This window comes from Mus caroli, unplaced genomic scaffold (genome assembly GCF_978045245.1).
Source record: "Mus caroli unplaced genomic scaffold, Mus_caroli_1 scaffold_14, whole genome shotgun sequence".
Taxonomy (NCBI): domain Eukaryota; kingdom Metazoa; phylum Chordata; class Mammalia; order Rodentia; family Muridae; genus Mus; species Mus caroli.
Window position 1 is genome coordinate 18,749,254 of NW_028227269.1, and position 72,089 is coordinate 18,821,342.

The following is a 72,089-nucleotide window of genomic DNA, read 5'->3' on the forward strand; positions in this document are numbered from 1 at the left end:
CTGGGTAAAGGGAGCCAGGAAAGTTTAAGTGATGTTCAAGAGCACAGGATACAGCTGGGGCATGGAAGAATGTAGGGCTCCTTGGTTCTGAGTAGAGGGGAGGTTGTGGGGGAAAGCATCTGTCTGAAAGGAAGGTCTTTGGTGGGGAGCTGGGAAATCCTAGAGGGAAGGTCAAAGGGGAAATCCATTGATCCCTGCCCACCCATGGGTCCTGAATCTGCAGATTCAACAAAATACAGGTGGAAAATAGTCTAGAAAACGAAACTGGAGGTACACAGTTTCTTGTTATTTCCCAAATAATACAAATTATTATTAACATCTATAGCCATTGTATTAGGCACTGTATATAATTACTTTACTTATTTTATGGATGTATGTAATTATTTATTTGAGGGAGATGACCTCACGACCAATTCAGAGGACAACTTGTGGAAGCTGGTTCTCTTTTCCTACCATGTGGGTCTTAGGGATCAAAGCCAGGCTGCCAGGCTTGGTAGCAAGCACCTTTACCCACAGAGTCAGCTCACTGGACCAAATACAGAGATGGTTTAGAGCATGGAGTAGGAAGGATGCAGGGTGCACATAAGCATTGCTCCTGTGAAGGACTGACTGCTGACTCATCCTTTACTGTGCCGTTCTGATTTCTATAGGAAGCCCTATAGACAGCTAGTGTGTGTGTATGTTATACATATGTGTGTAGATGATCACACACCCATGCAGAGGCCAAACAGGAATACCGGTGTTCACAAGATTCCCTTTCTCTATCACTGAACCCGGCCGGGGCTTATCATTTTAGCTAGGTTGCCTGCTCAGCAAGCTTCTGGGACTCACTTGTCCCCTAGTTCTAGGGTTTCGGGCATGCTCAGCCACTCCTGCCTTTTCCGTGGGTGTTGGGATTCAGAACTCAGGTCCTCATGCTGAGTATCAAGTGTTCTTCCCCACTGAGCCATTTTCCCAGTTCTTGCTTTGACAATTCTTAATCACCTATCTGAGCCTCAGATCTTATTAGAGGTTAAAAAAAAAAGACCCGTTTTATAGAATTGTGTGAATAAACCTGATGGATGAGCTCAGCTGGGGCCTGATTTCCAGCAAGCAATCGATAGATGCTTAGCTTTTATCATTATTCTCTGCAGACATGCAGTCCTTTAGTATACCAGGTAGCAAGTGGGCAGAGGAATGACCTGGTGTATGGGGCCGGGGATGGGGGTCCTGGATCCCTGACTCCCCATGCGCCAGGCCCTGTCAAGTGCAGGTACCTGCACTATCTCCAGCATTTCACTGCAGCTGATGTAGCCATTGCTGTCTAGGTCGTACATGCTGAAGGCCCACTTGACCTTCTGTTTCAGCTTGTCCCAAGAGGTCATGATCAGAGCAATGATGAACACTCGGAAGTTGATGGTGCTATCACTGTTGGTGTCAAACGTGTGGAAGACATGTTCAGCGAACTTGGAGGTGTCTCTGTAGGGGTAGAATTTGGCCTAGATCTTGAAATTGTCCACGGTCAGGTGGCCAGTGGAACACCCATTGAGGAAGCCCTTCTACCACTCCTGAAGCTCATGGTTGGTGAACTCCCTGTGTTTCCGCAGGTCCTGCAGCACCTCAGGACCCAGCTTGCTGTTCTGCTTGCCCATGGCAGCTGGCAGTGGAGACTAAACCTGCAAGGCCAAGACACAAGGTAAGCTGTGGATAACTGAAACTCCATGTCTGGCTTCCTATCACACTCTACCACCATGCTGGCTAAGCAATATCTGCTGTATGTCCAGTGCCATCCATCACAGCAGTGGTTCTCAGCCTTCCTAAAGCTGCAGCCCCTTAATACAGTTCCTCATGTTGTAGTGAACTCCCAGCTATAAAGTCATTTTCGTTGCTACATCATAACTGTAATTTTGCTATGGTTATGAATCATAATGTAAATATGTGATATGCAGGAGGGTCTTAGGTGACTCCCTTTGAAAGGGTCATTCCATTGTCAAAGGGGTTATGATAACAAAGGTTGAGATCTTCTGGGCCAGAAGAACTCAAGACCATGATAGTGCAAGCTCTGGCTTTTAGTATTTCCAGGATGGCTCTCCTCAGGAGGTACAAAATGGCTGTATATAACATGGCAAAACCCAGAACACTCTAGGAAAGACAGAAAGAATATCTTTTTATAGCTAAATACAGTCTACTTGGAGCATGCATGCAGAATCATGGTATAAGGAGACAGGGAGAGGCAAGCCAAAATCAGTGGAATGAAGCTTTGTCAAATGTCCTGTAAGGGTTACACAAGAGGCAGGATTGAGACAAACCCCTCAGCTCATCAGCTTGGGGTAAAGGGGTCTCATGGACCCAATCCTGACTCTTCGCTTTGAACAGCTCGTTCTTTTTCTCGTGGGGGACCCGGTGTGTTTGTTTCCTTGTCACAGATACATTTGCTGATGCTGCATAGTAAATAAATCCTGCCTGCATAGGCAGATGTTAGTGGTTCACATTCCTACCTAACACAGCTAGGGTAAATTTAGAACTAGGTTGACACCCATCCTGAGTGGACTCAGGGATGATACCAGAGAACAGGAACATGGCTTTGGCCCTTCAAAGTTCAACTTCATTTATCAGCAACCTTAATTTTATAAATGACATTTAAAAACCCCATTCTTACCCAGATTTCTGGGTTAATCTGGGTATGTAGGGTTTCATGGGGACCCAGGTATTAAAGCTTTGAAGCATGTTGATAGGGGGTTTCTAGACCCCCCCCCAAGACCTCCTTATCCCCCTCCATACAATACTGGGAGAAGTTATCAGCACATGCCATGCTATTTTTAACCCTAGAAGAGACACCTGGAACCTTATGGGAGTCCCCACTCTTTATTATGCCTATGAGATATTGTTCTGCCAGGGAGATCTAGAATTAGTATCAATCAGTTGGTGAATGTCCTTGTGAATGTTAACAGCTGAAACAGCCCCCATGGAAATTCAGGACTGTGCTTCATTGGCCAGCACACCACACTACAGTCTTCTACAAGGTCCAAGTGTGAGATCCTGCAGTGATTGGCCATTGGCCATTAATACTCGTTCACTTCCCTACCTCAATTTTGATTTCTTTCTTTCACAGTAACACACCTGTATAGCTCAGTTATTTTTGAAATGTGTAGAAGAACTAGTGTGGGTGAGTCTCCTCTACCCAAGTCCCAAAGGAAACCACTCTGAAGTGCTCAGAGGCTTATGAATTCTAAGCACTACGTGCTAGGTCCTGTTAAGGAAGATGAGACATGCACTCAATATTACCTGCCACCGCCCGTCTTCATCACCTCTTTCCCAGGATGTTAGCATTCTATGTACATATTTTATTTACTTATTCACAGGACTAGGAGATATTTAAAGTTCCTTGTCCAACACAGACATATGGCACCTTGATATTGCCTTTCAAAGAACACATTTACTTACCTAAACATGCCCTCCCCTGTACAAACAACCAACTCAAATGTCCACAGTATCTTGATCAGAAATAATCATCAACTCATGTAGTCAGGTGCCACACATCTGTAACTCCAGAACTGGAGGGTAGAGGCAGGATTATCAGGAGTTCAAGGTCATCTATGACTATATAACAAGTTCATGGCCAGCCTGAGCTACATGAGACTCTGTCTAACAAAGTTATATTAAAAGAAAGAGAACAGGAAGTCCAATAGTGGTGCATGCCTTTAACCCCATCACTCAGTGACAGTGCAGACAGATAGGAGTTCAATGAAGGCTACCCTGGGCTACAGAGCAAGTTCTAGGATAGCCAGGACTACACAGAGAAACATTGTCTCTCTCTGAAAGACATACACACAAACATAGACCGGGGGGGGGGGGGAGAGAGAGAGACCGAGAGACAGAGAGAGATCTTCAAATGGAAGATTATGCACAAGGGCATGTGGTGATTGATGCCATCTATGAGAACAAGTCTGATGGGTTTGTGAGTGGAGGCCTCCTGTGGAAGAACTTACTGGAAAGGTAAAGTTTAAGTGGGGAATTGGCTGAATGGACAGGTACCTTGTAGGACTTTCTGTCGTGTTTTCCTTTGTAATTTTATTTGTTTGTTTGTTTTATGAGATAGGGTCTCATGTAGCTAGAAAGAGCGATGACACTACGTTCTTCTCAAAGCAGTTTATTCAGGAACCTTTCAACATGAATGCATGAATCTCTCTCCACGAATAGTCTCTTGTGTATCTCCTTGCCCCCAATCGCAATCCCTTATATAGCCCCTCAACCATGCGCCATCAGCCCAGTCCACGTAAGAGCAGTCCATTGGCCAGAATCATCACTCGTCATATGGTCTGATCTTGAATGATGGTGCACCTACGCAGTTCTCATGATGGTCGTGGCTTATTTTCAGGTGTATGAGGAAGTCGGGTGCAAGTCGTAAGACTTGGCTGCAGTCCCGGGCGCCATCTTGGGACTGCTGTGACACCCACTCCCCACATCTCCCCCTTCTGTACTTATTGGCAGAGAGAATGTCTGTCTTATGTCGCACCCTGTGGCAATGCCCCTTACCCATCATCGGGAGACAAAAAGCATTGGTTTGATCCCTGTCTTAGGTTGGTGACATGCCCAGGAAGTCTTACCCGTCATTGACTACTTCTCTAGCATGCCAAGCCACACATGAGGAGATTGTCCTGTTTTGGCTGGCGCAAAAGCCTGTATCATAAAGGCTTGGGCTCTGCACTGATGACTCTGCTTGCGGCAGGTGCACCAGAAGGCCAGGATGCTGAATAATATCAAACACAGGGCAAGTCCATCAATTCTGGCTCACTCTTTCAAGCGGGAGACAGCGGTCAGCAATCCAAAGCTTCTGCAACTCCAACGGTTAAATTATTCACAGCCACGGCAGTTTGTAAGGGATATGGCCGCACTGGTGGCTGCAGTGGCAGAGATTGCTACAGCAGTGACAATGGCTGCAGCAACGCCAAAAATCCCTCTTAGGTCCAAACAAAGTCATAGCAGAAGGAGCCTGAACAGGCAAAGGTTCAAAGCGAGGCATCCTAGTCACAACAGCTAAATGATATTTAGATGCATTCCAGCACATACTATAATAACAAATATCACTACTACAATTAACAACATTATTCTCATAACTACCATTATAAACAATAAACACAAAAGGAGGCCACATACAAACAGGCATAGCCTGAAAAGAAGCATTCCTCCCTCCAGCAAATTGAAATACAGAAGTTTTAAACACATTAGTCCATTCCAATTAAAACTTGCATTGCCCCAGGCCCCTCTCGCCACCATGCTTAAGGGGGAAAGATCAGTGCAACTACCATTCACCCCACCTAACACCATATATTAAAAGGATTACTAGCTCCTACTTGAGCTGGATTTTGATATGTCCAATTAGACCCTGAAAAGGAACTATTATGGACTGTACCTATATAAGGGGAAAATGAAAAATAATTCTTCACTGCCCAAGGTACTTTTCTAGATTGACAGCCGGTCCAAGGTGGAAGGGAATCACGAACGCTCCTACAAAAAAGGGGCCCATCTAGGTTAGATAGGTGCTATTGCCCTTGGATATTCTGGCAGGCCACAACCCTCAAATCCAGGTAGCAACAGCTTTAGTAGATACAGCTGAACACAATCACTCATCTGTGAAATATTTTGAATCATCTGAAAACACAACAATCCCCTTAGCTGAAGCAGCATAGATTCCCTCACTGGAGCTATCTCTCCATCCCATGATAAAAAAAGGCAATTGTAGCAAAGCATTAGATGTAAAGAATTGAGGAAACACCTGTGCCAAATGCGTCAACGGCATGGTTTTCAGGAACACAGAAATAATTCCCCAATGTAGCTCTTCAGTTCTCACTAGCGGGACCATTCCCAGCCACAGGAATATCCACATCCTCATTGCTCTGATTGCCCTGAATTGCTCTGGTCAGCCTCTCTGGGATCCACAGCAGTAGTTGGTGATCCTGGGGAAACACACAAACAGACCCTCTCTCCCAAACCAACACTGGGTCAGGGCCCTTCCAACAACCAGTCAAGAAGTACACTTGGATGGGATAATTAGTTTGAGCCGCTACAAATCTCCCTTGTCCCAGCAGCATGTCTTGATCCCAGGCTGCCTGGCCATTGCCAGCATTTATTGCTGCATGCTCAGCAGCAACCTCAATGAAAAATGCCGTCCAGTCTAAATATTGGCCTGGTGACAATCAGGCATGAGCCAGATTCTGCCAATTGCTTGGAGTCATGCAGTAGCGGTGCAGGTTCTCTAACTGCACTCTTACAAAAGCAGCACTGACACCATAAGTACGAACTCCTTACACTAATCTTTGAACAATCTTCCAATCAAGTGGCTCATGATAATGACCTCCCTGTGCATCCTTAAATACAGGAAAGCACTGGGCTCCCAGTTCCCTCCAGGTTTCTAAATGCAGACTATGCCCAGATCCTCTGTCAGGGGCTCACGGAGGCTGCCACAGCGGCCCTGGCCCTGAAGGTTCTACCTTCATTTTTAGTTTCTCTAGACTGTCAGCTATGCTCTCCAGATTGTCCTCAGACATATCCCCATCACTAGAACTTCCTTCTGCCTCTGACTTTTGGGATCGCGCCTCTCTCACCTGATTCAGTGCCTCATTGCCCTTTTGGAGTTCTACTCCACACTGGCAGCACCCCTTTAGCAAGAACTCCCTGTTCTTCTGCAAACTTCAAGTCCTTCCCTAACTTCTCCCACCTGAGCCCTGTAAGAAGTCCTGATACAGAGAACCAAGGAGCGACCTGATCCACTACTTTTAAAAAGTTCTACAGGGTCTCCTTTTTCAGCCTGATTCCTTTCACTTTCAGCAAGTCCTTAAGGGCTTGGCTAACTGTTTGACCTGAGGTTGAATTCCCCATGGTGCTTGGTGCAACTTGTCCCAAAACCAGGAACCTTAACTTGTCCCAAAAACAGGAACCTTAACTTGTACCCAAACCGGGAAACTTATAGTCTCAATCCAAGAACTTAAATTGTCCCACTTACCCGGGAACCTTACCAGCTAGCTGCCCAGACTGTGATGAGTTCTGAACGTCCCCGTATGGGCCACCATTGGTCGCCTCCGATTCCGACCAGCAGAAAGAAGTGATGACACTACATTCTTCTCAAAGCAGTTTATTCAGGAACCTTTCAACATGCATGCATGAATCTCCCTCCAGGAATAGTCTCTTGTGTATCTCCTTGCCCCCAATCGCAATCCCTTATATAACCCCTCATCCACACCCCATCAGCACAGTCCACATAACAGCAGTCCATTGGCCAGAATCATCACTCGTCATATGGTCTGATCTTGCATCATGGTGCGCCTGCGCAGTTCTCACAATGGTCATGGCTTATTTTCAGGTGTATGAGGAAGTCAGGGGCAAGTCATAAGATTTGGCTGCAGTCCTAGGCACCATCTTGGGACTGCTGCCACATCTGCTCCCCACAGTAGCTCACTCTGACTTCAAACTTACTACGTAGCTGAGGACAACCTGCACCCTTACCTTCCTGCCTCCCCTGTCTAGCAGTCACAGGTGTGAGCCACAAAGCCTGGCTCTTTTGTAGATTTTTTTTTGTTTTGTTTCTTTGGTTTTTTGTTGTTTTGTTTTTTGAGACAGGGTTTATCTGTATAGCCCTGGCTGTCCTGAAACTCACTTTGTAGATGAGGCTGGTCTCGAACTCAGAAATGCCCCTGACTCTGCCTCCCTAGTGCTGTGATAAAACGTCATTTACAGTTTTAAGATGTCAAAATGTGTACATGTGTTCTTTTCCTTTTTTCTCTTTCAAAGCTTTAAAAATATTTATCTATATAGTATGTTACAAATGATTTTCTTTTTATATAATACATTCTGAGGTTGCCTGGTACCTGCAAAGGCCTGAGTAGTATGTCGGATCCCTGGAACTGGAGTTACAGAAGTTTTGAGCCACCATGTGGGTGTAGGGAACAGGACTGAACTGGGGTCCTCTGCCAGAACAGCAAGAGCCCTCTCTCCAGGATTCCATTCCCCTTAGATTTCATTTTCTACTCAAAGAAGAAGAATCCCCAAATCATAGTCACCCAGCCTCTAACTCTTGACTGGTGGCATGTCTAAGAACCTCTGAGTTGATAGGACACTATAAGCTAAGGCCTGTCTGGGAGGGGCTTCAGGAACAAGAAATAGAGACAGAGCCTTCACGCTGGCACACAGCTCTAATCCCAGCAGTCAGAAAGCAGAGGCAGCCAGATAACTTTGAGCTCCATGCCAGCCTGGATTACAGAGAGAGGACCCTGTCTCGAAAACAAAAAACAACCGAAACGCAGAACTAGGGTCCTAGAGGACCTGCATACCGGGGTGAAGGCTCTCTTGAGTCCCCTGGTGATGGCTTACTGTCAGATCCTCTCTTTTCTTGCTACATGCACTTCCTATCTCACAGCCTTGCTTCTACCACGGTTTATTGTCCTCTTTCCTTATCACCTACAGCCTGGGCTTCAACCACGGGTCAGCCAACCTCTCCCTTGCTCACTGGACATTGAGCTTGACAGGGTGGCCAGTGCTAGCTGGAAGTATCCTCAGAAGCTAGCTACATCCATCTCTGAAGAGGAGCACACAATACCAATTTCCCCAGCCACAGAGAGTCTGCACTAAGAGGACAAAGGCGACTACTGGTGGCTGAGGGGTCACCGCAGGCCTAGTATAAGCATACAGATGAGCTGCTCTCCATGGATCCCACTACCCAGGGCTCTAATCCACACCCCAACATAGAGTAAGACCATATCATGACTCTTTGGGAAGGGATAGAAATGTCCTGGCTTTATTGTAGGTAATTCATTTTGGAAACTCAATTAAGAAAACACATGTAAAGTTGAAGCCACCCTGGGAACATGGAGGTGTAGGTAAGAATAGGGCAGCCAACAGTTGGAGGGTGGTACACCTGGTGATGGTTGGTCCAAAGAATCCCTTAGTGGAGCAGGAAAAGAGGTACAAAAAGAGATGTCTGGGGACAATCCAGGAATACTGATACAGAAGAAAGGGAGGAAGGAGGGGAGGAGGAAGGAAGGAAAAAGGGAGGGAAGGAAGGAAGAAATGAGGGAGAGGGAAAAGGAGGGCATGGGAGGGAGAAGGGAACTGGAGTACCTAGACGAAGGAACAATGAGCTGAGCCCAGGAGGTGACTACTAGGATGTTACTGTCAGAGGCAGGCCCTCAGGAGACCCTCAGGCAGGAGACAAAACTGTGAAACAATGTGAACAGGAGACCCCAGAAAAGAGGGCAGAGTTTGGGGTGGTAGCAGGTAAAAGGTAGAGAAGCCAGGTTGGTTCAAGATGGGAGGTGTGGGGTCCTCTGCTCAAATACTAGTATTGAAGAGAAAAGATCTAGACCCAGTGAAGCCATGTAGCTCCAAGGCCCTCACCACTGAGCCATTCACACAGGGAAACTTACAATGTGTCTCTGGCCTGGAGTTCACTTAGAAATGTCACCCATCAGATACATCTTGCTAACCAGAGAACTGACCATCAGAGAGCTGCAGAACCTCTCCTAAGTGAGCCAGGACCTGACTCCAGGATACCCAGGTATGGGATTGTGCTGGTATGACAGTCCCAGAGAGGGCAATGTGGAAACAGCTGCATTGCCACCATAGCTAGCCCTGTGCTTGTGGCTCCTCTTCATGATCAACAGCCCTGGACCCCACTGCCTTGCCACAGACCCTTGGTTTCCAGCTCATGAACGCAGCATCCACCCACCTCATTGAACACACATCACTGCTGTGTCTGTGATCTATCATCTAACAGATGCTACTAGAATGCCAAACTCCTTGTACCCTCTCTGCAAAAACCTGCCAGGAGGAGGCTGCAGTGCAGACAGCCTTGGAGGTGTTGGAGGAGAGGCTTCATTTCCCTTATTTCTCATGCCCTTCCCAATGGCTTGAAGATCTGCTCCTTACCAAATATTTCGGAGGTAGGAGCTCCAGAACACAGGGCTGTGCCTCTGCCCAGCCTTTGCCTCCTCCCTGTTATCAGGCTGCTAATTAGAATTCATGCTTTGCATTGGTTTTGGACATTCTTGCTGTTGTGGTTATAGTACACACACACACACACACACACACACACACACACACACACATAAACACACATACACACACACAGAGACAGATGGCCTTGTTCTCAGGATGTACTAATACTAATTTGGAGGCAGGAAGAATTTTGACATAGCTCACATCCAAGCAGATCCCAAGTGACCCTCTGTGGATCAAAGAACAAGGCGTAAGCATCAGGAGGATGGAGATCACCCGGGAAAATTTTATCCATGTTTCAGGGCTATCCCTGAGGTGTTGAGGGTTCATGGAATGTAGAAAAGGGAAAAGGAAGGGTCTGATCCTTAGAACCTGGTTCTGAGGAGCAATGGCTTGAAGATCTGCTCCTGCATGCAATGTCATTCAAAGAATGGGTTGTGACAATGGGAATGTGTCTGGCCATCTTAAGCACCTGGGACCAATGGCATAAACAGTATGAGATAAGGAGGAAGAGAGGGTAGGATTGACCCTTTTCTAAAACTCCAGTAAAGAAGGGCTCTATGTAAAGAAGCCTCAGTCATGGAGGGACTCCATGGAGCATAGTCCTCCTGCCCTGCCATGTTCCACTACACCCAGATGGGAAAACACACCTTTACAATGCTAAGTACTGCTGAGACTCTTCAATATCCAGCAGCTAGCCCTGAGCCATAGGAACTCTCAGCCACTGCAGTCAGTGACAGTGACCCCTATTCCCCTACAAAGGGGACAAGGATTCAGTACAGACACTTGGGACAAAGGACCAACAATCATATAGCAAGCTAGCCAAATAACCCTCCAAGAAGGACAAGAAAGCCGGCTCCCAGAAGCAGAAAGCCCCCTACACCCACCTTAGCCTCTTTCTTGACAGATACACCCCTTCACCTGGGAGAGTGTATCACCAGAGAAGCCCATACTTGAGCAGACAGTTAGGACCTGCTTCAGTGTTTTCCAGTCTCTTGGGTTCTTGAAGTATAGATGCTTGAGTCATGCTGGATTTTGGTCCCTACTCTCGAGTGCTCTGCACTACAAATGCACATTCCTAGGCAGGACAACTAGGTGCTCTGGCCAAGAAGATGGAATTTAGAGTCAAAACTGAAGGCCAAGAGGGGATTTTGGAAGATGACAGAGCCTCCAGTGAGTGGTAAACCGTCTCACATGCTTCAGCTAGTGAAGGAAAATGAGATTTTGTAACTTGTGATTCATGTAAAGAGTTGTCTAGGAGCCCAGATGCCAGGGCAGGGCTCTTCTGTAAAGATGAAAAAGAATGCAAGGACACAGGCAAGGCTATCTTGTCTGAGTTGACACCATCTGGCCAGAACCTCCCCTCTGTCTACTGCCCTTTGGCGCCGGGGTAATGTCATACATAAACTGGTTGCTATGTGAACAAAGATAAGCCCCCAGCCCACAGGAACAAGGTCATGATGCCCTTTGGCTGACATGTAATCTTACTGTTAATGTTTGAATGAGCCAATCCCATACCTTTGTTGAAATTCCTTGCACTCCTATCCCGTTTTCTTTCATAAGAACCCCCCTAGTTCTGGAGACTCTGAGTTGACTCCCCTGCCGTCTGTGTAAGGTACATGTCGGCCCAGAGATATTCCAATAAAGTCTCATGTGTATTGCAACAAGAAGGATTCTTGCGTGTTCGTGGGTGCACCCTATCCCTGGATTAGAGTGGGGGTCGCTATATGGGGGTGTCCTACATTTAGGGGCTTGTCCGGGATTTGGAAGCGCCCAGAACCCCAAGAATATCCCTTTGAGGTATGTCTGTGTGAGTTTGGTGTGTCTGAGTGCGGTGCTGCTGAATTTGTGTCTCGGTTTTCCAGTTTTAGTATTCTGGCAACTACCGCTGAGGTCCGTGTGAGTCCAGTGGCTGTGGAAGGAGATGTCCTGAGTCCACAAGCTGCAATCCTGGGAAGACATTCCAAGGGTGACCCTGGAGGAAGTGCTCAGGGTTAGGGACAGCCGGGATGACCTGGCTGTCCTCTGGCAGAGTGAGGAAGATCAGGTGCTCTTTCTGCCGAGCAAAAGTGGACACGGAAACCCACCCCATCAGAGGTAGCGTTTGGCTGGTTGTATAGTTCCAGGCAGGGAAGAGTGTGCTTGGACGTTCTGGTGTCCCTTGTCTCTGTCTTCATTTTGTCTTTGTTTCTGATTTTTGTCATGGGACAGACTGTCTCAACCCCATTATCTTTGACTGAGGACCATTGGACACACGTTAGGGCAAGAGGACGAAATCTATCAGCAAGAGTTAAGAAGAAACCTTGGCAGACTTACTGTACCTCGGAATGGCCCATTTTTGGGGTGGGTTGGCCTCCCAAAGGAACGTTTGATCTCCCCACCATTAGGGCCGTAAAGGCCGTTGTTTTTCAGGAAGGACCAGGATCGCACCCGGACCAGCAACTGTACATCACAGTGTGGGAAGATTTAGCGCGATTTCTGCCTGCATGGGTTCGTCCATTTCTCCCACCAGTACGTCCACGTACCAAGGTTTTGATGGTCTGAGAGAATGCTGAGAAGGGGAAATCGAAACTACTACCTGTAGAAGCCAGTGAAAAATCTACTCCGCTGCAGCCAGCGGCCATTTCTAAAATCTACCCAGAAATAGAGTGGCCCCCTGAATGGCCCAACTCTCTACCACCACCTTATCCCCTGATTCTCCAACCTGTACCCCAACCCTCAGCTCCCATGGCTCCACCTTCGGTTCTAGGGATCGGGGAGGGAGGTCCCTCAGCAGGAACAAGAAGCCAGCGGGGAGCCCCCAGCGAGGGGCCAGCCGATTCTATGGTGGCACTTCCCCTTAGGGCTGTTGGAGCTCCCCCCTGCCAGCCAGAACGATCTACAGCTTCTGCAAAACTGGCCTTTTTCTTCCTGTGATCTCTATAACTGGAAAGTAAACCACCCCCCTTTCTCAGAAAATCCTACAGGGCTTAAAGTGTTGATAGAGTCTCTGATGTACTCACACCAGCCCACCTAGGATGGTTCCCAACAGCTCCTACAAACCCTGTACACCACCTAGGAGAGAGAAAGAATTCTCCTCGAGGCACGGAAGAACGTCCGAGATGGGGCCAGTTGGCCAGTCCAGACCCCGGTCAAGATAGACAAAGGATTTCCTTTGACTCATCCTCAGTGGGATTATAACACAGCACAAGGTAGAGAACGGCTGTCCAATTACCAACAGACACTAGTTACGGGTCTCAGAGGGGCCGCTCATAGGCCCACAAATTTGGCTAAGGTAAGACAAGTTATCCAGGGGCCAACTGAGCCCCCCTCAGCTTTTTTAGAGAGACTCATGGAGGAATGCATTTTGTGGTGAACTTAGGGATAGACTTTAGACTTCGGGGAATCTTAGGCAAGCATTCTACCAACAGTTGTAGCCAACTCCAGCCTACCCTCCCTCCTCTCCCTCCCCCTCACATTTTCATGTGACACAGTCTTTTCTCTGTGTAGCCCTGGCTGTCCTGAAACTCCCTCTGAGACCAGGCTCACTTGGAACTCACACAGATCCATCTACCTCTGCCTCATGAGTACTGGGATTAAAGAAGAGCCTCACCACCATCTGGCTATGATAGAGTCTTTCTAAACAGCCCAGTCCAGCCTTGAACTCAAGACACTCTTCAGTCTGCTGAAATTACTGGAGCACAGCATGCCTTAAGTGCTCTTTTGAAGGAGATGTAAGACATTGCTGCAAGCAGGAAAGGGCAGAGGCCTCCAATTCATTCCCCCAGTCCCTCTACAGATGGATGTCTTGTGGGATGGAGTCAGAATAGGCTTCTCTGTCTTGCTGCTCAGCATCCAGGATCAGGTTGGAATGTTGGAACCAGGCTTGATGCAGCAGGTTCTTTTGGATCCCTGAGCCAGCTATGTAATGACTCACACATGGGTTCCTGATTGGCTGGGATGACAGGTCATATCAACAGTGTTCTGATGCTGCAGGCCAAGAAGCCAGCAATGGCCTTCCCCCAGTAGCCAGGGGAATGGCACGGGGCCTCTAAGACTGGTTCTGCATGGTCAATGACTGAGGCTGCCCTAGCCAGTGGCCAGCACCCAACACTCCTGGGACGGTCCAGCAGTAACCCAAGGGTGCTGAGCCAGGCCTAGCATAGAGCATGGTAGAATATCTCTCATTGCTTGTGAATGAGCCTATGTGTGTCCCTCTCTAAAAGGAACTGCAGTTTACTTCGTCAGGCTGCAATGGGACATGCAGATTTGGTAGTCCCTGGGTCAATCCCTGCCTACAGCCTTCCCTTCTAGCCATATGTTCTTGCTACCTTGATTTCTCTGAGTCCTGTCTCCTTAGCTGTAAACCAAGAGTGAAGGTCCCTGTGTGTGGAGTTTACAGCCTATTTCTATGAAAGGAAACAGAAGCTATGAGGAGACAGACAAACTGAACCACAGGCAAATGCTCGGTGGGGACATTAGAGGACTTTTACTGTGAAAGACCACAGGCTTCCTCAATGAGCTCCATCTGAGTACAGCACCCTGTGAGGAGGGAAGCCACCGAACTGAAAATCTTCTCTTGCAGGTCACACCTAGTGTAGTGCCATTAAAAACCGTGTTCTGTGCTGGTAAAGAGCCCGGGGTCACTGTGATTTGGAAGCATCCCTGGGTAGGGTCAGTGACGTCCTAACTCCTGTACTTCAAACAGGAAATGAGGGGAGGGAAGGAATGATGTAGCCAGGCAAACATCAGCCCAGGGACCACAGAGGCTCCTGTTGCTGAGGGGCAGGTCTAGTACAGGGGCCCAAGCACCAAGGGCTTGCTAGACACAGGGTTGGGGTTTCAGGAGGAAGGCCCCTTCTCTCATGGTGGCAGGTATCCTGGGAGGTCCATGCCTACTGCTTGGGAATAGGAGTGTGAGGGTTAGGGACCCTCAGGCAGTGGCTCACACTTCACACCATACACGTTGTAAAGTTTACAGACACACACACACCCGAACACCCCTTCACCAACACAGAGATGTGTTACCTCACTGACTACTCAGAGGCTCCCATCCCTCCTGGCTCCTGTGATAGCCCAGGAGGAAGAGCGGTTAGAAGGAGGACTCCTCAGAGCACTACATAAGACTCCGGAAGATATTTGTCCTGGGAGCTCGCTATTCTTACACACAGGAATATGAGTCCTTTGCTCATTCATTCATCCAGCCACCTTTACCAAGTACGCATGGACTTGGCCTGAAGATGTGCTGAGCGAATGACCCTAAACTTCGGCAGATGGAGAATATGCTGACTGGTGGACGGGAAAGATGGATGCTGAGAGGAAGCCTCACTGTGCTCAGAGGTGAATCACTATGGCCCAGAGAGAGCAGGAGCATGTGGAGAAATTAGGGAGGAAGGGAGTAGGTCATTATCTACTACCGCAGAGCTGTCACTCAGTACACATTGAGCTCTGAGCTGCAGAGATTCACTGCACCCCATCAGCATGACCCTTCTTCCCATCCTCTCTGGCCACGAATATCTCCACTGCTTCTGTATCCATCCCTATGGCTTCCACTGGGCCTTTGCTCCCACACCTTCTTCAGGCTCTCTCCGAGCTCACATCTCTTAGCCTTCCTGGAATACTTTGAGGAAAAGGGAAGACTCTACATACAACCTTCTATGCCTAACATCTTTCCAGCTTTACTTTTTCCAATATTATAATGAGTTCAAGGCCCAGGCTTTACTTTGCTTTTCTTTGCCATTAGAAACCAGAGCACTCAAGATCACTTGGGACAGTGTATATTCTTAATACATGCTGAGCATAGCCATACTGTCTGCCAAGGTAGACAGCTAGCAGGAAGGCTGTGCCCCAGACTTGTACATGCTTTCATCCACAGGCAGGTGGGTGGGAATGGTGGAGGTGCCAATCATCAGAGGGATCTTTCTACTGATCATCCTCTGACTTCTGACCCCATAGCAAAGTTCTGACATAAGATTAAGAATTATCTGACCCAGACTCTCCTCATTCAGTGCCGAGGTGTGTGTGGCTACAGAGGAGTCACTGGGTGTACACCAAAGCATCCAAGGGCCTCAGGATGAGAAGAGGCACTATAGGCTAGAACTTGTACTCCTCTGACCTCTTTGTCTGCTCCAGCTTCCAGACATCAGTTTCCAGGCTTGACTGGACCCTACCATACACTTGTGCATGGATGGCATCTGGAGTCGAGGACCCTGGGGCCTGGAGGTACATATGCAGTTGACATTCAGTCATATAGACTCAAGAACTGCTCTCTTTAGCCCCAGCAGTGCACACCATATTCCATTGTGTCTATTTTCGATTGAAGGGACTCAAAGACCCTCTTTCCGAAGACAAGGGCCTCTTTCAGGTTATCTCCTTCAGACTTACTTACAACCTGGACAGAATGTCTATGGAATGTGGGGGAGTGAAGAAAAAGGCAGCAGGAGATATCCTCTCCCTCCAGGAGATGAAGGCCAGAAAGGAACTCCACCCACAGAAGTCCTGAGGACACCAGGTGCCATTAAAATCCCTCTATGAATGCTATAGGAGCTTCGGTGTCTGGGGCTGGGTGTAGGGGTGAGGGAGACCCAGCCACTCCTAGGTTTGCTGGGAACTGCTGGTCTAAGTCTCTAGGGAACTAGCTGCATTTACCAGAGCCAGGGACAGAAGTACTGCTTGACATTTGCCTCTGCATGTTGCAGACCTCTTGAGGTAGCAGCCATTGGGATTAGAAAGAACCACGACACATGCATAATCTCAGAAACAATGGTGGTGCTGCTGGCCTCATGGTTAAGTAGGCCTGGCTCATCCTGGTACTTACAGGGTTCTTCTTACCTCTCAGCCTCCATTTCATGACCTGTCCTCTGAGATCTCTGAAGAGACTGTCCCCACAGTCTCTGCAAATGGCAACCCTTTCATCCTCAGCTCTAATGCTCTGCAGGCCTATTGGCCTCGGGGTGACTTATCTAGGACCAAGTGGAGGCCAAGGCAGAGCAGGGATCAGACCCACTGGGGGATGATGCACAGGCTCGACAAGCTGCTAGACCATGCCCATGGAAAAGAAGACCACAGGTCATATAGGGCACTGGCACCTGGGTGAGCTCACAACATCCCTTCATGTACCCCAAGTACCCAAGTAAAGCTGATTGTGTGTGTGTTTACGTGAGTATGCACGTGTGTACTATGTGTGCATTTGTGTATGCATGTTCTCTGTGTGTGTGTAATTCCTATGATCCCCCATTAACAGAAGCCTGGTGAGATACTGGTCACCCTCAGCTGTAATAACATTGTCACAAAGCCAATGTGGGTGATGGTCATGGCCATTGCTCTATGGATTCAGGTGACTGGGCTATCCAGATGCAGCTGTGTGTGGCTCCTAGACCTTTTTCTTTTCTGGTCATTAGGATGCTTGATAGAGTATCCTGGCTGGGCTTGGGAAGGCTCAAAGGAGCACCCAAGGTCCTGCTGTGGAACTTATTAGGAGTGACCCGAGCCAGGCCTTTTCCTCAAAACCCATATTGCCCAGACGTGCTTTGCTGGCTCAGAAAATGGCAGATAGAAAATATACACATGGAATAAAAATATGTCCCAACTCAGACAGCACACTACTGTCACCAATCTGGTCAAAGATACACACAGTTGGCATCATGAATATAACTTAGCCACCCTTGTACAGCCAGCTCAGAAGGCCATCTCTTTCCTCCCTGTCTGTTCCCCATATGGGGACTGGAGGCCTCTTCCCAGTGAACAGTATTATGGGACTGTTCCTAAATAGTCTTGTACCTCACTCAAAGCTGTCATTGTACCCTGAGATACTCGGGACAGACCAAGGAGGGAGGCCCAGTGTTACCTCCATTTTCTTGAGAGGGAAGATGGGGCTCACAGGGAGGCTAGTAATTGACTCAAGAGCTAAGTGGCAGTCAGAATGGGATAGGAAAGTCCTGTCACCCGAGCACAACTTCTCTTCCTAGGCTACAGCACTGTCTCAGTTTCCCCTTATGGTGCAATCTCTCCATTCCCAGCAATGATCATACTTGCAATGTTCTTACTGAACCAAGCACTGGTTTGGCCCAGAGTCTGTTCTAAAGAGCAGGAGGACCTAGGACTCCCCTTGCTCTGCAGACTCGGGATAGTGGTGGAGTCTGTGTGTCTGCCCTCCTCCCACCCAGCCAGGTAGACTGGACACCATGAAGTCAAGAGGGCATCACTTCATTCATCACCTTGCATCAGTGCCTAACCAGGAGCTATAAACAAAGCAGGCACTCAATACTCAGTGCTTTACAAAGGATTACCCCTGAATTCAGACAAAGACCAAAAATCCAAGATCTGGACTAGAAAATCCATGCACTTCCCTAACAGATATGTGCACATTAGTGTGGAAATGTGCACGTTAATGCAGGTGCCCATTGAGGCCTGAAGACGGCACACCATTCCCCAGAGCTGGAGTTACTAGTGATTGCGAGCCTCTCAACACGGGAGGAAATGAACTAGCATCTGCTCAAAGAACAGTAAGAACTCTTAAGCATGGAGCCACCCCACCAGTCCACATATGTATTTTTTTATTAGATATGTTCATTATTTTATATTTCAAATATCCCCTTTCCTGTTTCCCCTTTGAAAATCACCTATCACTTCCCCCCTTCCTATGCTCCCCAACCCACACATTCCTGCTTCCTGGCCCAGGCAATCCCCTATACTAGGGCATTGCACCATCACAGGACCAAGGGCCTCTCCTCCCATTGATGACTGACTAGGCCATCCTCTGCTACATATGCAGCTGGAGCCATGGGATTCTTTTTGGTTGGTGGTTTAGTCCCAGGGAGCTCTGGGGGTACTGGTTGGTTCATATTGTTTGTCCTATGGGGCAGCAAACCCCTTCAGCTCCTTGGGTCCCATATGTATTTTTAACTGACTTTATTTTAGGGCAGTTTTAGATTAATAGAAACATTGAGAGACAGGCACAGAGACATTCCCTGGGCCCAACTGTTTCTTATTACAAGAAAATAAGTGTTGGCCATGTTTCTGTTTTGTCTGTTGGGTTCTGAGGTTACAAGTGGGCAAAATCACATCTTACTTTCAATTGCATTTCAGTCATTGGGCACAAGCGGTTTTTACAGCCAAGTTGTTGTGGTAAATATTACTTGTGGATTTCTTACCAAAACATAAATTATAGAGGTATTAAATAATAATAATAATAATAATCAAGGAAGAGAATAATAAACTAATAAGAAATAGTAATAATAAATAATATGAAATGATAAGAAATAATAAAATAAGAAATAATATTAATATGATGTAATAATATATTAAACAATAATGATGTGAAATAATATCAAATAATAAAATAAGAAATAATAATTATGATTAGTAATAATAATGATTATAAGCATTAAAGCACCATCATGGGGCACATATCATTCCTCTATGCTAATTTCTCTACTTCTTTACTAAGAACTGTGAGATATCACTCGCCATATTCTTTTTTTTTTTTTTTTTTTGATTTTTTCGAGAAAGGGTTTCTCTGTATAGCCCTGGCTCTTCTGGAACTCACTTTGTAGACAAAGCTGGCCTAGAACTCAGAAATCCGCCTGCCTCTGCTTCTCAAGTGTTGGGATTAAAGGCGAGTGGCATCATGCCCGGCTCACTTGCCATATTCTGGCCAGGCTGCTCATGCTCCTAGGCTAGCCCTCCTGGCCATGCTCTCCCAATCCATCCACGCATGGGACCTTTTTGCTCCTTCTTCTTTCCTCTCCTTCATGGTCTCTTCCAAAGACACCAAGGCCCGGAACTGAAAGGCCATCAACCTTTCTTCTTGCCAGCTGCAGGCATTAGATGTGTTTACTGATTGACCACAGAAGGTAAAAATGATGTAATCATAATCCCCAAATTATCGTAAAATATGGGTCCAGAGTCGGGGATCTGGTATTAGATCAAATGTTACTCATACTATTTCCTCGCAGACAGAACGTCTAAAACCTAGAACGTAACAGTTCTTTTAGGCAAGGCTACATCAAGCTAAACATATAGACAGACTTATCGATAGATAGATGGATAGATAGATAAATATATATATATAAATTTAAAGATATATAGACCTTTATATATAGATTTATATATATATATGAATATATAGATGATATATGTATAGATTTAGTGATATAGGTATAGATCTATAGTGTATAGATAGGGGTATACATATATAGATATATACATATAGATGTATAGATAAGTAGATATATAGATTTATAGGTGATATATAGATGTATAGATTGAAGATCTATTGATGATATAAAGATATAGAGATGAATAGATATAGAAATATATAGATCGATATATATCTATATATTGATATATTGTTGTAGGGGGAAATGTCACACAAGGACAGGTCAGTGTACTGACGTCAGGGGGTGAAGAGGATGGCAATCAGATAGGAAAAACAAATCTGTGAGCTAACCTGGACTCTTCAGACCTCCCAGCCAAAAACCAAGGAGCATCCAGGGTCTGGCTCATTGCCCCAGGCACATGTGTAGCAGAGGACTGCCTTGTCTCTCTGTGCACAACGGGACAGGAACAGGATGTACTTAAATAAATAAAAAAATTAATTAAAAAAGGAAAAATTGAAACATAATTGAATATATATATATATATATATATATATATATATGTGTGTGTGTGTGTGTGTGTGTGTGTGTGTGTGTATCTGGCAGAAAAAAATGGCATTTAATCAATACTCTTTGACCTGGCTCCTGTGTGCAATATCAGTTACTGTGATCTGTCACATGACACACAACTACAGCCAATGGCCTGTGTCATAATCATCTGAGCTAACTAAACCCTGAAGGTGCATTGGACATATCTCCAAAATCAGAAATTCAATATTGCTTGGATCAAGCTAAAGTCCCCAATTTGCATATCTATCAATCTGGTCTGTCTTCATTCACCTGACATGAATAAATACACGCTGGAAAATTACAAAGTTGCTCACCCTGTCACCATCAGCTTTTTTTTTTTTTAATGGTGACTCCAAGGTTAGTGATAAAAACAGGTGTCTCACAAAAAGTAACTCTTTCAAAAAGTGCCTCACTTGGCTACCCGTCCAGTGTAAGGAGAAAGAACACCTTGGGATAAATCACACATCTGATTAAATCGAAGCTGAATACTTAGCTTAGATAGCGCCATTCCATTCCATGACAATGGTACTCGATAATGTAATAAGGACCAGCATTTATCACTCTCTGGCTAATGACTCTGAGCTCATTTATATTGTCAAAGAAGGTCTTAAATATTCCAACAAAGCTACATTACAAGAAAAACACTATAACCCCAAATGTATGGAGATGACAGAGTTCCTTAAAGAGGAAATGACCAAATCACTTAGAGAAATCCAGGAAAACAAAAAAAAATTGGAGGAAATCAATAAATTCCACAAAGAAGTCCAGGAAAACACAAACCAAAAAGTAGAGGAAGCCAAAATTCCTATAAATAAAGCCAAGAAAGAACACACCAAAGGGTGAGGTAAACAAACTATTCAATACAGAAAAGTGGAAATAGAAACAAAAAAGAAAACTAAATCTTAGGAAATAGTGGAAATAAAAATTTAGGACTAAGCCGGGTGTGGTGGCGCACACCTTTAATCCCAGCACTTGGGAGGCAGAGGCAGGTGGATTTCTGAGTTCGAGGCCAGCCTGGTCTACAAAGTGAGTTCCAGGACAGCCAGGACTATACAGAGAAACCCTGCCTCGAAAAAACCAAAAAAAAAAAAAAAAAAAAAAAAAAATTAGGACTGCAAAAAGGAACTACAGAGGCAAGGTTCACCCACAGAACACAGACATGGAAGAAAAATCTCAATCATTGAATAAGCAATAGAAGGAATGGGTAAATCAGACAATGAAAATGTTAAGTCTAAATCTTCCTGATATAAAATATCATGGAAATCCAGGACACTGTAAAAGGACTAAACATAAGAATACTTAGGAAGAGAGGAAGGAGAATCCTCACTCAAAGTCTCAGAAAGTATTGACAACCAAATCCTAGAAGAAAAACTTCCTAACATAAAGAAAACACAAGAATCATCAAAACACCAAACGAAAGGGATCATAAAATAAAGTCTCTTCCCTGTGTAATAATCAAAACACACAGTTCAAGGAAAGAATACTAAAAGCTGCAAAGGCAAAAAGCCAGAAAAAGCATAAAGGAAGATCTATTAAGATCGCAGATGTCTTCTTGGAGTCTGTAGACACCAGAAGGGTTTGCACACATGTGCCGCAGAAACAACAGGTGCCTGGATTTTAATATGTAAAAAAATGACTATACTGTAAATGGAAAAAATTAAGATAGTCCACGATAAACTCAAATTTAAACAACCTCTCACTAAATATACTGACCAACACAAAGAGATAGAGATAGAATCTAACCCGAGGAAGTTAAGGATACAAAGGAAAACACGGGTAGTAAATAATCTCTTACTGTCTACAAAAGAAGGGAAAGTACACACACAGTCCAACACCAACACCACCCACAGCTGCAACACCAACAGCAACAAAATACAAGGAGTTAGCAATCACCATTTATTGACTCATTCAATAGAAATGTTTTGATTTGGGAGAAAATGTAGCTGTAAGTTGGCCCAGGACTTTGAGGTGTTTGTGTTTGAAAGCTATACAACTTTCTGTCTCAGGTTGGGTGTGGGCAGTGAGGTTTTGAAGATAAACTTCTGAGTATACTTTTGTGTCTCTCACTGATCAGTAGTGACTTAATTCCAATAAATTTTTTTTTGCTTTTTTTGTTTTCCCAGACAGGGTTTCTCTGTGTAGCCCTGGCTGTCCTGGAAAGCACTCTAGACTTGTTGGGCCTCAAATTAAAAAATCAGCCTGCATCTGCCTCCCAAGTGCTAGGATTAAAGGAGTGAACCACCACCACCACCCAGCCCAATAAATTCTTATCCTTTCCATTGTCCTGGTGTGTGAGTTGTGTTGAACCTGACTGGACCCAACAATGTAAAGGCTTTACCACACTGCTGACATTCATAGCATCCGTCTCCAGTATGAATAGTCTCATAAAAAGAAGAATATACATAAAAAGCTCAATGAAAAAGCTTCACCATACTAAATAGATTCACAATGTTTCTACCTAGTTCAAATTCTTCCATGATGAAGATGACTAGAAAATTGTGCAAAGGCTTTCCCATATTAAATATACTCAGAGGGTTTCTCCCTCAGCCTTTCAGTGGCTAGGAACAGATCTCATGACCAAACCAACTCTCAGAAAAGCAAACATTTAAATTGGGGTTTCTCTGCCATGCAGTTTGTCTTGTGTATGCCTAAACAACTATGACATGCAAAGGCTTTACTACATTCATAACATTGACATGGGTTCTCACTTGTATGTGACCTTTTATGTCATTGTAGATGACCGTGAAATCAAATGCTTTACAACACCAATTACCTTCCTAAGGTTTCTGTCTTCTATGTGTTCTTTAAAAATAATGGAGACTATAGAGTTGTAAAAAGTCTTTACCACATTGATTATAGAGACAATAACTTTGAGAATAAGCTTTATCACATTGATTACATTTCTAAGGTTTCTCTCCATTATGGGTTCTTTCATGATAATGGAGACAACTGTGACCTGCAAAGGCTTTACCACAGTGATTACATTCGTAGAGTTTCTCTCCATTATGTTTTTTTTTTTTTTACATTTCAATCTTTTATTAGATATTTTCTTCATTTACATTTAAAAAGCTATCCTGAAAGTCCCCCTATACACTGCCCTACCCACCTACTCCCACTTCTGGGCCCTGGCATTCCCCTGTACTGGGGCTTAAAAAGTTTGCAAGACCAAGGGGCCTCTATTCCCAATGATGGCAGACTAGGCCATCTTCTACTACTTATGCAGCTAGAGACATGAGCTCTGGGGGTATTGGTTAGTTTCTATTGTTGTTCTGCCTACAGGGATGTATACCCCTTCAGCTCCTTGGGGACTATCTCTAGCTCCTCCAATGACGGCCCTGTGTTCCATCCAATAGATGACTGTGAGCATCCACTTCTGTGTGCCAGGTATTGGAATAGCATCACAGGAAACAGCTTTATCAGGAAAGTATGTGTTCTTTTATGATATTGGAGATGACTGTGACCTGTAAAGGCTTTACCACATTGATAACATTCATAGAGCTTCTCTCCAGTACGTTTAGTTTTCTGACGTTGGAGATGACTGTGAGGTGCAAAGGCTTTACCAATTACGGTCTTAGGGTTTCTCTCCAGTATGTGTTCTCTTATGACATTGGAGATAACTGGGTCGTGCAAAGGCTTTACCACATTCATTACATTCATAGGGTTTCTCTCCAGTATGTGTTCTTTCATTATGGTGGAGACCACTGTGACTTGTAAAGGCTTTACCACACTGATTACATTCATAGGGTTTCTCTCCAGTATGTGTTCTTTTATGACATTGGAGAGGACTGTATTGTGAAAAGGCTTTACCACATTGATTACATTCATAGGGTTTCTCTCCAGTATGTGTTCTTTTATGACATTGGAGACTACTGAGTCGTGCAAAGGCTTTACCACATTGATTACATTCATAGGGTTTCTCTCCAGTATGTGTTCTTTTATGACGTTGGAGATAACTGTGACGTGCAAAGGCTTTACCACATTGAATACATTCATAGGGTTTCTCTCCAGTGTGTGTTCTTTTATGACATTGGAAACTACTGCGTAGTGCAAAGGCTTTACCACATTGAATACATTCATAGGGTTTCTCTCCAGTATGTGTTCTTTTATGACGTTGGAAATTACTGAGTTGTGCAAAGGCTTTACCACATTGATTACATTCATAGGGTTTCTCTCCAGTATGTGTTCTTTTATGACGTTGGAGATGACTGTGACTTGCAAAGGCTTTACCACATTGATTACATTCATAGGGTTTCTCTCCAGTATGTATTCTTTTATGACATTGGAGATTACTGAGGTGTGCAAAGGCTTTACCACATTGATAACATTCATAGGGTTTCTCTTCAGTATGTGTTCTTTTATGATATTGGAGACCACTGTGTCTTGTAAAAGCTTTACCACACTGATTACATTCATAGGGTTTCTCTTCAGTATGTGTTCTTTTATGATATTGGAGACCATTGTGACTTGAAAAGGCTTTACCACATTGATTACATTCATAGGGTTTCTCTCCAGCATGTGTTCTTTTATGACATTGGAGACTACTGAGTCGTGCAAAGGCTTTACCACATTGATTACATTCATAGGGTTTCTCTCCAGTATGTGTTCTTTTATGACATTGGAGACTACTGAGTTGTGCAAAGGCTTTACCACATTGATTACATTCATAGGGTTTCTCTCCAGTATGTGTTCTTTTATGACATTGGAGACTACTGAGCTGTGCAAAGGCTTTACCACATTGATTACATTCATAGGGTTTCTCTCCAGTATGTGTTCTTTTATGACATTGTAGATGACTGTGAAGTGCAAATGCTTTCCCACATCGATTACATTCATAGGGTTTCTTTCTAGTATGGGTTCTTTTATGACATTGGAGATGATTGCATTTTTTAAAGGCTTGACCACATTGATGACATTCATAAGGTTTCTCTCCAGTATGGGTTCTTTTATGATATTGAAGATGACTGGGTGTTGAAAAGGCTTTACCACATTGGTTATGTTCATGTGTTTTCTCTCCAATTTGTCTTCTTATATTACTTTGGAGATGACTGGGACATGAAAAGGCTTTAGAACGTTCATTACATTCATAGAGTTTCTCTCCACTATGATTACTTACATACCTGCAATGAAAATTGGTACATGTGATATGTTTACTACATTAATTTCCCTATTCAATCATTCCATCAAGATGAATAAACTTTACAAATTGGTCTAATGATAAAGATGGACCGGATCATCTGGTTTTGTCACTTTATATATGTTCATGGTGTTCTCCCTCATTATGGATTGTTTTGCATCTTTCGAGATATCTGTGATGGTTATTACATGGCTAACATTTATAACATCCTTTTTATACGGGATATTTATATGGTGTATTTCATCTATATGAGGAAAATAGAACAACTCATAGCTTTGTAACAGGAATTGCTTTCATAATTTTTCCTGTAGCGTGAATTGTACCACATTTGAATGTGAACCAGGACAAACAAAAGAATTTACAAATTCCTACAACCCATAAAGATTTTCTACAGTGTGAGCTTTGGGAAGTTCCCAGTAAAATTAGAAAACCAATTCATAGCAAAGTTTTATCATATTCAGAATGTCTACCAAAGATAGAATATGACAATTTTCTCAAAGTTCTGGGATAGAAAGCGGTACATTACTTCTTTCAATATCCCTATGCTCAAATAGCTTTTATCCATTGGGACACATGATATATATATTAATAGAAGAGTAATAGATGCATTCACACTGTTTGACTTTTTGTTAATCATAGACGTGTAATATATGAATTAAGGTTTCTCCTATGACAACACTCTTGATTCTCATAAACTGTACCCTAAACAAATGATCAATTTCACTATAAGAATATGAGCATCACCAACTTTCCCATGGATATTTTGCTTATCGGAAGGTTTTGCTTATATATTTATCACTATTCGATGTGCAATATCTAAGTCTTGTAAGTCTATACACATTGTTCAGATCAGTATAGCTCTAGTAGAGGTAGAAATTGAATAAAGGTATCCCTTAAGGCAATGTTTCCTCGCCTTTTTTTTTTTTTAAAGGAATGCTTTGATAAATAAATCACATAACTACATCTAGGCAGTACATTTTTTTTAAGAATAGTATTATTAGGGCTGGAGAGATGGCTCAGTGGTAAAGAGCACAGACTGCCCTTCCGAGGGTCCTGAGTTCAAATCCCAGCAACCACATGGTGGCTCATAACCATTTGTAACAAAATTTGATGCCCTCTTCTGGAGTATCTGCGGACAGCTACAGTGTACTTATATATAATAAATAAATAAATATTGAAAAAATATTGTAATTATAGTTACACCTCAGGTATTGACATTTTACACTCCTGCTTTGATTTAGAGCTTCCATATCATAGTAAAATTTCCTTAGAGGCATAATTGCATAAGCTTTCACGTGAAAATTACCTTAGATTTCTTCTTGTACTTTGACAATGTCTTTCAATATGATGGTTTTCCCAAGTGTAGCCTAAAAGACAATACCAGAATAATGAATGATACAGTATTGGAAATAAGGCAAAATTCAAGGTACTGTGAATTTTCACATCACTGGACACTATTTATTCAGCTCAGTCTTCCTTGTTCTCAATTGTAATAGCAGAGCACCAACACTCACCAAGAGACATGTCTTCCCACTATTTTGAAAAGCAAAAGAAAATTCACAGTCATACCTATAACAGTGAGGTTCCAGTAGGTCTCCAGCATCACATCTTTGTAGAGACTCTTCTGGGAAGGATCCAGCAAATTCCACTCTTCCCCAGTGAAGTTCACGTGCACATCATCATAAGTCACTGCATCCTAAAATATCCCATACATGTGTACATCACAAAGCATGGTACTGACATCATTGTAAAGCAAATGTACGCTTCCTTGACCATATTCATATTACATATTCATGTAATTCTGGTGCTTCCTCCACTGACTTCCTGACACAGAAGTTATAACCTAAGTACTATAACATTTTAAAGGAAATTGAGTTGAAGGTTCACCTGTGTTGCTTATGATCATTTTAAATAAATAGGGGAAAGACTTTCGAGAGGAATTTCAATTGTGAGGGAGATGTAGGGTGAAATAGATCAACAGTACTGAGCACATATCCCCGAAATTGTAAGAAGAATCACTAACGAGAAAAATCACGGACAAGCAGGGTGTATTTGTTCATGTCTTTAATCCCAGAATCACGGGCAGGTATACGTCATTGAACTGGATCCCTGTCTGTTCTATGTAACACATTCCAGGACAGCAAAGGTTACATATTAAGACCCTTACTCCACTGCAAAAATCAACCACGGAGACAAAAATGATAGAAAGAACTCAGTTGTTTACGACAGTTCCTACAAAGAAGTATACATTCCCTGCACTTATGTACTCATCTAGCAGAAACAGGAAGTGTACCGCTTTAAACTGCAACATTAGTAAAACTTTACTGGCAATCAAAGCACATTTAGTGGACCAATGGTCAGATGAAAATATTATTAATATAAGTTTTGAACATAAAAAGCAGCATAAGGCAGGAGATTGCCATAACTCAGCCGTGGAAAGCTATTGCTTGTCTTCCAGAAATGGTGGTCAATTACTAGCATTCACGTGACCCATGGCTTTATGAACAGGAGTTCGGAGTCCACCTTCCAACAACACTAACGAGGTGGCACACATGATATTCATATTCACGCACACAGGAAAAAAACTCCTATTTATTTAAAAATTTCAAAACAAACACAAGAGTTTGGGAAAACATCAACACCCAGAATATAATGACTCTGAAACCTCAGGCAGTATTGATGTCATGAGCATATGCCATCCTAAGAAATAGACTATAATCTATGTGCCCACGGCGTACATAGGGGGCCCCAACCCCACTCAAAGGAGAAACAGAGGAGATTGGGAGGAGGGAGTCTGTGAGGGCAGGGACCTAGAGTAAGGACAGTGATCAGGGTGATAATGAATATCTAAATTATAGGATTAAAAAAAAAAAGGAAAGAAAGAAAAAGGAAAATTTTGAGTGTATATACACTTTCATCTCCCCAAGATGAATCTAGAAAGACTCCTGCACTGTTCAAACGTCTAAAGTCTCTGCTGACACTCAAAACAATATCTTGACAGCCACATCAGAAAGCAAAGTTGCAAAATCAAACAGCAAGCTATATCTTTCCAACTTAAAATGGCACTGAATACCCCTTCCCATTCCAATCAATAGGAATGTGCACACAGGGAGAGAAGATTGGACAAAGCAAGAGAAACAGAAGGGCAAACACCAAATCCTATAGCTTTGTCTCAAACACATTGGACTTCAATTCCTAAAGGCATAGATGGTGCTCTTCCTGTAACTTCTCATACATCTCTCAGTTTGGGTACTTCATCTCCCTGTAAGCTTCTCTCCATGGCAGATTTCTCAATGCGTTAGTTTTCTCCACAACCTGTGGTCACAAAATGCAACTCAAGCATCAACCTCACCACTTAAATGCAAGGAACTCTCACAGAGTCTTCCCTGGGATCGTGACTCTGTCAAAAGATGGCTGGAGTGGTGCTAAACTGAAACCATAGAGAAAGAATCTATGACCATGGTATTTTCATCTTTCAGTTTCCAGAAGCAGCACGATATGGATGATCCTGTGAAGTTTTGCTTCTAAATTAACGGACCCTGCCTCACTTGGACCACATTTGCAGCAGGTTTTGTTTAAGGTTCCATCCTGGGATGAGGAAACACGTTGAATACTCCTTCCATTAATTTAAAACATAGCAAGCCAAAGGAAGTACTACACTCAGGGTACCTTCATAGGCATATACCCACAAGGGCATTTGCTCCAATAAGTTCACAGCCACTTTATTTATAACAGTTAGAAACAGGAAAGAATGCAGATGTTCCTCAACTAAAATGTGGACACAAAAACCATGTTTCATTTACAAAATGGAGTGCTTCTCAGGTATGAAAAACAAGGACATCATGAATTTTGCAGAGAAATGGGTACAATTAGAAACTAATATCTGGAATGAGGTAACTCAGGCCCAAAAGGACATGAATGTACATACTCACTTCCAAGTGAATAATAACCATAAGTACAGGATACCCACAATGCACTTCATAGACGGAAAGACAGTAAACAAGACATGGCACAAAAGAGCATGGTTGAATCTCACTGAATGGGGTATGAAAGAGACAGAAGAGGTAGATGGAAGGGAGAAACTGGATGAGACAGTAGTTAAGAAATAAGAAGGGGAGTGTTAGGAACAAGTGTGGTAAGAGACAAGGGCCAGAGAGCCAGGAAAATGAAATGAAATCAGCAGATGCTGGGAGAGAGGGGGGTTAGGGTGGGGGCGGCATCTGTATAATGTGCCTGAGACTATGAATGGGAGGGCACAAATGCGGCTAGGGAGGTGATCTTAGCTTAGATATAAAGCATTGAATTATGGGCCATGAAGAGGTGACATCTTGCAGTCAGGCAGAACCACCAGTGAAGTGTTCACTACACCAAGAAAACCAAATACCTTTACTCCCAAAATTTGTTCTGTCTGCAAGTAAGGCAGGCACAAAGTTGAAACAGAGACTGAGGGAATGGCCAAACTATACCCTGCCCAACTGGTAACCCATCCCATGGGCAAGCACAAAGGCTGGCATTACTGAGGATAATTTGTTATACTTGCAGATAGTAGCTTAGCATCATTGTCCTCTGAGCGTTTCCATCCAGCATCTGACTGAAACATATGCAGAGACCCACAACCTAACATTGGACAGGGCTCAGGGAGTATTTTAAAAGAGTTGGGAAAAGAATTGACGGCCTCTGTAGGAATAGGAAGTCCATGAGAAGACCCTCAGAGTCAAATAACCCAGAACCTAGGAGACTCTCAGAGATGGAGCCACCAACCAACGAGCACACACAGACTGGGATGGAGGCCCCCACCATATATGTAGTGGATGTGCTGGTCAGTCTTCATGGGGTCCCCAACATCCAGAGCAGGGCATGTCCCTTAAGCTGTTCCTGACTGTGCAAACTGTTTCCCTAACTGGGGTGCTTTGTCTGACATCAGTGGGAAAGGATGTGTCTAACCCTGCAGAGACTTGACATGCCATAGTTCAGGGATACTAAAGTGGTTCCCACCATCCCTGGGGAGATAAAAGGGAGTCAGTAATGAGGGACTGTGGAAGGTGGAATGGGATGGGTGTAACAATTAGAATGTAAATTGAATAAAGAAATAGGGGAAGTCAGGTCTTGGTGGAGCAGGACTTTAATCCCAGCACTCAGGAGGCAGAGGCAGGGGGATTTCTGAGTTCAAGGACAGCCTGGTCTACAAAGTAAGTTCCTGAACAGCCAGGGAGACACAGAGAAACTCTGTCTCAGAGGAAAAAAAAAAAAAAAAAAAAAAAAGAAATAGGAAGATTGAACAAATAATTATCAGTTGCATAAAAATATACAAATCAGGCAATATTTTTGTTTGTTTGACCTACTCAATATTTCAGGGCATAAGCCAAGTACAAAAGTTTTCTAGTTTTCTTTTCTTTTTTTTTTTTTTTTTTTGGCCAAAATATCACAGAAATGACCTCTTCCTAAAGTTTTCAGTCTATTTTCCACTGAAATAGTATGACCTCAACTTCCTGTGGCTGCATTACTGTAAATGCTCCAATCTTCCAGATCCTATGGGAACAACCGATTAAGCTCCATATACAGCTTTCTATGAATTTTGCCATCTCAATTTCTGATATTTTCCATATTCCTTCAATAGAGAACAGAGATTCTGTCCAGCAGCAAAATCAGCTTTTGAAACAATTGTTGTTGTTGCTGTTGTTGTTGCTTTTGTTGTTATTGTTCTGCCTTGCAACTCTGCTGCTGTGATGGTTTCCTCTGAGCAGAAGCATCTCAGGTAATAAATGTTTGTTTTACATGGTTCTGTCAGATCACAGCACATCCTACTGCAAGCTCAGACTAGAAACTGAAGCTAGAAAATGAAGGCAAAAATATTTGACAAACACTACTTCCTGCCTTGCTTTCTTGCTTGGTCACTCTCTCATGCTCTGTAGCCTCCCTCAGCCTTGAAGCAGGCTGAGCCAGACTTTCACCTTGCTGCCATTAAGAAGGAGATTACCTAGTGTCTTAGTCAGGGTTTCTATTCCTAAACAAACATCATGACCAAGAAGCAAGTTGGGGAGGAAAGGGTTTATTCGACTTACACTTCAATACTGCTGTTCATCACCAAGGAAGTCAGGACTGGAACTCAAGCAGGTCAGAAAGCAGGAGCTGATACAGAGACCATGGAGGGATGTTCATTACTGGCTTGCCTCCCCTGGCTTGCTCAGCTTGCTCTCTTATAGAACCAAGACTACCAGCCCAGAGATGGTCCCACCCACAAAGGGGCCTTTCCCCCTTGATCACTAATGGAGAAAATGCCTTACAGTTGGATCTCATGGAGGCATTTCCTCAACTGAAGCTCCTTTCTCTGTGATAACTCCAGCTGGTCAAGTTGACACATAAAACCAGACAGTACACCTAGGGTAGAGACTTCTGACCTTGATGGCCCTATTTGCTCTTCTCCAATACTCTGCTTCCTGCTGAAAGGTCCTGGAGACTATCTGGAGACAAGCCCTATAGATCGCCTATGGGCTGGCTCCAGGCACAAAGAATGGGCTGGCAGATGATGGGCCTACCCTCTTTATAAGCAGGGACTCTCAGTAAACTTCAGAGGCTTTGAACAGAAAGGTTTGTCTTGGCCTCATTCTTTTGTTGCCCTCTGATCTCTTTCAGCCCCGGGCTGCCTTTCAGGGGAACCCAGTTCACATGGCCACAGGCGGCTACAATGCTCACCTAGCTCTCTCATCCAACCCATGTCCACTTGCTTCCCAATATTGCCACCCTTCATGGAAGAGTCTTCCTATATCAATTATCAACACTATCTCTCAGAGACATAGAAACCAGCCATTCTGATGAGGGCACACCTGCAACTGAGGCTCCTTCAGATGACTGTAGCCTGAAATGTTGAGTTAAAACAACTATGACACAGAGACAATAATAAATGAGAGAGTTGTAAAATTCCAAAACCAATGATCTAACCATATCATTACAGGACCCCTGCCACCACATCAGGGAGTGGGAGTAGTGTCTGAGCCAGGATAAAATGGGAAGGGCTCCTGGCTCAGAGCATGGAAGGATATGGTGGAATGGGGAGAAGGGAAGCTGCACTGCCCTGTGGTGTGGTGTCCTTAACCCTGGATTCCCAGGCCAGGGAGACCAAAGAGGTGGCCAAACAGCTGGAAGGTGAATAGAGGAGTAGATTGCCCCACAGACCTGGAAATAAGACTGCTGGTCTAAGGAAGATATGCTAACTTTGCTGGAAGGGATGAAAAACAACCTCCTATATACTAACAGCTCCAAGTTCAAAACTACAGAGTCACATATAGACTGAGAACAGGGTTGTTTAGAAGGGGGCAAAATGAGTTCTTTGTCCTTTCCACCCTGTTTTGCAGGGTCTGATTTTACCCTGAATGTGGTCATAAAGAGCTCTCTGTCAGGGGCAATTTAATGGGTACAGGTCCTCTTGATAAGAGGGATTTAACCCAAGGTGGAAGGTGAGTAACTATATCAATTGGGATGGAAACAGTCTCATTTCCTCTCTCAGTTAGAGAATACTAAAGTGGCACACACATAATAGAGGGCCACGAGGGGGCGGTGAAGGCTAAGCAGCAGATTCCACCACTTGTACAGAGGAGAAAATGAAGACAGGATTGGCAGCTGTGAGCCATGGAGCAGGGTTCCAAGACTGCTGTAACTTCCCAGAAATTAAGGCCAGGGGCATACAACCCCTGTTCCAGGGTCTGGAACATCTTCCTAGCCCTTTGTAGCTACGACTCGCCAGCATTTCCACTTCACTGGAGTTCCACATTCACTATGTTCATCTCACTCCACAAGTACTCAAGAAAAATCAAAAAACCAAGGTACACAGACACATTTCTGACAGACAGGTCACTGATGCAAAGAACAACAATGACACATCCTAACAGCGGTCTTTCAAGCGTTCCGATGGGAGTCCTGAGGGTCTTGGGGTTCCAGTCAAAGCATGAAGGTTTTATGCCTAACTTACAGAAACTATAATGAACAGCACAGAGCCTATTGCAATGCAAACACACAGAGGCCTTTTTTATGACCTCAGTAACAAGGACTCTCAGCAGTCAAACTCCGATTAGGTACAAACTGAGAGATCAAGTCTAGAGGTTTTGAGTATTTATTGTAGTTACAACAAGAGTGGGGAGTTTGCATACAAATCAGCATTGTAATATTTTGAAAATTGTATGTCTGGCATAATGTGCAGGAACCAAGCAAGGGGGGCAAAAAAATCTGACAACCATGATGGGTAAGCTGTTTCTGTTTTTGGTTTCTATAGGAGGTCTTAGTTATCTCTATGTAGCTTAACCCTGCTGATGTACCTTAACTGGCTGTTGATAAGGGGATTTTGTCATGGGATTTTTGCTGGAATGTACAAATGTACATTCTCAAAAAGCAAACTGTTTGGGATTTACAAACTCATCTCTGTTGCTGAGCCCCTGATTATAGACAGAAACTCCTGGTTAACCACAACCATGCCTGTCTGTAGACTAGACTTTGTCCAAAGACCTACCTCACTCTCTGTTACTGCAGACCCTAATATCAGCTGCCCTTAACACTGGTAAAGAGTAGCAGTGGAAATATCCTCTCCTCCTGTGCAAGCCTCCTATAGATACCATAGACAATCCCCACCTGCCTATCCATTCCTGCCTCATCCCTGTGTCTCAGCCCCCACTTGGGCAGATACTCCCTATTCAACCACATTCCATGACTGAAAGGACACAAGGTAAGCTTCCATAGATCAACCTCATGATTGATTGATTTACCACAGGTTCAATTTTCCCAGTTGTTCCAACATTGTATTAAACACCATGGGCTGCTTGACCTCTCTTCTGACTACGGCTCCTTGTGGATTACTAAGATCTTCTGTTCCTGCCTGTCGCTTCTCCCAGATTTTAATATCACAAAGCATCCCCTGTTGACCATACCTACAAAATAGGTCAGTAAAATAGGAAACTGTCAGTGAACACTCTCTTCAAATCCATGTATCAAACAGTAACCCAGGAACAAAACTCCCACCCAAAAAGACAAACCCAGAGGCCAGTACCTAGGTCAATAATCACCCAAACAGAGATGGCTACACACCAGCATAGCAACATAGAGAGTAACAGCCAGGAACAATTGCAACCAAGAAATCCAAGCTATCCCATCACAGCAGGTCTGAGAAATTAAAGCATGCAACAGATAAATTGCAAAAGAGGTTTTTGGGGGGAAGGGAGAGGAGTGAGAACCTGGGGAAGGGATAGAAGTAGACAAGAGGACCTGCAGACAGGCACACAGACCGGGAGGAGAAAGAGAGCCATGAGGGGAGAGATGACAGAGAGTGTACATGTGCAGAGAACAGAGACAGGGAACAAAAATAGAGAGCTGCTATAGCTGGCGGCTGATGTATCTAAAGCACGCCTGATAACAAACACAGGGGATGGAGACAGGAAATGACATAAGCAGTTGCTAAGTCCCTCAGAGCAGCACATGAGATTACTTGTACACTGACAACTACAGAGGCAAGGTTCACCCACAGAACAGGAAAGGAAGACAGAATCTCAGGGATTCAAGAGGAAGAGAAAAAATTGATATCTCAGTCAAAAAATGTGGATTCTAAAAGTTTCATGGCAATAAACAACTGGGACTTCTGCAAAACATGTTAAGGCGAAATTACAAACGATTGAAATATAAGAATATCCTCTCAGAGGTCAATAATTTTTCAATAAAACCATAAAAAATTCTGAAATTATTAAAGTCCCTTTGCCAAATAATCAAATCACTAAACATATGAAGTAAAAAATATGAAAAAACTGCAGCAGAACAAAAATTAACAAAACCTAAACAAAACCAAAACAAGTATAATGTATGAAATCAGACCTATTAGATTTTTACCTGTCTTCTTAATGTATACTAAAAGACAAAGGGGTTTGGACATGTGTGCTACAGACTCAAAGAAACCACCCTTGTTTTCACAAGCCAGCCTAACTAAGGTCCAAAGGATTTGGGAAATGATAGAGAAGTTATTAGAGGTCACCCCTGATGGAGCAAGTGAGGAGCAACACGAGAGACCTCACAGGTGCTCACATATGGCTTATACTTCCCATCCAGCCCCAGAGAGGACTCACCACCCCAGCTTCCACTGCTCAGCACCACCCTGCCCCTATCCTCTGTGGGCAGTAACCCTGTGCTCACCATGCCTGGAATTCAGAGCTTCCCTGAGGTCCTCTCACAGCACCCAACAGCAGAGCTCAGAGCAGGACACAGAGAACCATTCAAGCCTGCACAGCCAAAGTGAACTTGGGGAAAGGCACCTGGAAGATCCTGCCTCCTTGTCTGACTGGCAGGCCTGCCTGTGGAGACCTTGATTGGCCAGTGGGCCTCACCCTTCCTCAAGGTTAAAGTGTGCTTCTTGTCCAGGGCCACACCTTTTCCAGGTCTCAGGTGTGGTTTGCACTACATTAGCATTTGAGCCTGATCTCCAAGAGGACTCTCACCCCTCCCAGCCCTGGGGGAGAACTCACCATTCATGTGGGGCATTGGGCTGTGCACAGACAGGCAGGTCTCCAGTTGAGCTGAGGTCTGAACCCCGGGAGGGTGATAATTCACTTACTTGACAAGGAAGGCATCAATTCCCTCATGCTTCTGGAACTCAGGCTCCTGCCTAAGTTACCAACCCCCACCCCCACCCCAGCCACCACAAGAGAAGCCTGGCTAAAAGTCAGGTAGGCAATATCCCAAGCTTCTGACCTTCAGGCTAAACTCCTCCCCAGTTACCTAGCAACAGTAAAGCCCATAAAAAGGGCTGTTCAGCCTCTCCTATCTCTCTTGCTCTCACTCCTTTGATCTCTTACCTCTCACTTCTTGCACTCCTCTCTCCTCTTTCCTTTCTCTTTGTCTTCTCCTCTCCTTTCCTCTCCTCTCCTCTCCTCTCCTCTCCTCTCCTCTCCTCTCCTCTCCTCTCTCCCTCTTACTCTCTTTCTATCTAGCCTTCCCACTTCTAGCCTTCTAGGGGGGACTCTCTCTCTCTCTTCTACCTTCTCTCTTTCTCCCTGCCTTTCTATAATAAAGCTCTAAAACCATAGAATGTCTCCGTTCATCAAGGCCCACTGCGCTTGGAGGATGGGATAGGCTTTCTCATAATGAGCCTTTTCTACTCTCCAGATAGAAGGCCTTCATGTGCTCCAGTCAAGATCCACTGTGCTCACTCTCACAGGTGTGGGAACCTCTCATCCCTCATCACTCTCTCCATTAACCCCAGGGCTTTAGGAAAGTAGTCCTGGGGCTCCCAGGTTGGACTGCCCCTTGTTCAGACCCAAAGAGGGGGGCCAAAGGCTTAGATGCCCACCCGGGGCTGAGCAGAGAGTGTATGGCAGCTCTCCCACATCTCTGTCCAGAGCATAGGTGGAACTCTGGCAGGGAGTGGGCCTTCCCACCCTTTCCTTTCTTGCCCAGGGTCCCCTTTTAGTTCCCAACACATTCCAGCTCAGGCTAGTCAGCTGCCTGCTCCTGTTCTCTGTGAGCAATGATCCTGCATTACCAGGACCTGACTTCAGACCTTGCCTGAGCTTGCCTCACATCACTTGCCTTCTTCTTCCTGAAATCCAGGGGAAGAGCATGCATAGCCCATTACCCAAGGTGCAGTGGGGTTATCAATCTGAGTGGGAAGGTACCCAGGCAATGAACATTAAAGAGGGATTTTAGGAAACAAGAGTTTTGTTTGTGGCTCAGTTCTGGGCTCAGGGAGACTGCAGCTCCCTTTCCCAGATGATAGGTACCAACCAACCCTGGGAGGAAAGCCAGAAATGTAAGGGAAACACTGTTGAGCCATCTTGTTAGCCAGCACATCGCCATCAGTGGCAAAGTAGAGAAAAGCCACAGTTGTATTAGGACAGGTTCTCTAGATAAACATATCTCAAATCAGAATGAATTTCTCTGTGGATATAGAAAGGAAATGTAATAGAATGTCTCTCTAATGTCTAATATAGAAAGGTTCTTGGCCAAGGGAACTTAGAAAAATCAAGGGCGGGTTATCTCATGTTGCAGGTTATTACAGCTGATATTCACTATGTACCAGAATTCTGAAGAAATAAGTACTTTCCAATGCCAATTTTAAAAATCAAACTAGCAAATCACCTTTTCTAAAATACAAAAATAGGGCAAGTATAAAAAATGAAAGAACAACCCTGTTCATTGTCTTTTATGTATGTAGGATGCCAAAAGAATCTATTGCCTAGATTAAAGGTGGATCTGATGATCTCAAAAGATCAAGATTAAGAAATGGTTTCTCACTTCAAAAGGTATACTGAAGACATTTCCCTCACAGTAAGCAGGGTTAGACTTAGGGTTAGCCTATTAGAGGGTTAGGGTAAGGATTAGGGTTCTTAGTGTTAGGGTTTTTAGAGGCAAGGCAATGGTCAGGAAGCAGGGGTGAGCTGGACTGGAAGGTTTATTATTTATTTGTTAGTAATTTATTCTTTGACAATTTCATATGTGCACACAGTATATCTTGATTGTTTCTATCTCTCATTCCTACCTCTACCTACATCCTCTCTGACACTTCCACCTTCATGTCTCCATTGTGTCTTCTTTGTCCTTCTAGTTCCCCCATTTCTCCTTCCTCTCCATCCCCTCCTCCTCCTCTTCTTCTTCTTCTTCTCTTCTTCATCCTCCTCCTCCTTCTCCTTCTTCATCACCATCACCATCATTACTAAGGTCACTTAGTGCTGCCTGATGGAATATTACTCAATATCTGTTAGGCTGGATCTTGTGCATATAAATGGAATGGCACTGCCCAGGGTGCAATGGTCACATTATATCCAAAAGCAAGTGTTTTACCAAATGTGTCCTCTGATGCTCTTTGTACCCCCTCTTCTGCCATGTTCCTGTGGGCATTAGTTTTGGAGACTTTTTCTTTGATCTGAGAAGAATGGATCCTGATGATTAGGACAGCCCTAGGTGGAAGGTCTGTCCCTAACAGTTACCTTAATTGGCATGGTTTAGCTTGTGCCCCTCTAAGAAGCAGCAGCCACCACACACAGATCTCCTGACCTGGAAGACCCAGCCTCAGTCCATTCACTATGAGGCCTTTATGTACACAACCCAGATGGTTTTCTGGAACCCACAGCCCTAAGGGACCAGGTGTATTATTAGACAACTCACTCCGTGGCAGTGAAGGCCTCTCCTCAGTAAATGCCTCTAGAGGCTATGGAGGCAGCTCAGTTGGTAGAATGTTTGCCTGGCATTCAAGAGGCCCAGGGTTTGATCCCTGGCACCACATAAAACAAACATGATAAGACATGCTGTAATTGCAGCCTTCAAAGGTGGAGGCAGAGGCAGGAGGATCTGAAATCCAAAGTTATATTTGGTACATAGAGTTAAAGGCCACCCTGAGGCCCTGACTCAAAAGTAAAACAAGAAAAGAAAAGCCTCTTAAAAAGGGCCTCTAATGCTACCTGTCTCCTCAGGGGTTAGCACTTGATATCTCTGGAGTTGTCAGTCTTGGCTCCTCTAAGTCGACAACAATGGAAGCTGGCCTGCAAAGACTCAATGGACACCAGCTTGCACTAAGGAAAACCACCTCTGTACAGTGAAAGGACATTGAAGAACCAACCAGAGTGGTCAGAACTCCTGTTTTGTCAACTGCTGAAACCCAGAGTCACATGACTCCATGGTGCCTATATGACCTCTCTCAAAAAGGAATAATCTTAAATAAGCCCATTTAATGCTTTCTTACTTTACAATTACTTTTCTTTATTTTTTGAAATTGTAATATAATCTCATCGTTTCTATTCTCAAAACCAACCCGCATATCCCTGCTTCCTCTTTAAAATTCATAACCTCTCTTTTCCTTTGTTATTTTATACATATATGTATATTCCCTAAACATGTAAACACAGCCTGCACAATCTGTATAATATTATTTATATGTCTGGTTTCGGTGCTGACCATTTGGTATTAGGCAACTAACTGGCAAAAGCACATTTTCTTAACATAGAATTAAAGCTCATAAAAATGCTAGTTATAGCCAGGTGTGGTGGTGCATGCCTTTAATCCCAGCACTCAGGAGGCAGAGGCAGCTGGATTCCTGGGTTCGGGGCCAGACTGGTCTACTAAGTGAGTTCCAGGACACCCAGGGCTATACAGAGAAAACCTGTCTCGAAACCCACCCCCCAAAAAAACCCCAAAACCAAAAACAAACAAACAAACAAAAAACAAAAACAAAAAGAAAAAAGACTGTTTTCAATACAAGTCCTCCAGCCAGTCAATCTTCACAGTAGACCTGGTCTCTACCACTAAGGCATGCTGGACAGTGCCACTATTACCTTGGGGATGATAGGAGACCCAGGCTTCAAGTACCAGTGGAACTACTGGGCGGAGCCTGGGCCCATGAACAGCATCCCCTGAGAGTCTGTACAGTCCAAATGTTCATTCTCCTTTTGCAGTTAGAACAGCAAAGCGATTTCCAAGGTAACCAAGGACAATAGAATAAGAGAGTCATAGTCCTGGAAGGAAGGAGATTAAATTTTAATACTTAAGAGTCAATATCAAATTTATTTTTAAAACTACATCAACACCAAATAAGCAGAGTAGGAATGAATGGAGCTATGAAGAAGCCCTAACAAACAACAGGAGTGTCCCAAGAATGCACACAATGTTTCTCTATTTCCAGAGTATTTTGTAGTAACCAGAGGCTCAAATAAACTAAGAAACAAAAATCAAAGCTGGGAAGAAAATCAAAGCTGGGAAGAGGGTGGGGGTGGCGCAGCTCAGTTTTCAGATTTATGCCACAACTACTTATTTTCTCCCTTATTTCCAAAGCACAAAGCTGACACCAGTTGCGCTCTGCACTTTGCAGACTGTGCAAAGTAAGTCACCCAGAGAAAGTCAACACAAAGTAAAAAGTTTCAAACCAGTTACACTCTCACCTGTTACCAAGACAATAAGCTCCTTAGAGAGAATGCATGGGGGCTGGGACAAGAGCTTAGGGGGTCAGGTGCTTGCTACACAAGCTTGTGAACCTGCATGGGGATCCCCAGGATTCATGGGAAGCAGAGACAGGCTGTGGGGAACTTACTCAGCAAAGCATTGCAAGGTCAGCCTCTGTGCTAGGTCAGCACAGGAGCCAACACACACACACACACACACACACACACACACACACTCTCTCACAGTCACACACAGGCACACCTAGGGGGAGGGACAACAATTTCCATTTATATGCACACCTTCATCCATTCATCCATTTTCTTCTCCCCTGCTCCATTCTCATTCCAGGGTCTATACAGTAACTACAGTGAAATCTGGTAAAGCAGCTACCATTTACTAAGTCTACTGGGTACTGTACCAGAACCTTCAGAAATAGACATGATTATCTAGACTGTGAACTGGACTGAAAACTGTAAAAGAGTGTGTGGGTGGGGAGGGTCTCATCCCAATTCATACAACTGGAAAGTGATGGAGCCTGACTTGGAGGTGGCTGATCTAGCTATGGGCAGTTTTGAGAATGCACCATCACTAAGCATTAGAAAAAGCCATGCAGTTTGAGAAAGCAGCATCCAGTCAAGTTTAAACTCCACTTGCTGTGTCTATAACCTGAACTGATCTCCTAGCCTCAAATTCCTCATCTGCACATCACGGATAGAGATTAAACACAACAGTTTGATACCTGTAATACAGGTCAGGCACTGACTGAATTACTGATATTCTAGCTAAAGGTGTGTAAGTCAAGAAAGCCTATTTCAGGGGCTGGTGAGATGGCTCAGTGGGTAAGAGCACCCAACTGCTCTTCTGAAGGTTTGAAGTTCAAATCCCAGCAACCACATGGTGGCTCACAACCATCCTTAATGAGATCTGACTCCCTCTTTTGGAGTGTCTGAGGACAACTACAGTATACTTACATATAATAAAAATAAATAAATCTTTAAAATAAAAAAGAAAGAAAGCCTATTTCAATCAGAAAATGACAAACAGCTAGACATATTCTCCATTGGGAGCAATCAGGTTTGCCAAACTTAATCAGATAAGTTTACTAATTCCATAACTCATTTAAGTAGAAGGCCAGGGACTTATTTTTTTAGTTGTATTTCTATGAAATGCGTAGCTTTTTGTACGTCACAAAACCTACCCTAATGTCTCATCCGACCATAAAAAGACATTTGCTTAAAGTCTAAGTATTGTAAACATGGTGTGTTATTACACTAGACAGAGAACAACTTTTTGTTTTGGAAGTAAACATTAAATAATGTAGGAGGAGAAAGAAAGCATTATTTTAAGTAATCCACACTGAGTCCTTTCACCCTTCGAATCAGTTCATACACACTATTATCTTAGAGTGGATGCTGGCCTCACTTAAAATGAGATGAGCCTGCAAGGAGTTCAGGTTTTCCCTGTTTCCAACTCAAATCCATTTTCTGCTTTGGAGGCTGAGTGAAGCCAGCCTGCTATTTGATAGAAAGACCAAATCCAGTCTCTCTTTAATCTACTCAGTAACTGAGCTCTTGGGTAATCTCCTGCACTGCATGGAAAAGCAGCTTTGGGTTCATCCAAAATAAACTAAAATTAATCAGAGAGAGGCCATGCCAACTTTAATTGCAACTCCTATTTGCCAGGCTTTCCAACATCTGCCAGTATTACTGATACCTAACTGATTCAATACAATGAGAGAAGCGTCCTGACTTTATAAACATGGGCTGTCTTTTAAGGACATCACACACAAGTGTCCTTTCCACAGAGGGAATCCTACCTTTTTTGGATGTAATCATTTTCATAAGCATTAATGATGTATTTTCAAAACACTGTGACTATCTTCCTAGTGCTTTTCAAGGCCCTCGTGGGGGAGGGGCTCACATCCCCCTCATCCCCCACCTGCCTCATTAAAGGCATCAGTGGCACCTAAAGGCCAGGCTGACAAAAGTGGACTAAAGCAATCTGCTCTCACTGAATTTGCTACAAAAGATTTACAAGCAGATCCTTTGGAAGAGAGGTGAGAGAAAAGAAAGGGGGGGGGAGGATGAAGGAGAAGAACGGATACCCTAGCTCACTTCCAAGAGCAGGATGCTGAACCTAGTATTTTTCATTGAGTCTAGTCCTGACTGTGTAGGTCTACAAAGACAAATATTTTACACGAAAGAATAATAGTCTAGTCCCCCACCCAACTCCCCGCCCAGCCAAAGCCTAATAGTGAATGCTTTGTTCAACCAACAGGAAAGGATGTAATGACATAGCTTAATTTAAAAGCTCTCCGAACACCAACCTCTGGCAAGAGTATTTTAAAATATGTACCTTGATCTTAAAATTCTGAGCAAAAGAAATGTAGTCATCGGTTCACTACTGCTACACATGTGTGTCTCGTTCTCCAGCTACCTTTTGTGAGTCTAGCTGGACGAACAAAGCCTACAGAACCGAAAACACGAAACTCTAAATTCTGTTGGGGAGGTAAAGAAAATGATGTAAGTGAGGCTTTCCCAAGCTGTGGACAGCCGTGGTCTCTGGACTCACACAGCCTCTTCTAATCCTGCTTCAATTTTCAAACCAAATTGCTTCCTTCTCGCAGTCCCTCTTCCCCAGGATCTGGAGAGCTCGCGGCTTAGCCACTCAATACAATGACTATGCAGGCCCTTTCCAGGTTAAGGGCACAGGAGCTGATCATACTGTCAACAGGCACCACACAGGTAGCCCAGAAGCGGCCACCAAAAAACTTTTGGACCTCAAAGAAACCATTCTCCACATCCCTCTACAGCGCTGCTCTGTGGCAAGTAGTGGGCACTGCCAGGCCTCCCAAGATGGGATGGGCACCCGTGCCTAAGCAGCTTGGGGTCCCTGGAACTGCTCTACATGTTGGCTCAGAAGCCACAGCTGCTCCCGCCGGGCTACTTCCGGAACAAGTTGGAGAGGTCCGCGCAGAGAGACCTATCACTCCGGGGCCGCAGAGCTCGCAGGGGTCCCCGGCTCGCAGCCGCCACGCAGTATGCAGCCAAAGTTGACCTTTCCGAGGATGGGAGCAAAGGACCTGAAACCCTGCGCTGGAAATGGGAACAGACAGGAGCGTTCCCAAAAAAAGGCCCAAGGTGGTCAAGCAGCCTCTCCCTAGAGCAGGGAACAAAGGGCTTCTGTGTCGGGCACTGCTGGCCCGGCTGCGTCCGGCTTTGGGGGACCAGAAACTTTTCCCGGGTGTGGGCGCAGGCGGAGGGCACTGGGTATCGGTCACCAGGCGCGGAAGCCTACCGGGTGCCCAGGACGCAGCGCGATCCCCGCGACCCTAGCCTCCCGCCCGGCGCGGGCTACGCTACCGCTCACCTCCTCGATGGCCACCACGGTGTTCCCGCACTGGGCCGTGCGCGTGGTGAAGCTAGAGGCCGTGGGCGCCTTGTAGTCCTCAAGGGTCTCGGCCACGAATTCCGACACAGAGATCTGGTCCGGCATCGCCAGGGCGCCGGGGCGTGGACTGCGGCAGCCTCAGTCGCCCAGGGCGCGGGCTCCTACCCCGCCGCCGCTTGGGGACTTGAACAAAGGGAAGCGCGGGCGCGGAAGTCGCCGCGGGGCGCGGGAGCCACCGCGGGACGCCCGGTGGCAGCAGGGGCGCGCGCAGCCCGCCGCTCTGCCCGCTGTGCTCCAGGAGCTGCAGCTACCGAGTCCTCTGCAAAGGAGCCCAGCAGCTGGCGCGCACCGTTAGCGGGAACCACGCGCCACCAAGCCTCTGTCCGTGACGCCTCCAGCGGAAAGGGGAGGGCCCGGCTGGGGAGGGCGCGGAGGCCCGCCCGGCGGGGCGGGGCCCAGACCTGGCCGCCAATCGGGGCGCCCGCCGCTACCGAGCCGCCAGGAAGCTGAGGCCTCAGCAAGGAGGGCTATGTGCGCTCAGGGCCTGTCAGTGGCTGTGGGCTGCTGGGTTGCATCTGCCTTCGGGTAGTGCTGGCGTTCGAGGGCGCGCCCTCTCCTGAGCTGCGGTGCCCGCCTCCCACCCCGCACCTGCCATGACGTCTAGCAACATTGCCCAGAGGGCGTGGAGTGGAACCGGGGATACTGGCTTCCGGGCTGGAAGGGAGCCCACCCTTTTACTCCCCAATCCCACCCTTGGGCTCAGGACCCCCTGAATTCCCCACCAGAACCTCAGGGAAGGGCCAGTGAGACAGTGTGGGTAGCTCGCCCCCTACAGGACAGTGAAATCCTCCAGGGCACTTTAGCGGGACAAGATGTAGGGACAGTTTGGGATGCAATGATGGGGACCATGTTCTGTCTGTGTGCCTTCTCACAGCCTTAAGAAGCCAGGGGTAAAGGCAGGTATTTTGCATAGGGAGTTGACCATGGTACAAGCCGAATGGGAATTCAAACCCATGACCTTCGACTTGGAAGAATACTCCAACCCCTAGTAAGCATCCTGTTCCCTAAGCTTGTACAATTAGGGACACTCCCAGTTACTTGATGACAGTTTTAGGGTGCTAGGCCAGGCTTCACCCTGAGAACATCATAGAATGTACTGATGTGGGGTGGGAAGTGGGGAATACCCAAGAGAACCAGAGGTAGAGCATGGTGGGGGGGGGGCGCATATTATGCCTGATGGTTCTCAGAGAGTACTCCAACCCACAGCTGACTGATCACAGACAAAACTGGGCCAATAAAAATCATCTGAATTAGGACATTTTCGTCTATATCTCATTCAGAAATTCTCAGCTGTATTTTAAAAACCCAGAGGTTCTGAAGACACTAGTCAAAAATCACACCATCTAACTCCCCGAGGCAAGAGGCAGTTACTGCTGCTGCCAACAACACAGCCTAGAGAAACTTTACAAAAAACTTTTGTGTGTCTGAAAAGGAGGGAATGTGAGGGACATTGTAAACCCAACATGGGAAATAAAAGTGGTCTCCTGCTGCCATAGGACAGTAGACCAATCAATCTTTTTAAGGCTCCCATGTACAAATCTGCTGTATGAGGTAGCAGCTGAGGTTAGACATTATGTATGGCTTCTGGTATTTTACCAGCACTGCCTGTGAATAAGTTCAGCCTTCAAAAATAGCTGTGCCAGTGGGTAGCTTTTATTCCAGCACAAGGCAATAAACTGAAATCCCAAAACTCTGCCACTCTCTGCCACTTTCCACCATTGTGAACATCCTTCCATTTAGTGTCTCAGGAACACATCTATCTCAGCATGTATAACTCGAGGGTATTGTGTTATAGTACAGGCTCTCCTGCACGAAGCAATTTTCTGATCCCTCTGCCTCTTTTCCCACCTATAAGTCCTTTTGTTTTTCTCTGAAATTGAAGGATATTCCCTGTGACTTTTCAAGGTTTTGTTTTTGGAGACCTGGTCTCTGTGATGCCTTGGGAAGTTAAAAGAAAGTAGTGTTTTTCCTTGACATAATATAGTACCAGTCAAACTAATCAATGTGTCTAACACACACACACAGACACATAGACACCCAGACACACAGACACACATATACAGAGACACACAGAGAGACACACACAGACACAGACACACACACACAGAGACATACACACATACAAACACAGGGACACACACATACACACACAGACACAGAGAGACACAGACACACACACATACACAGAGAAACACACACATAGACACACATAAAGGGATACACACGCAAAAACATACACACACAGACACACACAGACACAGAGAGACACAGACACACACATACACAGAGAAACACACACAGAGACACACACAAAGGGATACACACACACAGACACACTCACACAGACATGAACATAATTTAAAGTTTAAATGTTGAACAGGAATCAAGAGAACACTACCCACTCCTTTGTATGTGGTGCTGAGGATTGAATCCAAGGCCTTGAACCTATAGGCAAGTGCTCGAACACAGAGTTACTACCTCAGCCCTCATTTACATATTTTTAATGCATCCAGAAAAGAAGATGCTGATATTACCATTAGAGACACGGACACCACTAAGTTTATTTTAAAAAATACCTGAAATAATCTATTTTTAAAAATAATTCTTGTTGGGCATGGTGTCACATCCCTTTAACCCCAGCAGTCAGGAGTCAGAGACAGGTTGGTCTCTATGGGTTTAAGGACAGCCAAGTTTACGAAGTGAGTTTCAGGATAGCCAGGGTTCTATACAGAGAAACCCTGACTCAAAAAAGATATAATAATTCTCAAGGATAAAATTGTCCTAAAACTGAATTGAGGCAATATAAAATTTCACTTATCCCATCCCATACAAACATTTATGTTTTGCTATAAAATATAAATGCCTTTGATCATACAGTATTCTTTTAGACCTCACTAGGGGCTGGTTCAAAATACATACCATGTAAAACTATGTAAGTTTTAAAGTCTGAGAAATTATGAATCCATATATATTTGAGCCTATATTTTTCATATAAAAGACTATAGTCCTATTTTTTTTTTTACCTTGTGTGTACTGGTCTGTTTCTGTTGCTCTAATATACCTGAGGTTGAAATTTTTGAAGAAGAGGAGGTTAGCTAGGATGTTGCCAAAATGGTACATTGTTACTGCTGGTCTGGAGTATATGGAGCCCGTGGGTTCAACAGCGAGGGGAGGGGGGAGAGGGGAGGAAGTTAGCTAGTGGTTTTGGAAGCTGCCCTGGTTAGTTTTGTCAACTGGACACAAACCTAGATATAACTGGAAGGAGAATCTCAGTCAAGGAATTGTTTCCATCAGATTGGGATTCAGATATGTCTGTATGACATTTTCATGATTATTAATTGATGTAGATGGCCCAGTCCACTGTGGGTGGCACAATTCCTAGGCAGGTGAGCCTGGCCTGTGTAAGAAAGAGGCTAAGTAGATCAAGGAAGGCAAGCCAGTAAGCACCATTCCTCCACAGTCTCTGCTTCAGCTCCTGACTCCAGTTCCTGCCTTGGCTTTCCTGAATGATGGTCTATAACCTGTAGCCCAGTGAAACCCTTTCCTTCCTCGAGTTCGTTTTAATCAGTGTTTTATCACAGCACAGAAAACAAACTAGGACAGAGGTGTACAGTCTAAGATCAAGCAGCCCCTTCCATGTAGCTTCACGTAGGTGGTAACATAATGTTGACATCATTTACTTGTAAGATTGATCACGGGCTGGAAGCCAGAAAAACAGACATCAAACTCCCTACTTTAGAACTCGCTTTAATAAGAACTAATGGAGGCAGATTTCTGAGTTCGAGGCCAGCTTGGTCTACAAAGTGAGCTCCAGGACAGCCAGAGCTATAAAGAGAAACCCTGTCTCAAAAAAAAAAACAAAAAAAAAAAAACAAAAAAACAAAGAGAGAGAGAGAGAGAGAGAGAGAGAGAGAGAGAGAGAGAGAGAGAGAGAGAGAGAACTAATGGAGGTTCCCAAGAAAACTCCCTTAATTGCTTCCAAGGATAGTACCCTCAGTGCCCTAACTCCTCCTAGTCCCCATCTGAGCCCCACCATGACACCAAGGCCAAGGCAGGACAAATTGGTGCCGAAACCTGGGAATGAACCAGGGACCTTTAGATATTTGTCCTGTGCTATTCCAGTCCCGCAGGAACACACACAGAACACAAGTCAAGACCTTTCGTGGTTACACTTTATTTATAATCGTGAGGTAGAACAAAGAAGGATAGAAACGTGTTGCTATATATACCCACAGGTGTGACGTGTTAATACTACTGGCGGTTCCACCCACAGTCTCAAATGTCCCAGGGGATGGACTAGTGACTTGGCAGGCATTTGCTCAGGCACATGCGCACAATGGAGCTTAGCGCCATCTAGTGACAGCACGTATTATCACGGCTTCCTACAAATTCCGTCTTTTGCTTCCACATCACTGTTCCTTATTAAAGGAAGTAGGGGCAGGAACTCAGGGCAGGTACTAAAGCAAAGGCCAGTGAGAAGGGCTACTTACTGGCTTGTTCCTCATGAGTTGCTTGGCCTGCTTATACATTCCAGGACCACGTGCCCAGAGGTGCCCAAATGGGTAGGGCCTAACCCTAATAGTAACTAATTAAGAAAATGTCCTACAGTCTTGCCTATAGGTCAGTTTTGTGGAGGCATTTCTTAAAAATTATGGTTCACTCTTCCAGCTTGTGTCAAGTTCATATACGAAAAGAGATAGATGAATAAGTACATAAATTTACCCAGGAAACCCTGGTTTCATCCCCAATACCACAAAATAGGAAAGTAGATAATGGTTGACAAATATAGATTATAGATGATAGTGGTGGTTAATAGAAGACAGATGACCAGATAGATAGATTGATAGATAAATTATAGATAGATAGATAGATAGATAGACAGACAAGATGATAGAAAATAATGATATATGTGATAGGTAAAAGACAATAGAAGAGAGATGGATGATACAATACTATCTATAGATGATAGGGAATAATAAGGTACATGACCCGTAGATGAAGAGATAATAAAAGAGAAGACAGAGCTAGGTAGATAATAAAGACAATAGATAAATAAAATAGCCGAGCATGGTAGCCTGATTCTTTAACCACAGTACTCTGTGGCCAGAGTCAATCGGATGTTTGCAAGTTCAAAGCCAGCCTGATCTAAATGCTGAGTTGCTAGGATAGGCAAGGCTATTCAGAGAAAGCTTGTCTTGAAAAACTAAAAATAAAACAAAACCAAAATGCAGATGAAATAGATGACATGTCTAGATCATAGAAGAAGATATCACAGAGATTGATTTTCATACAGGAGATCTGTAGTTAATAGAGACAGATACTAGAAGATAAGATTAGCTGAATAAGTAGATGAAGATAGAACGAATGTAAGGGAAGTTCTGGTAAGGGAGCATGAAAATGGTGAGACCACAGAATGAGAGGACAGCCTAGTTGGAACTGGGCAAGCATTCCACATTTCTCCTTTCATAAGGACAGCAGTCATATTAGTACCTTCCTATTGCTGAGGAAAAAACCCACCATGACCAGTAGTCCAGAGCTCATGTCTATCTTTTTTCTTTATTTTTCCACAATAGTTTTCTTTTTCTTTTCTAAAGAAAATATTTGTTTTCATTGTAGTGCACTGGTATTTTACCTCCATGAATGTCTGTGTTAGGATGTCAGATCTCCTCAAGCTAGAGTTACAGACAGTTGTGAACTGCCATGTGGGTGCTCACCTTGGGATTCATTCCATCAACAGCAGCCCCACGTTATTTCAGAAGTATTATCCAAGGATGGGCTATAAACTCCAACACACAGAATAGTCCAGCAAAACCTCCCGTCTCCACCTGTTCAGAATGCTGTGTCTTTTCTCATGGCCATCCTAGGCCTCTCCACTCCTGGGTTGCCATAGGTACAGTCCTCAGCATCTTTTCTCACCTACTGGGGCTATGGTTGCAATGACCATGGTCCAAGCCATGATCATATTTTGGATGTGATCCCGTGCCAGAGCTGCCATGCTGCTGAATTAAAATTCCTCTATACATGTGTGCTAGGCTTTGAACTCAAGTCATGCTTGCCCAATAAGTACACTTGCCCTGACCTCATTTTCCAAATCTAGATTCTGGGAGGCCTTACTTAGACCTTTAAAATTAGTCTTCAGGAGAGGAGCTCAGGTAGCTTGTATGCTTAATAGGATTTCCAGTATTTTCCATCAAACAAAATTCAGAAGCTTTATGTGGCAGTTAGGTGGAGAAGCTCAAAGCCAGAGTGTTGGGAATTTCTTTATGAGTGTAGGCAGGCAGGGGGTCATTCTTGGAAGTAAGTGAGCAGTGAGCCCATTCCAGAGCCCACAATCCAGCAATCCTCTGAGGATCCATCTACAAAATAATGACTCGAGAATAAACATGGCCAAAAAGTAGGGAAAAACACTTGCCACAAAGCCTGGTGACCTAAGTTCAGTTCTCAGAACCAACATGGTAGATGAGAGAACCAAGTCCTGCAGAGTGCCCTCTGATTTCTACATTAGTGCATGCTCACACAAATATAATGAGAAATATTTTTAAGACCAAAAGCGTTCCCAATGGAGCTGAAAGTGTCTAATATCCATGCTTGGATCACTCCTTTGCTCTCCTGGTATGTGTTTGAGGCAGAGGGATTTGCTTGTAGGATTCTGAGCTACCTGTAAGTGGAAGCAATGCCCAAATCACAGAGGTGACCTAGTCCCTACAGACTGTTTTCTCAGTGCAGTGGAATTCCTAGTGTCTGATGCCCTGTTGTGGGGCTTTCTTTGCAAAAAGCTTATAGATTGTTTTCTTGAGGCTTTTTGATTTTGCTTAAAAAACTAAGTCTAGCAGCCTGAGGGTTGGGCATAATTCCCCCAACAGCAGTGGGGAGCCAGGCACTTTGCCCCCAAACATTCATTTCCTGTTAGTGCTTAAAAAACAGAGTTACATTCCGGTTCTGTTTGTTCCAGTTCCCCTCTCCTCTCTCTCCCCTGACCTCTCCCACTCAGCTTGGGCTTCACAGCCAATGCTGATCTCACTGGCTGACTCTGCATTTCATTTTGGTGAGTACCACTTACTAGTGCCAAGAAGTGAACGCAGAAGCAACTACCTCCTGTCCTGGTCAAAGTTTCCTACGGGCTCCCAGCCTCGCCACGGTCATGCCCTGAACCCTCCCCTGGGTAGAACCCCTAAGAGTGGCAACGAAAAAGTCCCTGCATGTGCCACACCTGTAGAAATGTCTGGTTAGGCAGGCTCTCTGGGTCCCTCTGAGTAATTAGCTGGAGATGGCAGCCCAGCAAGGCCAAGACCAAGGGATTTGACATCAGGGTTGCCAGCTGATCAATGTGGTCTTTGTTTTTGTTCCAAAAAAGATGACACAGCGATCCAGCCTGGAGCTTTTAGGAACAAGCAGCATCCCTGGAAGATGCTGCTCACTACAGTGAACCAGGAAGAGCACTGATGGCAAACCAGGAGTAACCTCCATCCTTCATGTCTCAGGGGACTCATAGCCCATATAAGCAGGCTTCAGACTTGTCTGAAGTCTGATCTCAACATGGCAAAAGACCCTACAGATCCTGTCCTGGCTAGTTTTATGTCAACTTAACACAAGCTAGAGTCATCTGAGAGGAGAAATCTAGATTTAGAAAATGCTTCCATAAGATCCAGCTGTAAGGCATTTTCTTAATGAAGAAATTAAGGCAATTTCATAATTAGGTGGGGGAGGTCCAGTGAATTGTGGGTGCTGTCATCTCTGGGCTGGCGGTCCTGGGTTCTATAACAAAGCAGACTGAGCAAGCCAAGAGGTGCAAACCAATAACTAGCACTCACTCCTTCATGACCTCTGCATCAGCTCCTGCCTCCAGGTTTCTGCCCTGCTCAAGTTCCTGTTCTGACTTCCTTTGATGATGAACCGTGAGGTGGAAGCCTAAGCCAAATGAGCCCTTTTCTCCCCCAAGTTGCTTTGGTCATGCTGTTACAGCACAGTAATTGTACCCCTGACTTCAACAGGTCCCTTGTCAGATTAACTACTTGGTTCAGTAAAACATGCTCACTTTCACGGAGGTCCCAGTGGCTGCCAACCCACAGGGAGTGGACGCTTCTCTTGCCCACTGTTCCCTGTCTTTGTTCTTCTCCCTCTAGTTATCAGAGCAGAATCTTCAGCACCACTTTCCGGGCTCTTCCTCTTCAACTATCGACAATCAGTTGGTAACGAATCCACGTGCCATTGGATTGGATATTTCAGTTTATTATCCACGAACCTGTGGTTCTGAGCCCTCATTTCCCACTGTGCCCTTATCCATTTATGTCTCTCCTCATCTGCAAGTATTATTTCATAATAAATCTTCCTATCTCTGGGTTAATCAATTTTCCAATCACCCTGTTTACTGGGTGCCAGACTCTTTCCCATAGTGATCCTTCTAAAAAGCAAATGTAGTTTTAAGTGGCTCAAAATCTTCCAGGGTCTCCCTACAGTCTACGAATAAACCCTAAATTCTTCAATATGCTGTAAAAGATCCTTCATGGCCCAGAATACCTGACTGTGCTGACTCACTTCTCCTCCAACCTTGCTTGTACCCAGAGATTGAACCATAGTCTATTGACTGAGGCATTTCCTCATTCAGTTCCTGCTTTATTTCTTTTTAAGGTGTATCTATTTATTGTATGTATATGAGTACACTGTAGCTGTCTTCAGACACACTAGAAAAGAGCATCAGACCCCATTACAGATGGTTGTGAGCCACCATGTGGTTGCTGGGAATTGAACTCAGGACCCCTGGAAGAGCAGTCATTGCTCTTAACCACTGAGTCATCTCTCCAGCCCCAGTTCCTACTTTATTTATAATTACACAATTAGTGTTGGGGGTGGGGGCTGGTGCATACATATAAGGGAGTGTGCATTTGCCCTAGCATGAGGTCAGAGGGCAACTTGCAGGAATTGGTTGTTCTATCTTCCCATGATTTAGGTCACAGGATCAAACTCAGGTTGTCTGCTCATGGAAAGTCACCAAACCACTTCAAGAAGGTTTGCATTTTCAAAGTATCTCCCTGATTGGGAATTTAAGAACATTTTGAAATCCAGGCATAGTGGTACATGCCTTGAATCCCAGCACTTGAGAGGCAGAGGCAAGTAGATCTCTGTGAGTTTGAGGCCAGCCTGATCTCCATAGTGAGTTCCAAGTCAGCCAGGGCTACATAGTGATACTCTGTCTGGAGAAAACAAAAACCAAAAAGAATGCCTTGAACCCAGATTACCACATGGTCTTCTGTGCTTTACAGAAGCCAACCAACATTTCATCCACTAGGGCTGACTTCCACTTCAGTCTACCTGATGAATTCATTCCCATGTTTCAAAACTCAGCTTGCAAGCTTTAAAATTCAAGAGCACTCCTTCCCTTCTTCCCTTGCCATGTTGAGCATATCTTCAACACTTCCCATGGCACCTTGTTCTGTTATAGCATGTGGTAGCTTAGATGTGAAATGTCTGCCAAAGACCCAAGTTTGAAGAATTGCTCCTCTAGGTGTGGCCTGGGGAAGAAAGTTAGATCATTGGGAGCATGCCTTTGAGGCTCTGTTGGGACCTTGCTCCCCTTCCCCTCCCTGCTTCTCTGCCATGGTAAACGTGCTACAAGCTGCTACCATGATGCACTAAGTTGCTAGAGGCCCAAAGCTACAGGGCCAAGCAACCATGGACAGAAACCATGAGCCAAAAACTAACTCTTTCCTCGTAAATTGATTCTTTCATTTCGTCACAGTTATGTAAAAGTGAGTGACACACAACACTTTCCACTTACAGGTCTGTCTTTGTCACTAGATGAGTTTGCTGAAGATCAGGTATATAATCCTTTCAGCTTTATGTCCTTAAAACCCAGCACTTGATTTAATTGTATTTTTTGAATGGATACATTTATACTGGTGTTTGTGTGTGTGTGTGTGTGTGTGTGTGTGTGTGTGTACAGAAAGGTCCTCCTTTGAATCATAGAAAATGCCTTTAGTCACTGTCTTTCTCTACTGGAGGACACTGTCCATCTAAGACCCAAAAATCTTGTAAAGGATAGGTGGGCCCTGTGTGTTGCTAACATTCCACAAACAAGCTTCTAGAGGAAAGGGGAAGAGAGCTTTTTTTTTATTGATTTGGTTAGGTTTGGCTGTTGCTGTTGTTGTCCTGGGGAGTCAAACCAAAGGTCTTAAGCTTGCCAGACAAGCACTTTGCCATTGAGCTGTTCCTTCGCCCAAGGAGTGGGGTTTTGAGCATTCTCCCAATATTGCATGATTTGGAATAGAAGTCTCTTGAACACAGACCTACATGGGAGGTGTAAACTCACAGTAGGCTTCAGTGAAGCAGGGCAGAAGGCCATGCAGACTGTGTGACATGGAACTATGGGGAGGAAGGGTCCCCTTGTCTTTCACAGTTGGCAAGATCGACCTGCAGATTTCCTGAGCTCCATGTCCTATGGGTGACATTGGAAATAAGAGAAATAGGTAACTTCTCCATGATGAAAAGAGCTCCCCTGAGACTACACATAGTAAAGCTTGTGAGGTTTGAAAACCTGAAGGGGTGTTTGGGTGAGAAGCTTGACTGAATTTGTGACTAAATCCTGTCAGTCTTTAGTTGAGATTAATCAGTTTAGGAAGAAGCAGGTTGGGACTTGAACTCGGAATGCACGTAACATCTTTGCTGAAATGGTAAGCTGATTTCTATGTACGAATCCTTGAAAACTGAGATTCACTCATTCTTTCACTCATTTCTTCATTCATCCACTCACCATGTTCATGAAGGACCCCTTTTCTAATATTTTTATTTCATTTACACTTTAAAAATTATTATTTTATCACTTTTATCATTATTAATCTGTATATATCACACACATACCACATATGTATGCAAATTCAGGGGATCATTTTCTTTTCTCAGAAAGAAAAAAAAGACGGGATTACTGGGTGAGAAAAATTTTTGGTGCTAAAACACTGGTGTCCAAACCTCTGTCTTCAGGCTTACCAAAGTGCTGTACTCAAAATGAAGAACAGCTGGCATGAGAAGTAGAAAGAGGCCTTCAGAAGATAGACCTGGGTCCTTCAGTCCCACACCTATTGCTGCTACTGTTAATGGAGCTGATCTCTGACCCCAACCCAGAGGGCTTGATCCCAAGGACTAAGCTGAATAGCAGGAAAACTGATACTGGAATGCTGGCCAGAGGGCCTTTAGCAGGTGAACATTGTTGTAGAACACAGCCCTCTGACCAATAACAGACACCATCTTTATCAGATCAACCATGCATTCTCTCAAGAGACCATCAGAAGCAACCTGTGGAATGTTGACCTTCCCTCAGAAAAGGAGTCCCTGGATCCTTGGGAGAGACTCCAGCTTCTCCTTGCAGGCATTTAATTCAATTCTGCCCTAATTGTACTTAGTCTGCAGCTTACGGATTACTAAAGCACAATGGCTGTGGAGGGGATGTAGTTAGATGGGATGTATCAGATGTGCTGTGTGAAGAGTTTCCAGTGTTCCTTCTTAGGGGTCACCCGTGTACCTGCTTGTAACTCTTCACCCCCACACTGTAAGGAAATAGTTTGCTTAGTTTGTTTTCTATTGGTGGGATAGACTGCCATTAAAGGAAGTGACTTGGGATGGAAAGGGTTTATTTCATCTTACGGCTTGTAGTCCATCATGACAGGAAGTCGGGTAAGGAGCTAAAAGCAGAGACCTGGAAGCAGGAACTAAAAAAAAAAAAAAAAAAAAAAAAAGCCCTGGAAGTATGCTGCTTACTGGCTTGCTCCCATGGATTACTCAACCTCTTTTCTTATGCTGTTCAAGAGCATGTGCTTAGGGGAACATTATCCATGGCGGGCTGGGTCATCCTCTCTCAATTATTAGTCAAGAAAACCCTGCAGATTTGCGTATAGTTAATCTGATGGAGGCATTTTCTCAATTGTGGTTCTTTCTGTTTGACTCTAGCTTGTGTCAAGTTGAGAAAAAACTAACCAGGACATAACCTCAGTAAACTCATTGGTTCTGCTGGATGATCCTCAGTAGAAACATATGTTGGTTTGTCATTGGGGCCTTAGGAGGAGGGAGTAGATGCTGCTTATGTTTCTCCAGAGAGAAAGCAAGGTCTATCATTGCATATCTAGCCATGGAGTAAGAAGGAGGAATTTCCAAGATCATAAGACTAAGCTGGCACACTAAGCCTCACAGAAGCAAAAATCTATGTTCTGTGTTTTTCCCCATCAATTCCTTAGAAAGCAGATCCCATGGGATGATAGAAAGGGAAAGTGGGTTCATTGCTTTTCTGTTGCTATAACAAAACCCCTCACCAAAAACAACTCATGGAAGACAGGGTTTGTTTTAGCTCATAGCTACAGTGGGATACAAGTCTCTCATGGCAGGAAGGCACAGCAGGAAGTGACAGGCACAGATGGAGGAAGAGGAGGTTGAAAGATCACATCTTCAACTCCATTCAGAAAGAGGAGAAGAGCAGAAATGGAAGTGGGGAGCATTTATAAACTCTGAAAGCCCACCCCTATTCTATGCTTGATCCAGCAAAGCTATACCTCCTAAACTTCCTCTGACAGCACCACCAACTGGAGATTTGCTGTTTAAATCCCTGAGCCTATAGGGCAGTGATTCTCAACCCATGGGTGGCGAACACTTGGGGGAGTCAAATGACCTTTTAATACGAGTCACATATAAGATATTTACATTATGATTCACTACAGTAGCACAATTACAGTTATGAATTAGCAGTGAAATACTTTTATGGTTGGGGGTCCCCACAACATGAGGAACTGTATTATAGGGTCACAGCATCAGGATGATTTAGAAGCACTGCTCTAGGGGATATTTCTATTTCAAACCACTACAGAAAGGATGTGTGGCCTGTGTTCTGTCATACTTCACCATTTTAACTATCTGTTTGGTAGGCTCTCCACGAACACCTTACAAACAAGAGTCAGCTGGCTCAGTGAGCTAACATCACTTCAAAGTGGTGCACGCCCATCTGTAAGCACAGGTGCTTCCCTGCTGTCTGGTTGTCCTTCTGTGAATGTTCTATATAAGCCAGACTCTAAGGATCAGGGTCAATATGGAGGTGGTATAACATAAGCTAAAGGAATATGTCTTTTTAGGTTTCAAACTAAGCTGGCTGCACAGTGCACCTTTCTTGGCAAGGGAATAAAAACAAGCTGCCTAAATCAGATGGGAGAAGAGACAGCTGTATTTGGTTTGTCCATGGGAGGAACATGCCTGCTCTTGGAGATAGCACTTCAGAGTCCTCCTTACATTCTTGATAACTTACCAAGAAGAAGGATAGTGATATCAAAATGTTACTTCTCCCAGAGAAAAGCCATTAGTAGGCCTGGCCTTGCAGCCTGGTCACCCCCACCAGCCCCCCTCTTCCTAGCTTGAGCATTAAAGTTTTCTATGTGGAAGCTGGATGGTCAGTCAGTCCCACTGAGACTATTCACAGCTGCCTGCCTGAGCTGACTAAAATAGAATGTGATCTCAAATAGATCTCAGCAACCAGCTTGCTCCATTGTCATGGTCACAAGGTGAAGATGTCCAAGTTTGCTCTGAAAAAAGAACCAACACAGGTCTCTGCCCACATCAGGGAGGTATTTGTTTCATCTCCTGCTGTTAAAGTTCTTTGTATAAACTGCTCTGATCACAGATGATTTAACAAAAGCCACATAGGAGAGTAACAAGAGCCAAGGGCACTGAGGTCCCTGCACAGCCCACAGGAGAGACTTTGGGGATCTAAGTGAGTTTGGGAAGTTTCCACAGTGTCGGCAGATCCCAGACTTGGGTCCCCAAAGGGGTCTGGGCCAGGGACAGTCCAGCCAGAAAGACAGAATTAAAACATGGCAAGGTCTTTGCCAAGGGCACGCTAATAGCTCACATCTATCACCCAGGGAAGGCAATGTCTGGGAAGAGACAATTGACTTTTCATGGAACAGATGAAGTTTTACATGTCATGCTTCCTGAGTGACAGCTTTGCCTTGGGACAGCAGCAGCATGCAGGAGGGAAAGCATGTCCAAACTCTCATCCTATCCTCAGGCCTGGGTTTAACTTAGACCTGCAAGGTTATTTCCATCACTTAGACCCCAAACTCCATCTGTCTTTGTAGTCATCCCAGAAAACGGAATCGTCCCCACATTCCAGTCCACAAATTGCTATTACTTATATGTTCAAGTTTTTGTAAAAATGTGCTTACCCATTTTGTACCTTTTTATTGCTGCCTTAGTAAGAGATATGCAAATGGTATGCAAGGAGTGACAAGATTTTATCTGGTTTACCTGTAGGTAGACAAAATGGGGGCAGGCACTAATATGCCCTCTGAAGTTCAGAAAGGCAAAGTGGCACACTCATTGTCGCAGAGCAAAGCTGGGCTTGACCTCATCCTTCAGTTCTCAAGCTCTGCCTAGACACTGTGTCCCAATTTTGCCCACAGGTAAGAAATGCCTCCATACCTGATGCTCAAGGGTCATGTGACAAAGCTACCTGCCCATTATACTCAATGTTTGTCATGAGCCTCTCCTGTAATGACACTGCTACTCACAGAGTCACCAATCAAGTTGTCCCCAAGCAGACACACGCAAACACCTGTCTTCCTTAGTGGGTCTCTCCTGTCTTTTCCCGAACTTGGTAAGGTACCAGACCACCCTGCCTGTCCTTTCTGTCACCTTCCAGCCTCACAGCTGGGCTCTCAGAGTCACCCAAAGGGACATTTATATCTCTGTTCAGACTTCTGGAACTCCTGAAGCTGGTTCAACCAGTCTGATTTTTCTAACAATACAGGTTTTGCCTCTGTGTTGCTGTAAGCACCTTATTTGGATAAGGTCTTCACACAGTGTCTTAAACATGATCAGCAGTTAACAACTGAGGATTAGAGGGTGTTCCTAGAAAGGACCACACTTGGAATAGGGACACAACACAGGAGCACACTTATAGGAGCACCTAGGAGATTCTCTGGGTGACAGAACATATATGAGGATGTCCCTTTAGTCTCCAACACCTCCCAGGGGTCTCCTCTTCCTACCAGTTCACACTGCTCAGCATTCCACATACTGTCTAAAATCCCTCTGTATTAGTCAGGGCTCTTTCTGTTCTGAGAGACCAAAGTCCTATTCTAAGGGACTTAATTACAGAAACATATGTTCATTGGCTTTCATGCCTACCTGCCCACTAAGGAGTGCTGAAGGGGAGTCACAGAGAGGCTACCACATGCCTGGCTTCCTGAGGCAAGACCAAGGAGTTGCACACAGTTATGGGGGAATGAAGAGGCAGAATAATAGGAAGTGTGGCACTGATTGTTCTGAATTCTGGCTTTGATGCCATCACCACACATGGGCATGCAGGGCAACCTACTGCTGTCTCTTGGGTGGCCCTTCAGTGGGTGTTAAGGACTTTCTATAGGACTTCCCTAGTTAGGGTAAGGAGAGAGGGAAACACTCCCAAGAATGAGAGATGGTAAATTGGTCAAGAATGCCCACCCAGAGCAAGTCATTTACAAGAAAGTCCTCCTCCATGTAGATATCATTTCCTTCCTTTAAGGAATCAAGGAGAGAGCTTCAGGACCAGGGCTGCCCTGGATAACTTACACTTGGGGTCAGAAATCAGAGAGCTGCTTCCTGCTCCTTCACTGTGATTTGTTGTGGCTTCCACTTTGTCAACATGGGATTTCTCCCATTCAAAGAGGTTGATACAAACCAGCCGAATTTCCTGGAAACCCCATGGAAACCCAGGACAAGTTGATGAAACCAAGCATGACAGCCATTAGTCTGTGCTTGGCATGGAGTACTGTGGTTCAGAGCTGATGGGTTCCTGTTGGTTGTGTGTGTAGGAGGGACACATTTACCATCACTGTACATTCAGGCAGTTCTCATCACAACAGATCAGGATGTGCTGGAGGCCCATAGAAACCTTGGCTGCTTCCTCTGCTTCTCCACCCAACCACTGCACACAGAGGGCTCGAAGCCTGAGTGAAGGCATTGCATCTTGCTGCCTGGTTGTCCCCACAGAGACATCCTCTATGTGACCCTGGAAAGTCTCTAAGTCTTTCTGAGCCCTGGTTCTTCTTTTGGGAGGCTAGGAAACTTGGTTGTACAACACACAGAACTATGTTGTACATATAGAAAATGTTCCATAAGGGGACTCAGGATTATCTATTATACTGCTACAGAAAGTGATTCACCTAGAAGCACAGCAGACTGTAGACACAGCATCTTTTCTAAACAGCCCTGGGGGAGCTGTTTCCCTTTGTCACCAGGGCCAGGCTCTTTACCCCCCACCCCCACTCTGGGCCCAGGACCAGGACACAAGTTCCTCATGGGGAAGGTCAACTGGGAGCTTTGGTTGCTCATTGGCCTAAATTAGATGGGCTGATGGCTGTTTGGGGAAAGAATAGCTGCATTCTTCATGTGTTTTTCCCATCAAAACATGTCTGTTTTGTTCTCTTTTAAAGGGCACTCATGAGGCATTTAACAGGAACAAAGACGTCTCAGTCTGCCACTTTCCAGGTGATTCACCTTCAAAAGTGTGTGTGCATAGAATCTTTTAAGATCTGAAAACATGCCCCAGAGATTCCCACAGGCACATGAAAGCAGGGGATGTTCTGACAGGCCATTATAGAGGTGACATCAGAATTCTCAGCATCCTTTACTCACAGATGTTGTCTGGCAGGGAAGCTGTCATAGGCTTGTTCTGTCAGGGAAGAAAGACAGACACAATGTGTTTCCCCAGGCTAGCTCGCTGGGTAAGACACAATGTGTTAAGCCGGGCAGTGTTGGCACATGCCTTTAATCCTAGCACTTGGGAGGAAGAGGCAGAGGCAGAGGTAGGCTGATTTCTGAGTTCGAGGCCAGCCTGGTCTACAAAGTGAGTTCCAGGACAGCCAGGGCTATACAGAGAAACCCTGTCTCGAAAAAAAAACCAAAAAAGACAAAACAAAACAAAACAAAACAAAAAAGACACAGTATGTTTCCCCAGGCTAGCTCACTGTTGGAGCATCATGCTCTCAGGATGGTCTCCACTCTTTTGGGAGACAACTCTCCACTCAGTCCCCAGGATTAATAAAGACACCTAAGGAAGATGGGATGAGAGGAGATAGAATAAACTCCAGACTGTTCCCTGGGCCTCTGATACCTTCACCCTATGTATCTCAAGCAGGCTTCCAGTTGAGGGTTTCCTGGACACCCGTACCACATGCCACTCGATCGTGTATTAGCTGGGAGAGCCCAGAGGTCAAGAGCACAAGTTGGATGCCAGCTTTCCTCCCTGGCCTTGTGATCAGACCCTGTTTCAGGGTTTCATGAAAAGCACGGTCCCTTATCTGATACAGAAGAAGCCCAGAACAGATGTTACATGCTGTTCTCAAGAGCATGTTGTCCTGACTGCCTCTACCACCACCAACAACAACAACAACAACACCGGCAACACCACTAAAACCACCACCAACACCCAATTTCTTCCTCTGTTCTCAGCAATTGGAACTCATTCTCTGCTCCCTAAGATCATGTGTATGCTGGTTACCTTATGTCAACTTGACACAAGGTAGAGTCATCTCAGGGATGGGGTCATACCTCCATTGAGAAAATGCCTCCATCTGTAAGGCAGTTTCTTAATTAATGATTGATAGAGAAGGGCCCAGCCCATGGTGAGTGGTAACTTTCCCGGAGCTGGTGGTTTTGGGAGCTATAAGAAAGCAGGCTGAGCAAGCCATGAGAAGCAAGCAAGAAAGCAGCATTCTTTCATGGCTGCTGCATCAGTCCCGGCCTCCAGGGTCCAGATCGGTTTGAGTTCCTGTCCTGACTTCCTCTGATGATGAACTAACTACATGTGCAAGTGTAAGCCAAACAAACCCTTTCCTCCCCAAGTTGCTTTTAGTCATGGTGTCCTAACCAGGACAATGTGTGATCTCATCTCCCTAAAACCATCAGGACAATAACACAAGTGTCTGTGCACGGCTTACTGCACCTTCCATTCTCTGACCCACTTGCTCATTCTTTCACTACTTAACACATTTGTTCACAACACTGCAGAGCATGGTGAGGCCATTGCCTTCCAGACACTGTGTCCATCCAAGGCAACAGAGCTGTGGAATGTCCCTATCTCTGCCTCTTAGAGCTGAGGTGACACATTCTAAAGGACAAACTGTTATCAGTAGTATGGGAGATGGAGGGAGCAGGGCAGTAACCAGCAAAAGTGACCTGGATGGAGGCTGAGCCAAGATCCCAGGAATCTCCTAGAGAGTGTCCTGAAGTTCTGGGGATGCCCATTGACTCCCTCAGTCTTCCATACCTCATCCAAGGACTAAAGAACTATAATCTGTGCTCTCTATTTGGCACAAGCATCTTCCCTATTGAATCTTGCTGGCTCTTCCAGCCTCCCTGGCCTTTGCCCCCTCATCCTCACCATGGTCCATGCCCTCTGAAGTTCACCCAGCCTACTATAGAATCTTTCATTGCTTCCTTCCTTATGTTTTCCTTGGTCCCTTGTCTGTCTCCGCCAGACTGTGAAATCCCTGGGGGAAGGGACTGTCTCACTGGTATCTGGATCCTGGGAGCTATACAGCCATTGTAAGGAGAGTTCTGTTCTCAGGAATTACTGGCCCAATGGCTAAGTGGTCTGGGGGCAACAAGATTATTCACTGCAGGTTACCCAGTTTGTTCTGGCTAAATCTAATCTTAAACAGCAAATAATCCAGCCTTGGACTCAGTTTTTGTTAATGTCCCTGGATCCCTCTTGAGAAAAGCAGTTTGTTGGGGATTTGTTGTTAGGCAAACCAGTGTGATTTTCAAACTATTAAGTAGCCAGGAAGCCTAGGCACAAATATCTCAATGAACAAGTCCTGATGAGAAAGGGACTCCTGGAATCACCTCTATTTGAAGATATAGCTGTTGTCCATCCTAGTATTGTGGATTGAAGGAGAATGGCTCCTATAGTCTCATATATTTAAATACTGGGGCTCCAGTTGATGGAACTGCTTGTGAAGGATTAGGAGGTGTGGATTTGTTGGATGAGGTGTGTTATGGGGGTGGGCTTTAATCTTCAGAAAACTCCTGCCATTCCCAGTGTTTCTTCTCTGCCTCTTACTTGCAAAATCAAGATGTGATCTTCCAGCAGCTGTCTCAGTGTCCTGTTGCCATCCCTTTGCTCTACCAGCATTGCTTCTAACCCTAAGCACAGTAAGAGAAAGGTAACTAAGGCCCTTTAACAGCCAGCAGTGACATGGCTGCCAGGCCCAGTGACTTGCACCTGCAGACTCAACACTTGGGAACCTGAAAGCAGAAACATTGTCACAAGTTCAAGGCCAGCCTAGGCTACACGAGGAAGTCCACACTAGCCTAGCCTGGCTGCAGAGTGTGACTGTCTCAAGCAAAAAGAAAAAGATGAAGCCTGGAGAATCTATTGGTATTGATGAGACACTGCACAATTTCTGGGGCCTGTCTGCTTTCATCTCTGCAGAGTAGCAGACCACAGCAAAAGGATAAAATCTAAAATTAACCAAAGATCCTAGGAATCCCTGCCCACCACATATCCCTGTGCTCTAGAGCAAAACACTTCACATTCTGGCATTTCCCCAGTCTAGGGTATGCTTGTTATGCCAACTACACGGGAGGCTGATGCAGGAGGATTGCAAGTTCAAGGCCTGTCTAGGCAACATAGTGAGCCTTATTTGTCTTATTTATCTCAAGATAAATAAAAATGAGCATGAGGGTATAGCTCAGGGGTACAGTACTTGCATAGTGCACATGAGGCCATGCTTTCATTTCCTGATATCACAAAAGACAAAAAGTGCTTGGATTTCAATTTCCTTTTCTGTATCATGGATCGAGAGTCCTGTGAAGTCAGAGAAAACATCCATGCAAAGTGCACGTAATGACAACAGCTTGCTGTTTCCTTGGTGTGCTGTGGCAGACAGGCCCTCGTTCCTCTAGCAAATGGCCTGTTCCCCAGGCTACTGTCACTCAGCTCTTAAGAGCCAAGCATGGTGCTCACCAAGGCCTCTGCTAACTCTGAGCCTCTTTACATCCTCGTGCTTGTGACTCTAAGTCCATGATTTTATTATGCATCTGCAGGCAGTAAACCCGTGGTATAAATAGAGTAATACAGAAGCAGCAACTTCATCTTAGAGCGGTCGTTCTCAATGCTGTGACCCTTTGATGCAGCTCCTCACATTGTGGTGACTCCCCACCAACAAATTACATTGTTGCTGCTTCTTAACTGTGATTTTGCTATGTTATGAATCTTTTTTTTTTTTTTTTTTTTTTTTTTGGTTTTTGGAGACAGGGTTTCTTTGTATAGCCTGGAACTAACTTTGTAGACCAGGCTGGCCTTGAACTAAGAAATCTGCCTGCCTCTGCCTTCTGAGTGCTGGGATTAAAGGCGTGTGTCACCATGCCCGGCTTATATTATGAATCTTGATGCAAGTATCTGATATGCAGGATATCTGATTGGGGGACATGACCCACAGTTTGAGAACCAATACCTTAGATGAAAGAATGTGGACAGCTGTCTTTGAGCACTGATCATCCCAGCCACCTCTCCATTCTTCTCTCCATCCATCTCTCCATTCATCTCTTCATTCATCTCTCCAATCATCTCTCCATTCACCTCTTCAGCCATCTCCACCTATTCTTAGGCATTTATTTTAACTCCAAATGTACATTTACTCATCTTGTCAGTGTATTATCATGGCAATAGCAAAGTAACTATGGCACTGTCTTCTTTCCACAAGTGGTCATGGCCCTGGTTCCCCATTTGACACTCCAGAGTGCTCACAGCGAGGAACACTTGCTTTTTGTCCCTGCAATGAATTCTCCTATGATGACAACATTCAGATGACTCAGATTACAGTGTACTTTTGAAGTGAAAGATAATGTTGAAAAACAGGTAGAGAGGACTGGAGTTATGGCTTAGCAGTGAGGAGACATTTTTTTTTTTTTTTTTTTGCTCTTGTAGAGGAACCAGGTTCAGTTCCCACATCCATATGGCAGCTCACAACTGTTTGCCATTCTGCTTTGAGGATCAGATGTGCTCTTTTGGCCTCCACAGGCACCAAGCACACACATGGTGCACATATATACATGCAGGCAAAGCACAGAGACACATAAAGGATTTTTTTCCTTTAAAAGAGAGTGAGAGAAGAAAAGAAAATTAGCAGCTTCGGTCTCATATTTTTGTCTCTGTCTTCCAATGAGGAAACAGACTAGGGAACAAAGCGTGGCTCCACCAGTATCCAGATGCTAACTAGATGCTAACTAGCTGTCATGGCTGGCCTAATGCAGTGGGTGCACTTGGCTACTGATGAGTCATATGTCTCTTGGGGCATCTGCATGGCTGCAGCTTTGAAACCCATCTTCCCCAATGCTGAATTAAGAGCTCCAAGATGGATCTAGGTCCTATTTATCCATGGCAGGTTTTCAATTAGTTTCCTTTTTTGAAAACTCGTCATAGCAGCTTGGGCCATTATCTTGACGTGAATCTTCAGAGCACTTTCTTTCTAAAGGAAGACTTGTCAAAGGAAAGTATCTGTGAAGACGGTTCTGGATGTTTCAGCATAGGAGAGTCCATTGTGGAGAGGAAAAGGAAGTGGTCTTCAATTGGAGTGTCAAATGATGGAAAGGTGTCATGACCTAAGAAGACAATGTCTTAGTTACATTTCCATTGCTGTGATAAAACATGGAAAAAAACAACTTAGGGAGGAAAGGGTTTATCCAGTCTACAGTTTATTCTCCATCTTTTTTATTTTTTAAAGATTTATTTATTTATTTATTTATTTATTTATTTATTTATTTATTTATTACATGTAAGTACACTGTAGTTGTCTTCAGACACTCCAGAAGAGGGCATCAGATTTTGTTACGGATGATTGTGAGCCACAATGTGGTTGCTGGGATTTGAACTCAGGGCCTTCGGAAGAGCAGTCAGCACTCTTAACCACTTAGCCATCTCACCAGCTCCCTTATTCTCCATCTTGAAGGTCAGTCAGGGCAAGAACTCAAGGCAGGAACTTGGGGGAAGACCTGAAGTGGAGACCATGGAGAAATGATGCTTACTGGCTATACTGGCTAGTTTTGTGTCAACTTGACACAGCTGGAGTTATCACAGAGAAAGGAGCTTCAGTTGAGGAGATGCCTCCATGAGATCCAACTGTAAGGCATTTTCTCAAATAGTGATCAAGGGGGAAAGGCCCCTTGTGGGTGGGACCATCTCTGGGCTGGTAGTCTTGGGTTTTATAAGAGAGTAGGCTGAGCAAGCCAGGGGAGGCAAGCCAGTAAAGAACATCCCTCCATGGCCTCTGCATCAGCTCCTGCTTTCTGACCTGCTTGAGTTCCAGTCCTGACTTCCTTTGGTGATGAACAGCAGTATGGAAGTATAAGCCGAATAAACCCTTTCCTCCCCAACTTGCTTCTTGGTCATGATGTTTGTGCAGGAATAGAAACCATGACTAAGACACTGGCTTTCTCACTTTGGTGGTAGTTTGCCTTCTTTTTTTTTTTGTTTTTGTTTTTGTTTTTGTTTTTGTTTTTGTTTTTGTTTTTGTTTTTGTTTTTGTGTTTCGAGACAGGGTTTCTCTGTATAGCCCTGGCTGTCCTGGAACTCACTCTGTAGACCAGGCTGGACTCGAACTCAGAAATCCGCCTGCCTCTGCCTCCCAAGTGCTGGGATTAAAGGTGTGTGCCACCAGGCCCGGCTGGTAGTTTGCCTTCTTATACACCCAAGGACCCTCTGTCTAGGGATGGGACTGTGGGTCCTTCCAATCAATCACCAATCAAGAAAATGCCCTACAGACTTGCCACAGTTAGTCTGATGGGGGCATCATCTCAACTGAGGTGCTGCTTCCCAGATAACTCTAGCTTATGTCAATCAGAATATTTGGCCCCTGTCAACTTGTTACACCAACACTACTATTAAGCCAGAACTCTTCCTTCCTTGTTTATCCTCAATATTTCATATATTAATGTCAATATTACAGCATGAATAACTTTAGAAGTCCAACCATCTTTACATTTTCTGAGACTTTTAGTCCAAAGTCTTTGTAAAAATACAGAATTTTTAAAAGTTCAATGTCTTTAAACTGTGGACTCATGTGAAATAATAATAATATTTTCTCATTTCATGAGGGAAGACCCAGGGTGTAGCCACAGTCTGAACAAAACAAAGCTAAACTCCAACCATGCTAATAACTCAGTCCCCAGTGCCTGGCACTCATGATCTTCTGGGCTCCAGAGATTCTATACAACTCCACTTCTTGAGTTCTGACATTTCTAACACACACAGTTCAACTCAACTCATAGGCTCAGGCCAGCTCCACTCTACAGCCTCTGCTCTCATGTGCAGTGGCCTCGCCCTCCTGACATCTGCATCTGCTGGGGGCTCTAAAAGCTGCACCTTCACATAGCCTCCTGGTCTCTTTTCAGGGACCCTGACACTGACATATGGTGCCAAGCCTCAGACTCCCTCCATGGCTCCTTCAGTCTTTGGGTTCCCACCACAGCTGAGGCTGCACTTTCACTGAGGACCTCTGCTGGCCTCTCAGAGTGCCAAGTTTCAGCTGTTCTCCATGACCCCACTGTGTCTTCAAAACCAGTTAGATGTGAGAGACTCTGACACATTACTTGTTGGCTACCAGCATGGCCTATGGGCTTGTCTCCCTCTGAACAACAGCTTTAGTGTGCTTACTCTAAGGAAACACTCCAAAACCTCGCCTCAGTGATGATGGTCTCTTCTTAATCACCACTAATTTCTCAGTTTCAGCTACTTTTGATCAGTTCTCTATTTTCCCAGTAAAGCAAAGGTTTCAGTTTAGTGGTACTGGTTTCTTATTAATCACACCAGATTTTTTAACTCAAATTGACAAGACCCACAGATTCATAATTCAAATATACCATACAAACTACCCTGATAAAATCTTCAAGGGATTCTCAAATATCCCTCTGAAACCCCACAAGCCAGGCCTCCATTGTCTGCATTGCTCTCAATATTCCCTTCCAAGTTCCCACAAGACAGGTCACTAAGTCCCTAATACTCAATGGCTCTATAAAAATACATTTTTATACATTTATTATTATTGCAAGATGTGTGACAGAATCCCTGTCTGCTGTGTTTGTTTTTTGTCTACTTGACGTAAGCTAGAGCTATCTGAGAAGAGGAAACTTCAACTGAAATAATGCCTCTATCAGACTGCCTATAAGTAAGACTCTCCAGCATATTTTTCATTTCAATTGACGTGATGCTGTGGGATATAAAAAAAGCAAACTGAGCAACCCAGGGGGAGCAAGCCAGGAAGCAGTCCACAAACTCCCAGGTTTCTACCTTGGGTTGGTGGCCTGACTTCCCTTCCAGATGGCCCATAAACTGTAAGCTGAAATAAACACTGTTTTTGGTCAGCGTTTTATCATACTAACAGAAAAGTAACTAAGATAGAAACTGAAATTGGTACCAGAAGTAGGGTAGTGTTAAGAGCTGTTTTGTGGGATCTGTTAGGTGAGGTAGAGAATGGTCCTGGGCTGGGACCATTCACTGATTGAGCTTGGATAACATGTACTGCTGCTTCTCATGGCTGTCACATCAGAACTCTGAGGCTGGGTCTCCTCTCCCTGCTTAATGTTTATATGTTTTGCCTTAGGAAAATAAATGGCCCTGTAGAGCCTGTGAGACTGCCCAGAGATAAAGATACTTGCTGCACAGACCTGACACCGGAGTTCCATCTCAGAACTCACATGGTAGAAGGAGTGAACTTACTCCTGAAAGTTGTCCTCTTACTTCAATGTACCACAGTACATGCATACACACATGTGCACATGCATTCACAAAGAAAACAAACAAACACACAAATAGTAATAAAACAAATTTTTAAATGTCCTTGAAAACTCAGAAGTAGGGAAAGGATGCTCATTTGGTACTATTTTTTTTTTTATGAGACAGGCTTCCCTTTCCAAGACAGGCTTCTCTGTGTAGCCTTAGCTGTCCTGGAGCTCACTGTGAAGTCCAGGCTGGCTTCAAACTCACAAATCTATCTGCCTCTGCCTCCCAAGTGCTGTTATTAAAGGCATGTGCCACCAGTGCCCGGCTCATTTGATAATAATATAAACATTCACATGTTTTAAATTCAATTCTTGGGCCATGTATCGTGGCACATGCTTTTAATCCCAGCACTTGAGAAGCAGAGACAGGCAGATCTCTGTGAGTTTCAGGCCAGCATGGCCTACATAATGAGTTCCAGGCAAGTCAAGGTTATATAGAGAGAACCTGTCTCAGAAAGAAATAAAATCAATTTTTGAAAGAGAGTCAGGATGTAGCTCAATGGAATGAATACTAAGCATACCTGAGGCCCTGACCTCTACCCTCAGTACTGCATCTACAGGGCATAGTGGCCAGACCCAGTTACATAGACCCTGTCTCACAATAAATAGATAGATAGATAGATAGATAGATAGATAGATAGACAGATAGTTGGATAAATAGACATAGATAGATAGATAGATAGATAGATAGATAGATAGATAGATACATAGATAGATACATAGATAGATACATAGATACATAGATAGATGAACAGACAGTCAGAAAGAGAGAAAGGAGGAAAGAAAGAAAGAAAGAAAGAAAGAGAGAAAGAAAGAAAGAAAGAAAGAAAGAAAGAAAGAAAGAAAGAAAGAAAGAAAGAAAGAAAGTTACCAAGTACTTCTTATACACCTGTGGCCCAGTGAAGAGAAATCACACAAATCAGGGATGGCAAACCCTTGCCATCTTATGCCTGCCACCTGCGCCTCCTGCCCAAATTCTAGGAAACCTTCAACTCAGAAGACAGTGACCAACAATCAGTGAGTGCAGGTCCCAGTTCCCCTTGTCAGCAGCTTGTTCACTCAGTACAGAGCTGAAACTTAGAATCTAGGCTTGTCACTGTAATCCCGGGCTCCCCGCATGCAATCTGTGCTTACACCTGGAAATCATTTAACACCCTGTATTCCCCAGAGAAGAGCTATGAAGAAGTTGGCCCCAGTGCCTCAGTGTGTGGCCTTATTTAGAAATAAGATCTTGGCTGAAGTGAGCACAGTGTGTGTATCCTAATAGCATCCGTGTCTTTCTGAGAAGAAAAATTTGTCTTTCTTCTTTTTCATTTTCAGTTTGGTTTAAAAGCCATTACAATCAAGGACTTCTAAAAATTACTTTTTTAATGTATGAGGCGGGGGTTATTTCACTGAAGTTGGTGCTAGGCAGGTGGCCAGTGCTCTCAGTGATCCTCATGTCTTCACCCACCACAGTGCTGGGCTCACAGGGCCACTCCTGGCTTCTTATGCTGGTCCTGGGAAAAGGATCCCAGACCTCAAGCTCACACAGCAAGCACTCTGTTCACCTTGTCATCACTTCAGCCTACAAGGACTTTTGCTCCATTTGTTTCATAGGAAAGGCAATTTGGACCCAGAAGCAAATACGGATAGAAGAAGGAAGACACAGGAAGATGGCTAAACACAAGCCAAAGAGAGGCGTGGGCAAAGTTAGGCCTCCAGGCTTGTCTTAGGGTTTCTATTCCTAACACAAAACATCATGACCAAGAAGCAAGCTGGGGAGGAAAGGGTTTATTCAGCTTACACTTCCACATTGCTGTTCATCACCAAGGAAGTTAGGACTGGAACTCAAGCAGGTCAGGAAGCAGGAGCTGATGCAGAGGCCATGGAGGGGTGGCACTTACTGGCTTGCTTCCATGGCTTGCTCAGCTTCCTTTCTTATAGAACCCAAGACCACCAGCCCAGGGATGGCACCACCTACAATAGGCCCTCCCCACTTGATCACCAATTGAGAAAATGCCCCACGGCAGAATTCATGGAGGCACTTTCCCAAGTGAATCTCCTTTCTCTGTGATAACCCTAGCCAAGTTGACAACACAAAACCAGCCAGTACATGGCCTCACATGGAATCAACCCCTTCAGCACATTGCTCTCGGCCCTTAGCGTCTAGAGTGCTAAGATGATTCATTACCATGTGAGTCATCCTAACTGTTGACATTATTTTTCTTTTTTTTACAATAGCCGCAGGAAGTGAAGAAGACACTGATGAATGGTACAGTCATCTTAAACTAACTACTGTTCTGGGAGACGCTGGGGCTTTGTGTTTGTTTGTTGTCTTTGAAACAGAGTCTTATGCATCCCAGGCTGGCCTGATATAAAGATAATCTTGAGCTGGACAGTGATGGTGCAGGACTTTAATCCCAACACTCAGGAGGCAGAGGCAGCTGAATCTCTGATTTGGAGGCCAGTCTGGTCTACAGAGTGAGTTCCAGGATAGGCAGTGCTACACAGAGAAACCTTGTCTCGAAAAACAAACAATAACAAACTGCTTGCAAGTGCTAGCATCACAGGCATGTACCTCCAAACCCATTTTATATGGTGCTGGAACCCAGGGCTAAGCAAGAAGGACAGCAGAGTCTGGCTGTTTTCCACAAGGGTGACTACCAGCAAGGCCATTGCAAGAACAAGGTCCCTTGACTCCACATCCAGTGCTCCCACTCACGAGGATTACCACCTACTCACTAATGGCTCTGTGACAGTGGATAATGATTGTCAACTTGATGGAATCTAGAATTCCGTAGATGATAAAGCTGTGGACACATCCGCAGGGGAATTTCTAGGTAGCACCATATAAAAGGAAAGACTCACCCTAAGTGTTGGTAGCACCCTTCTGTAGGTTGGGATTCTGGGCTGAATAAAATGGAGAAAGCAACTGAGCACCAGGATCCATCTCTCTCTGCTCCTGACTACAGATGTGTTTAGGTTTGGCAGTCGTGGTCAAGATTCAGCCCATGGTCGACCCATCCTTGTCTCTTCTCAGCACACAACCCTTCCCCATATCTGTCCTGCAGGCTGTCAGCAGTAGAGACAGAGTCCTGTTCTAGCTAGTGTCAGGGTCCCAGCACTTTCCCTATGTCAGCTTGAAATTCCTGGTGAAAATTCCAGTTCCTTGGGGTCCATTGTCACGGTTCTCAGAAAGCTGAAGGGAGGGCACAAGTATG

General features: G+C 44.6%; 1 protein-coding gene across 2 annotated transcripts; it reads right to left on the bottom strand.

The window, feature by feature from the left end:
* Window positions 1–679: 679 nt before the first annotated feature.
* LOC147001156 (uncharacterized) lies at window positions 680–44,142 on the bottom strand. Of its 2 annotated transcripts, none has more exons than XM_085830232.1 (4): window positions 44,017–44,142; window positions 27,319–27,445; window positions 27,056–27,116; window positions 680–1,655 (listed from the first exon to the last, which is right to left on the bottom strand). In XM_085830232.1, exons 1-4 carry the CDS (start codon window positions 44,140–44,142, stop codon window positions 1,502–1,504), a joined length of 468 nt encoding a protein of 155 aa, XP_085686358.1. In that variant the 3' UTR covers window positions 680–1,501. The 2 variants fall into 2 exon arrangements, with proteins under 2 accessions (XP_085686358.1, XP_085686357.1); XM_085830231.1 differs by lacking the exon at window positions 680–1,655 and adding an exon at window positions 23,954–25,732.
* Between the last annotated feature and the right edge of the window lie 27,947 nt (window positions 44,143–72,089).

What these genes read in the sequence shown, in the direction of transcription:
- LOC147001156 (XM_085830231.1), bottom strand. Translation starts at nt 44,142, where the DNA reads ATGCCGGACCAGATCTCTGTGTCGGAATTCGTGGCCGAGACCCTTGAG. An exon ending in CCGTGGTGGCCATCGAGGAG is followed by an intron (nt 27,446 to 44,016) that starts GTGAGCGGTAGC and finishes GGGATATTTTAG; the next exon opens with GATGCAGTGACTTATGATGA. An exon ending in CTGGAACCTCACTGTTATAG is followed by an intron (nt 27,117 to 27,318) that starts GTATGACTGTGA and finishes ATTGTCTTTTAG; the next exon opens with GCTACACTTGGGAAAACCAT.